This window comes from Pan troglodytes, chromosome 10, assembly GCF_028858775.2.
Source record: "Pan troglodytes isolate AG18354 chromosome 10, NHGRI_mPanTro3-v2.0_pri, whole genome shotgun sequence".
NCBI lineage: Eukaryota > Metazoa > Chordata > Mammalia > Primates > Hominidae > Pan > Pan troglodytes.
The window spans coordinates 99,827,529-99,899,617 of NC_072408.2; the positions used below are offsets into that span (position 1 = coordinate 99,827,529).

General features: G+C 41.3%; 1 protein-coding gene across 1 annotated transcript; it reads left to right on the forward strand.

Moving 5' to 3' along the window:
• Positions 1–35,790: 35,790 nt before the first annotated feature.
• On the forward strand, positions 35,791–36,273 carry LOC736227 (developmental pluripotency-associated protein 3-like). Its single transcript, XM_054664600.1, has one exon. It carries the CDS (start codon positions 35,791–35,793, stop codon positions 36,271–36,273), a length of 483 nt encoding a protein of 160 aa, XP_054520575.1.
• Positions 36,274–72,089: the final 35,816 nt, after the last annotated feature.

Sequence of the window (72,089 nt, forward strand, 5' to 3'; positions counted from 1 at the left end):
TAAACTTGGGATCTTTTCATCCATTTCGCATATATCCTCATGCAGAGACTTCTCCCCACCCATACCCCAATACTAAAATTACAAGCCTGTGGCCTGTCCATCTTTCTGTGGTGCCCATTCTTGCCTGCCGAGGACTACCATTTGCTCCTGACTCAAGTACACTGCCCACTTATGAGTGTGCCCACCATTCCCATTAGACACTTGCCAACCTACCCCATCCTCTTTGTTTGCCTGAACCATGTATCTGTTTGTTACCTGTCACAGTATCTTTATTTTTTAAATTTATTTTAATTGTAAATTGACAGATTATAGTCGTATATATTTATGAGATTGTTGTGGCTCAGAAAACAATATCCCAAAGTGAAGGCCTCAGAGGTAGCCTCAGAAGCAAGTTCTCTCTGACCTTCTCCTTCCCTACTGTCTCTGGCCCATCAGTCTCCCCTGAGGCTAGCCATAAAAACTATAATCCTTCTTCCCCAAGGTGTGTTATAGAAACTAGAACTCCTGTTCCTCAAAGCCAGCCATAAAACCTAAAAACATTACTCTAACCTCCCGCCACTCCCCGACCTTCCTGTGTAAGACCTGGCCATAAAGAAATCTCTGACTTACATTGTTTAACGATAGGTCATAAGACACTCATTCCAAAAAGGGTTCTGCCTCATACCTGGAAGGAAGACAGCTGCACAGAGAGGCCAGGAAGAACCTTAACAGACAGGCCTTGCTGGGATTCCCCACTCGGTCTATTTCCATAAGATTATACCTTTTCTGTCCAAACACAGTTCTACACTGCGGTCCATTCTTCATGGAACCTAAGTATAAAAATGGATGGTTTTACCTGTATCTTTGGGTCTTCATTCTAAAGGCTCCCATGTCATATAAAACTATGATTAAATAAATTTGTATGCTTTTCTCTTGTTAACCTGTCCTTTTTTATAGGAGTGTCAGCTTGGACCCTCAGGATGGGGAGGAAAGGGATCACCCCCTTTCTATCCCTATGAGGTACAAAGTGATGTTATGGTTCTCGTTTTCTTTTTTTTTTTTTGAGACAGGATCTGGCTTTGTCACCCAGGCTAGAGTGCAGTGGCACAATCTCGGCTCAGTGCAACCTCTGTCTCCCGTGCTGAAGCAATCCTCCCACCTCTGCCTCCCGAGTAGCTGAGACTACAGGTGCACGCCACCAAGCCCAGCTAGCTTTTGTAATTTTGGTAGAGACAGGGTTTTGCCATGTTGCCCAGGCTGGTCTTGAACTCCTGGGCTCAAAGTGATCTACCGCCTTGACCTCCCAAAGTGCTGGGATTATAGACATGAGCCACCAGGCCCAGCCCATGATGTTATGACTTATGAATACAATGCAGAGTAATTAAATCAAGCTAAATAACATATACATCACCTCAAATACTTTTTTTTTGGGGTGAAGACATTGGAAATTTACTGTCTTAGCAATTTTGAAAAGTACTATACACGATTATTAACTACCTTCACCACACAGTGCAATTTATCTCAAAACCAAACCAAAACACAACCTTGCTCCTCCTGTCTAACTGAGGCTGTATACTTTGACCATCATCTCCTCATTCCCCCAGCCCCCAGCCTCTGGTAACCACCATTCTACTCTCTGTTTCTATGAGTTTGATTGTTTTAGATTCCAAATATAAGTGAAGACATACAGTATTTGTCTTTCTGTGCCTGGCTTATTGCACTTAGCATAATGTTCCCTAAGTCCATCTCTGTTTTGCAAATGACAGAATTTCTTTCTTTTTCAAGGCTGTCACTGTACCTTTAAAATGCCATGATCTGTTAACCAGTCTTGTCTTCCTCAGCATCTTGTCTTTCTTCAGCACTACATCATCTCCTCAATATTTTTCCATCCAATATTGGCCAAAATATTATAAGCAATTTTATCAAATGCTTGCTGAAATCCAATATGTGATGGTGGTGACTTCCTCTGGCATGTAATCTACTAATCCTATCAAAAAAGGAATGTTTAGCTTGGCACGCTTGGTCTCAGTGAATCCGAAGTAGATACCACTGTTTACCTCTCCTTTCTTTAAATGCTTGCATGTCAAATATTGTTCCATTCTCTGGAATGACTTTTACCTGTGAATGGAATCTTGAATGTCATTCTACAGTAAAATTCTCAACCAAAAAACAAAAAAAAAACAAAAAAAGCCACTGATTTCTAGTCATCAATCTATAAACACTAAAGACATTTTACTATTTCACATAGCAAAAAAATTCTGAGGTAGGGTGGTTTCAGGTTGGTTGATTCAGCGTCTCAATAATATTATCAAAGACTCAGATTCTGGCCAGGCACAATGGCTCATGCCTATAATCCCAGAGCTTTGGGAGGCCTAGGTGGATAGATCATTTGAGCCCAGGAGGTTGAGACCAGCCTGGGCAACATAGTGAAACCCTGTCTGTATAAAAAATACAAAAATTAGCCAGGCATGGTGGCATGAGCCTGTAGTCCCAGCTATTCAGGAGGCCAAGGTGGGAGGATCACTTGGGCCTGGCAGGCAGAGGTTGCAATGAGTGGAGATTGTGGCACTGTACTCCAGCCTGGGTGACAGAGGGAGACCCTGTCTCAAAAAAAAAAAAAAAAAGACCCATATTTTTTCCATATCTGTGCTCTGCCACCATCATTATGATGGCCTTATCTCTGGCTGGTTCTCTTCATGGAGGCAAGGGAGCTATGGCAGCTATGACCTGCTTTTCTACAGGTCTTCTTTTAGGAGCAAGAAAAGCATCTAGGAGCTCCCCTTGCCTGACCTGCCACGGTTTTATTTCACAGAACTGGGTCACTTTCCCCCTCCAAACCAGTCACTGGCAAGCTGAGACAGATCAGAATTTAATCCCGAGACATACAGGGAAGAGATGGGTAAACCCTTGAAATTGGCTGTTTACCAACAAGAGAAAGTCGACAAATGCTCTGGGCTAGGAAACCCTACTGTCTGGTCCAGACTGAAGGAATTACTGTCTAATTTGGAGAGTGGTCATATTTGAAGACAGTTACTGATGAAGACCTATTAAAATAACACGGACTTTTTATCTATTCAAAACAGCTTAAAACAGGACTGTGTCCAGAACAAAGGGGTAGATTAAGTTATCTCTAAAATTCCCGGCCAACTGTTTAATGCTGTGATTCTGTTCTCATTGTTTTCACTGTGGAAACTGCTTGCAATTTGGAAGAGTGCGTGTCAGCAATGTTTGTGCTGCCAGCAAAAGTGCATAGTTGCTGATCTGTGTGCATTTCCCCAAATAGCATATTTGTGGAAAACTGAGTCATGGGGATTCTAGGTACTGTGAATCCATCATCTGCACAATTTTCTGAATGCCTTACATCTTAGACACTGGCGGCTTCCCTGTAAATAAACAAATTGTAATGAGACAGTTGACATATAACATGGGATTGGCCAAAGCAAAGCAGGTTTAGCTAACTGGTTTTCCTCTGGCAAATTGTTCCTTTTTTTTTTTTTTTTTTGAGACAGAATCTTGCTCTGTCACCCAGGCTAGAGTGCAGCAGCATGATCTTGGCTCCCTGTAACCTCCGCCTCCCGAGTTCAAGCGATTCTTCTGCCTCAGTCTCCCAAGTAGCTGGGACTACAGGCGCATGCCACTGTGCCTGGCTAACTTTTGTATTTGTAGTAGAGACAGGGTTTCACCATGTTAGCCAGGCTGGTCTTGAACTCCTGACCTCGTGATCCACCCTCCTCAGCCTCCCAAAGTGCTGGGATTACAGACATGAGCCACCTTGGCCGGCCATTGTTCCTTTTTATTTATTTTGCCCTGAAAGCAGATGATGGTGTTAAATAAAGCAACAAATTAAATGTGGATGTTAGTGCTGCAATGGAGGAAAACTTGCAGAAAAATTGACCTGACTTATTTAATCAAGTGCAGAAACATTACTGTGCTACCTGGGGAGCTATTCAAATACAATACAATCTATATGCCTTCCACCTGAGCAACCAAGTTCTTACAGCGCTAACTAGAGAAGGTGCAGGGGAGCGGGGGAGGACTGGATAAAGTTATTTTTGTGGCAGTTAAGCTTCGATTACTTGTAGATCCATAAATCATCAGCCAAGGTTCTCTTTTCTCCAGCAGTGAGCACAGGGAGGAGGAGGTGCATGCAAGCGATACTGCAGGGACAGAATCAGAATCATCAGCACGTAGCAACTGATTGGATTTCTGGAGCAAGAAAGAAGAGTTGAAGATAATGTTGAACTTTCTCATTGGGAGATTTTACTAACATTATTGAGCAATTACTGCATGATGGATATTACGCCAAGAGCATTCCACAATTATTATACCTCCTACGTCTCCCAGTAGTTCTGTTAAGTACTATTGTTTTTGTTTTAGAGACAGAGTCTTGCTCTGTCACTCAGGCTGTAGTCCAGTGGTGCAATCTCAGCTTACCATAGCCTCGGGCTCAAGCGATCCTCCCACCTCAGCTCCCCAAGTAGCTGTGGTCCCAGCTGGCTCCATATGAAAAGCCTCTTGCTTCCTTAATTACTAACCAATGGTAATAGTTTTTTTCTTTTTTGTTTTTTTCAAGAGACAGGGTCTTGCTTTGTCACCCAGGCTGGAGTGCAGTGGTGGTAACATAGCTCACTGCAGCCTTGAACTCCTGGGCTCAAGGGATCCTCCCACCTCCGCCGCCTGAGTAGCTGGGACTACAGGCATGTGCCACCATGCCCAGCTAATTTTCAAATATTTTGTAGAGACTGGGGTCTTGCTAATTGCCCAGGCTGGTCTTGAACTCTTACCTCAAGCAATACTCCTGCCTCAGCCTCCCAAAGTGCTAGTACTTCAGGTGTGAGCCACCACCCCCGGTGACCAACAGTAATTCTACACTTCAATCTCTTGCATGCTTACCCTTATCTTGCGTCCTTATGATCATCATAAATAGCTCATTTGGCCGGGCACAGTGGCTCATCCTGGGCAGCACATGAAACCTCATCTGTACAAACAAATATAAAAATTAGCCAGGTGTGGTGGCACATGACTGTGGGCCCAGCTACTTGGGAGGCTGAGGCAGGAGAATTGCTTGAGGCTGGGAGGTCATGGCTGCAGTGAGCCGAGATCATGCTTCTGTACTCCAGCCTGGGTGAGAGAGCGAGACCCTGTCTCCAAAATAAAATAAAATAAAATAAAAGCTAATTTGTCTCAGGCTTTGAATTAATCTGCATTAGCTCATGTAATTGTTGCAATAACTCTATGTGGTAGGTACTCTCAGCCCTGTTATACAATGGGTTTGAAATGACTACTGATATACAGAGGTTTGAAATGATGTTACTTGCCCAAGTCTCATGGTGAATGGAGGAGCAAGGAATGGAACTCAGATCATTTGACACCACAGGTCTGACCACCACACAGCACTGCCTTCTTTAGCCAAACTAATGTTTTTGTCTTTCTTACTTTTGACCCATTTTATTCCACCTTTCTGAGGTATTTTCAGCATTTTCATTAAGATAATGAATACAACAATTATTTAAGCAGCTAATCCTTAAATATGCTTCTATAAAATGTCCTTTTAGTTTCATTTTCTCCTTATCACTCCCCAAACCCACCAGACCTACACTTCATATTTTCCCAAACGTGTATACACAAGGCATTCACCTGCTTTTATATGATGTCCTTTCCTGTTCATCTCAACCTGGTAAGGTTAAGAAGGAAAATGATTTTACATATCAGAGGGGAGAGTGCTACAAAAGAATATGAGACACAGACAATTTTGTAAAAAAAAAAAAAAACAACCTTGTATGAGATACCTTATGTACATACATAGAACAGTTAAATCCTGGGCAACATGAAAAAAACCTCGTTTCTACAAAAAAATACAAAAATTAGCTGGGCATGGTGGCACAGGCCTGTAGTCCCAGCTACTTGGGAGGCTGAGGTGGGAGGATTGATTGAGTCCTGGAGGTCGAGGCTGCAGTGAGCCATGATTGACAGAGTGAGACCCTGTATCAGAATAAATAAATAAATAAATAAATAAATAAATAAATAAAAATATAATAAGAAAAAAGTGAAGTACAGTGATTGACTAAGTGTTCTAAAGAAAAATAAAAGCAACAATCCATGGAAGAGGTAGACCTTAAGGATGAGTGGGATTTGATGGGAAAAGGGTGGAAGCTAGAGTGAAGACAGAAATCAACATCTCATTACTGACAGCTATTTATCAAGCACCTCCATGTGTTTGGCCATTAAATTAAAGTTTTGAGGATAGAGATGGAAAAGCTGCTTGCTGTCTTTCTCCCAAATACTCAGTGTTTGGGAAAGGCTTAAACAGATAGCAAAATACACAGTGACACAAAGAGGCATACAATACACCGAGCAAGAGTTTCAGGCATTCTGAAAATGCAGGGGACATATCCCAGTAAGAATGGTAAGCCCTGGGACAGAGGGTGAGCGGTTTACATGGATCAAAGGGCTCACTCATGATAACAACAGCCTTCTCTAAGCCAGGCACTGAATACTATGGATACAAAGAGCCCAGAGTCATCAAGAGGAACCAGGAACTCTAACATGATGTGTGGAGCAGGCTATGCAAAGAGGGGTACCTCTCCCAGTCAGAGGCATCAGAGAAGGCTTCCTGGTGGAGGTGAGTAGGAATCACGTGCAATCGTGCAGGCGAGGCGGGGAGAGGACACTTCTGAGCAAAGAAACTGGTTAGAGAATGTACTGGTGTGTAGGGAGAAAGAGGGCCTCCAGGTCACTCAGGGTTGCTATGAGAGCACGAAGTGTAAGGCCAGGAGCAGTGAGATGACATGGAAGAGAGAGGTGGTGACTGGCTGCCTTAGGGAGCCTGGGCTTGATATTGAGCCAGGAAAATGTTTTAAGCATCCTTTAGGTTAGGGAGCTGTATGAATTAGATTCAGGTTGAGCCAAGGTTTTAGCAAGCTTCAAACGCCAAACTGAGCAAATCTTCCCTCACTGTGAGTTTGCTGTGATCACTGTTCTTATGGTTCAGAGAATAACTGTGCTCTAGACATTCGGCTCAATTCAAAGTGGAGCTGCTGAAAAATTTATTAGTGCTGGAGTGCATAGGATGCTGTTCATGCATGACTAGCATTTCAAAGGGCTGTAGATTAAAAGTGAGAGGTCTCTGAAATCCAATTTCAAAACCCAGAGCCTCTCCCCCACTTATCTCCTACTTCGCACCAATCCTGGAATGAGTCTATAGACCACGGTAACTTCTCCTTCTCAACTTCCACATCTTTTCTTCTCTTTCTATTAGCAACCTTTATATTCCCTTTGGGTGTTTTCTTTTTCTTTCTTTTACCACTTATGATGACCACATGGTCATACTATGGGAAATGCAGAGCTGAATCCCATTAGAGTCCATTGAGAGCCTGCTGTGCTCCAGGCATTGTTTGGGGCATTTTAAAACATTATCTCATTTAATTCTCCTAGCAACAGTAAAAGGCGGGTGTCATTTTACATGAAGAATTCGTGGCACAGACAGGATAAATTACTTGCCCAAATTCACACAACTAGTAATGGACAGAGGTTTTCCACATAAGCTTTTTGGATGTGAATTGGAACACACTCGTCTCTGTGAATTCCCAAAGCTCTTGGGATAACAATACAATACTTTGTCATGACCTACAAGGGTTTGGATGGCGATATCTCTGCTCTCTCACCCTACAACCAAACCCAGACAATTGGCATCCAGGGCCCAAGGTCCTGGCCACTCTGGTATACTGTCTCTGGGTTTCGAAACAGTTCATTTAGGATCCTTTATATACAACGAGTTACAAATCATATTCTGTGAGTTTCTGATCTAAGTTAACAGTTCTTTCTTACCAAGGAGACGATGAACACACATACAGACAAGAAAGAGCTGCAGGGAAGTAACAATAACCTCCAACAGGTTCTTAGTTGGAACGGACCCATCACAACAGACAAACAGGAGAAAAACAGAAGTTTATTAATATGGATATTTTATACACACATGGGAGACATCCAGAGAATGAGTTTTCAAAGAGGTGGCTTTAAGTTCCAGTTTATATATAGCATCTTCAACAAAGAACAATAGATTTTTAGACAAGTGGCAAGACAACAAGAAAGGGCTTTTTGAGTTTCTGTGAGCAGGCTGGCAACTCAAGGAAAAGCAAACAAACAGCAGATAAACGCTAGTTAGGAAAGCCCGCCAATGCAAATTCCTCTGGTTCCGACTCTAGGCTGATGAGGATCTAAAGCTGTCTTCAGTGGTTAAACTTTTCTTGAGGGAAAAGGCGGGGGTTGGTGGCCAGGATATTTTTTGCCTTTGTCAATCTATGTCCTCCTTTTGGACAAATTGAGGCAGAGACCTCTCCTGTACCTGTTTCTTCTTGAGCATCTTCAGCTCAACAATCCTTCATATTTTGGGGAAGATATTCTGGTCTCCCACAGAGCCTTTCAAAGAAGGTTCAGCTCTGGTCTGGGTTCCTTGTCTCTCACTATTATCTGAGTTTGTGTCTCCCACCCTCCTCTGAGTCCATACTGGTCTGTGGAAGAAGGCTGCTTCCCTGAATAAAGGCCCTAGTGTTCTATTTGCACAAAGCTCAGTCTTTCTCTATGCTGAACTTGGCTTTAGTACTAAGTGGCTGTGAGATTTTCATGTTGTCAACTCTCCTATCTCAGTTTCAGTTTCCTCATCTGTGCAAAATCAGTCATCCCCAAAGTGTTGCCCAGATCAAAGATTTTAGAATTCTATGAAGAATTCTCCTACTATTTACCCACTAGTAGGAGAATTAATACATTCATCAATGAGGACCCCATTTGCATTATTGTCCAGTATAATTATTTAAACTTTCTGTCTTTGTGGCATTTATGATTACTTATTGTAAATGAAACTGGTGTGAAGGACACACATTTTTAATGCCTTTAATTGTCATCCAAAGGCGCTTTCCAGCTGAAAAATTCCATGATTCTAAATGTGTATCAATTTCATGTCAGGCAGGATCAGAGGCTTGGTCAATATTATTTTTTCCACAGTGAAATTGTGTAAGGCAGGAGATCCTACTTAAGCTAACATATGTGTATCCTTCACAATGGAAGAATAAATAAAAGTATAAGTTGTGGATTTGCTAATAGTTTCTTCCTGCTAAAAATATTAACCTCTTCTATTCCTTAACAATAACTTAATACATGCAGTTTTAGCTTAAAATGTTGGGGAATTTTTGGTGTCTTGAAGTATTTTCTGCAAATTTATTTCTCATCTCCAAATTCTATCTCCCTTTTCTGAATGTTCTTGATGCTACATTTTCATGTATTCATCAACTTGAGATGTTTGGCTCCTTTTTTTTTGTTGTTTGTTTTTGAGACAAGGTCTCACTCTGTCACCCAGGCTGGAATGCAGTGGCATGATCATACCTCACCACAGCCTCGACTTCCCTACCTTAGGTGATCCTCCCACCTCAGCCTCCTGAGTAGCTGGAACTACAGGCACGGGCCATAATGCCCAGCTAATTTTTGTATTTTTTGTACAGGCGGTGTTTTAGCATGTTGCCCAGGCTGGTCTTGAACTCCTGGGCTCAAGTGATCCTCCTGCCTCGGCCTCCCAAAGAGCTGGGATTACAGGCGTGAGCGACCACACCTCACCTTTTCTACTGTTCTCTGAGCTCCCCAACATTTTCATATTTGCCAAATCACTGTTATCTACAGAGAAATCTCCATCAAATATTTCATTATTTGAAAGAAGCGACGCCAATAAAGAATTTACTCTCTGTTTACTTGGACATAAAGAGCTACTCCAAATTAAGACCTGACATTTTCTCATCTCCTTCTTTGCAATAAAAATAAAATTGAAATTAAACTGAGATAAGTGCAACACATTGTATCTAAGCAGCCATTGTCAAACTGTTTCTAAATATCAACAGTAAAAGCTCTAATCTGAGTCAATTTTGGAATGCACGTATATTCCAAAGGGAAATGAATTTTCAAAATGGTATAGGACTCAACATTGCATATTTTAGTCTTCAGGCCAAGCAGGAAAATGCTAACAAGCTACTTCTTCCAATTTTGCTATTAATGCAAATTGATGTAAAACTACCTGCTATGGGCGAAACACTCAGCCTCTGCAAATGGTCTCATTCTGAAACTGTCAGTGTCAGGGAAATGGTGTTTCCCTTCCGCAGCTCATTGAAATGGAGATGGCATGGAATGGAGTAAAGGGATGGGGATCTGCTTTCTAATCAGGCAAAATTAGATTCATTTGAATTGGTGCATGGACTGAAATGAAGGGAAAATCCAACCAGTGCCTATTTTTACCTCCTTAGACAGCCTTTGAGCAGCTAGGCATAGTAAAACCACACATGCTAAAATTTCCCACATTGATACAGAATTCATGAGGAAATTATTTTCGCACTTTAATGGAATGGGTCTATTGCTTACATTATACAATGTAAGGGAAAAAATTACTAAACTCAGAAGCACATTTCCATATTTCTCATCAACTTAGTTTCTTTGATACAAACATAAGAAGCTACCCCAACTATTATAGAGCACATTTTGCAAATTTCACTAATGCATAGTAACTCATGTGACATCAAAAGCAAAAATATCAAAGCAAACACACAGACAACAAATGAAAGCAAACCTTTATAGTGTATCATTCAGTGAAAAATACATGTTCTAAAGAGTTGTGATATATGATACTATGGAACTATAATATATTCCAGTTTCTACAATTTCAGTTCTTTTCAGATTTGGTGTTTATAAAATAACCTAGTAAAGAAGTGGTAGGAGAAAGTGAAATTTTACACAGTGGATTATGTGAAACACAAACTAATGAAACCAGCCAAAGTTTCTGAGTTCTTTTTTTTTTCCCAGCCTTCCCTCAGCCAAATGAGTTTTTAATTCATATAGGATTTTTAAAAATCATTTATTTAATTCTCCTATATTTTAGAATAATAGCGTTCTTAGGTTAGTAGTTTTCAGACTTTAAGTTTTCAGGACAGCAAAATTTCCCAAGGCAGTAGAAAGAGCTAATGTAGAGTTGCCAAACTGTTAATTTTGCCAATAACAACAATAACAAAAAGCTACCATTGCCATCATTTCAGACAGGAAAGGATATTTCCACACCAAAAATGTAGGAAGTTCATAATGTCAGAATACAAAAGAGCTCTTCCCAAGAGATACAATTTGTTAACCGTAGATAATTTTAAAGGATATACTTATAGTTTTATATACATTTAGAAACATTTATAACATTAAAATTTATTTTATGCTACAACAAATATTATGTTCCCTTGGTACAATTTTTTTTTAATTTGATAGCACTATATGTATTTCATACTCTGATATTTGATAGCACCCATGATGAAGGGCTCTAAGGTGTCATTTGTGTTGGTGTTATATTTTTATCAGTGCCATCATGAAAAATTCTGTTTTACAGATATGAGCAAAAATAAAAACAATAGTCTTAATAGTGTTTTGTTTTTTGTTTTTGAGATGGAGTTTCACTCTTGTTGCCCAGTCTGGAGTGATGGTGCGATTTGGACTCACTGCAAACTCTGCCTCCTGGGTTCAAGCGATTCTCCTGCCTCAGCCTCCAGAGTAGGTAGGATTACAGGCGCCCGCCACCATGCCCAGCTAATTTTTGTATTTTTAGTAGAGGCAGGGTTCCGCTATGTTGGTCAGGCTGGTGTCAACCTCTTTACCTTGGGTGACTCATCCACCTCGGCCTCCCAAATATGCTGGGATTACAGGCATGAGCCACCATGCCCGGCCTAATGCCATTTCAATTATTCTGACATAGTCTAGGCAAATCAATATGCTCAGGAACAGTAGCTCCCACATTCTCAAGTCCTTCCTTTTACCTTGCTTACAATGGGCAGGTAGAAAGGCCGGTTGAGCCAGGCCAGGTGGGTGGCTGGGACTCCGCAGGAAGTAAGCTCAGGACTCTCCTCAGTTATTGCCCCTCACTTTCAGAGCAGAACCATATGGTCTCCTTGCCTTACAGAGAGAAGTTGGAAATTTTTACAATAGGTGTTCTGTGGGCCAGTAAAAACTCTGGCCCTTCCCGGCATTTGGGAACCATTGAAATGGGTCATTTAGTCTTTGAATTCCTGAATTTTGTGTAATCCAGAGGAGCCTGAGACTCTGCGTGGCTATGGGTTGAATCCACAGCCATCAAAAAGCACCTTCCCACTGGTAAGTTAAACATAGTACAAAAAGCACTGGTTCTAGGGACAGAAAAATTGTGTTCAAGTCTCTATTTAACATAGACAGTTGACTCTTGAACAATGTGGAAGTTAGGGGTGTTGACCCTTCCAGGAGTTGAAAATCCAAGTATAACTTTTGACTCCCCACCAAAACTTAATTATTGATAGCCTGCTGTTAACCAGAAGCCTTACTGTTAACATAAATAGTCAATTAACACATATTTTGTATATGTATTATATATTGTATTCTTACAAATAAAGTAAGCTAGAGAAAAGACAATGTTATTAAGAAAATCATAAGGATGATAAAATATATTTACTACTCATTAAGTGGATAATCACAAAGGTCTCATCCTCATCATCTTCACATTGAATAGGATGAAGAAGAGGAGGAAGAGAAGGGGTTGGTCTTGCTGTTTCAGGGGCAGCAGAGGTGGAAGAAAATCTGAGTTTAAGTAGACTCACACAGTTCAAACCCATATTGTTTAAGAGTTAACTGTACTTGATTTCATAATGTTTTCTAATGTTTTTCTCATGTTCAGATGGGGGTTGTGGGGAGGAAGACCACACAGATAAAGTGCAGTCAAGAATTCTTGATAGAATTTGGGAGGCCGAGGTGGGTGGATCACGAGGTCAGGAGATCGAGACCATCCTGGCAAACACAGTGAAACTCTGTCTCTACTAAAAATACAAAAAATTAGCCAGGTGCAGTGGTGGGAGCCTGTAGTCCCAGCTACTCGGGAGGCTGAGACAGGGGAATGGCGTGAACCTGGGAGGCGGAGGTTGCAGTGAGCGGAGATCGCTCCACTGTACTCCAGCCTGGGTGACAGAGCGAGACTCCGTCTCAAAAAGAAATAAAAAATAAAAAAGAATTCTTGATAGAATTCTCATCATATTCTATCAAGGTTACATACTATCAATAGAACATCGCTATTGATATCAACCTTGATCAACTGGTTGAGATAGTGTTTGTCACATTTCTTCATTGTGAAGTTACTTTTCCCTCTTTCCACACTACTCTTCAGAAGGAAGTCACTTAAAGAATGGGAAGCTATGTTCCACCTCCTTCAGGGTACAGTACCCTCATAAATTGTTTGAAATTCATTTACATGGAAGATTTGTCTATTCTCCTCCATCTATTTATTTATTTGACAATTTATTTATATCAATATGTTGTCATTAGTTTTCATTTCAACTGTTCTAATATGTGTATAGTAATGGTCTTAATTTGCATTTCCCTTAATGGCTAGTGATATTGAACATATCTTCAAATGCTTGTTTGCCATCTTTGTATCCTCTCTGGTGAACTCTCTGGATGTCTTTCGCCAACTTTCAACTAGATTCTTTTTAATGTTGAGGTTCAGAGTTCTTTATATATTCCAGATACTAGTCCTTTGTCAGATGTGTGATTTGCAAATATTTCTCCCAGTCTTTAGCTTGTCTTTTTATCTTCAACAGGGTCTTTTACAGAGTAAAACTTTTAAATTTTGATAAAGTCCAATTTATTATTTTTCTAATGGTTTGTGCTTTTGGTATCACATTCAAGAACACTTTACCAAGCCCAAGGTCCCAAAGACTCTTCTATGTTATCTTCTAAAAGCTTCATAGTTTTGCATTTTACATTTACATCTATAATTCATTTTCAGTTAATTTTTGTATAAGGTATGAGATTTAGATGAAGATTTATTTTTGTCTATGAATATCTAATGAGCCAAGAATAATTTTAAGGAAGTGATATCAATGGAAATGAACTCTAAACCAGATGGGAAGAAAATGAAGATGGGGCCAGGTGTAATGGCTCATGCTTGTAATCCTAGCACTTTGGGAGGCCAAGTGGGGGGGGGGATCCCTCAAGCCCAGAAGTTCAAGACCAACCTGGGCATCAAAGTGAGACCCCATCTATACAAAACAAACAAACAAAAAATTAGCCTAGTGTGATGGTGCAGAGTACTGTGGTCCCAGCTACTCTGGAGGCTGAGGTGGGAGGATCCGAGGCAGAGGCTGCAGTGAGCTGTGATCATGCCACCACATTTCAGCCTAGGCAACAGAGGGAGACCCTACCTCCAAAAAATAAATAATAAGTAAAGATAGAAGGCTTACAGATAATTCTTAAGTGTTAGAGTCCATGCTTAAGGTAAAATAAATGTAGCTACGGGCTGGGCTTGGTGGCTCATGCCTGTAATCCCAGCACTTTGGGAGGCCAAGGTGGGTGGATCACCTGAGGTCAGGAGTTCGAGACCAGCCTGGCCAACATGGGAAAACCCCGTCTCTACTGAAAATACAAGAACTAGCCAGGCATGGTGGTGCGCACCTGTAATCCCAGCTACTCAGGAGGCTGAGGCAGGAGAATCTCTAGAACCCGGGAGGCGGAGGTTGCAGTGAGCCGAGATTGCACCACTGTACTCCAGCCTGGGTGACAGAGCGAGACTCCATCTCAAAAAAAAAAAAAAAAAAAAAAAAAGTAACTACAAAGCCAGTCAGCCAAAGACTAAGAAATAGATAGTAGTTGGAAATTTCAGAAAGAAAGCAGGTACTGGTGGTGTAAATAAAAAGCCCAGTAGTGGCCAAGGGGGTGACTGGCTGAGATGAGGTGGAGTGGGGTAAAGAAGTTAAGGAACTGAGATATCAGGGTGTAGAGAGGCAGCCTGTGAAAGCTGAGGTCAGAGAATGATGCAGGAGTGGGTGGAGAGAAAGCACACTGGTCAGGGGCTCAAGTGTTTTTGAATGAGCAGGAATGAGCGGAGGTCAAGGAGATGACTGGTCCAAGATGGGGGGAAAGGAGCAAGAGGAGACAGTGTCAGGAGGGAGGGAGAGAAATGCTTTGCAGTCAACAGTGAGGAGCCAGGGGGATGCTTTTTCTACTTCTTGGCCTTAGGGTGCAAGGGGGATGAGAAAGAAAAAACAAAACAAAACAAAAAACTATCCTGTCCTTGAAGAGGCAGTGGGGGAGGAAATGGCCTCAGAAGTCTTCCAATGTCCGTTAGAGCAAACAGGTGAAAGGAATATTTGGAGAAAATGCTGCATGAGCTGACCCCAGGACAAGAGGCAGGAGGGCAGTTTCAGGAACTCAGAAATACCAGGAATAGGAAGAAGGCTTTGAGTCACACTGGAGAGCTGAGCCCAAGTGACAGAGCTGCCCTTGGTTATCATGAAATTCTGAGGGATACGTCGTTGTTAGACTGGGCCTGAAAGTCAAGAGTGGAAGTTCTAAGAGTCCTCAGAGAAAAAGAGGGTGAGCTGATGTTCAGGCCTCTAACTGAGATAATTATGTGAAAGCACTTTGCTTATTTATTTATTTGTTTATTTATTTTGAGACAGGGTCTCGCTCTGTTGCCCAGGCTGGATTGCAGTGGCATGATCTCGGCTCACTGCAGCCTCCGGCTCCCCAGTTCCAGTGATTATCCTGCCTCAGCCTCCCAAGCAGCTGGGATTACAGGCATGCGCCACCACACAGCTAATTTTTTGTATTTTTAGTAGAGATTGGGTTTCACTATGTTGGCCAGGCTGGCCTCAAACTCCTGACCTCAGGCGATCTGCCTATCTCAACCTCCAAAAGTGCTAGGATTATAGGCCTGGGCCACTCCATCTGCCCAAGCACTTCATTTATAAAGCTGTGTCTTAAAAAGCTGGAAATCACTAGCTATTGTTAGGTGGTGAAAGGCATTACACAAAGCAAATTAATATGTTTGATACTTGTTGTCCAGAAATTATATATTTATGATTATATCTACACACACGATAATATTAAAAAATATCCATTGTTGCTGGGAGCAGTGGCTCACTGCTATAGTCCCAGCTACTCTGGAGGCTGAGGATGGAGAATTGCTTGAGTCCCGGAGTTGGAGGTTACAGTGAGCTGTGATCATGTCACTGCACTCCAGTTGGGGTGACAGAACAAGACCCTGTCTCTAAAAAATAAAAATAAAAAAATCCATTGGCCTAGACATAACAATTTCATGGTTAGTTATATAGACAAATATATAAATACACACATACACGTTAGCCAAAAATGGTAAGTTCAAGCAGCTGTAAAATAGAATGCAATCGGACATTTTACAGCTTGTATTTTAAGGTCCTGGCTCAGTTCAATCTGTCTTCTCACTGGTTCCTGCTTCTCTCTTCTTTGTTCTACTTCTATTTCTCACCATGTTTTGACAGGTGAGGTTGTTCATGCAAAGGGATCCAACAAAAATACAGGAATGCCACCTTTGCCTCCTCAACCAGGACAGAGCAACCCTCCCTTTCCTCCTTGCAACAAAGCAGGCAAAACACACATTCTCCTACCGCCCCACCATGAAGCTGAGGCACGAATGGCAGTGATGCTATTGTTTTGCTTGCAGGGAGGGAATTTTTATGCAATCAATAAGTCACCTGCCCTCTTTGCCCAGGATCAGCTCTCCACACAAACCCCTGTGAGCTTCAGTGGTAGAATACTTCAAGCTTCAGCCAGCACAAACATGTCACAGCAAGAGGGACAGCGATTGTATTTGCACACACAATTTGTTTAAGTACAGGCTTTATTTGATCCTTAAAAAAAAGAACAGCTTTGGTATTACATTACAACCAAAGGAATTTAGCCTTTAACCTGCAGTTTCCCTACTCTCAGTGATATAAAACCTTTTTCTGATAAGAGGTGAGGCCCAGTGAAATTTTCTTCTTTTCCCTCTTTCCCGGAGGTGAGGTAATGAACTAACAACCTAATTAGACCCTGTTTTATACCAACTAAAATAATAGAAGGGAGTCTTTGGTAACATGGCAAAACAAAAAACAAAAAACAAAAAACCCAGGAACACCAGGCATCATAATACAGAAATATACGATTAGAATTAATCAGGATATGGAAAGATATGTTTATCCTGTAGATACTTCACCCTGAGGCCATACCATTTTTATTTCCCCTCCATTGGGCATAATGGAAGGGACTTGAACCCTCTGCAATGGACTGAATATGCATCCCCCTGAAATTCATATGTTGGAGTTCTAATCCCCAAGGTGATGATATTAGCAATGAGGCCTCTGGGAGGTCGTTAGAGTTAGAAGAAGTCCGGAGGGTGGAACCTTCATCATGGGATTAGTGCCCCATATAACAGGCCCCAGAGAGATCCCCTGCTTCTTCTAGCATGTGAGGTTACAGTGAGAAAATGACTGGCTATGAGGAAGCAGGCCCTCACCAGACACTAAATCTGTCAATACCTTGATTTTGGACTTCCCAGCCTCCAGAACTGTGAGAAATAAATTTCTGTGTTTATAATCTACCCAGTCTACGGCATTTTGTGATAACAGCCTGAAGGGACTATGACATTCTTCCCCACTGCCCAGCTCCACTGAGAGCTTAAGAGCTAGGACTCTAGAGGACACCCGAGAGAGAGAGGCTGGCTGGAGAACAAAGGGAGATAGGCTTTTTTTTTTTTTTTTTTTTTTTTTTTTTTTTTTTAACAAAGGCCTTCCTGTTGCTCACAAAGGAGGAGGATTCTCATAGACTAATTTCCACCAATGGAAAAAAATAAGAGCAGCTTTGCCCCATCCTCTGAACTCAGTGTCTCTCCAATCATCACACAGCAAGGTTTTTTGTTTTTGTTTTTGTTTTTCAGGTAATGGTCTGTGTATTTGTTTTCTATGCTGTGTGACAAATTACCACACGCTTAACAGCTTAAAGCAACACATGCTTATTATCTCACATGCTCTTTGAGTCAGGAGCCTGAACACAGCTCAGCTGGGTTCTGTCCTTAGGGTCTCACCTGGTGGCAATCAAGGTGTTGGTCAAGGTTGGGTTCTCATCAGAGGCTTGACCAGGTAAAGATCTCTGTGCATACTCCCTCAGGTTGTTGAATTTATTTCTTTGCCACTGTAGGGTTCACGGCAACTCAATTCTTCAAAGTCAGCAACAGAGAGAGAAAGAGAGAGAGAGAGAGAGAGAGAGACTCTACATGGGTCTACTAAGAAAACAGAGTTCTACATGAACAAACATAATCTTGGGAATGACACCCCATTACCTTTGCCATATTCCATTGGTTACAGGCAAGTCACAGGTCCTGCCTACACTCAAGAGGGCAGAAACCTCAGGAGATAGAGATCCTGGGTACCACCATAAAGTCCATCTGTGTCTCTCTAGTCTAGAAATTTAAGGGTATAGCCAAGGAGTTCTAGAAGCAACATTTGTAGAAGAATCATAAAACGAGGGTAGATATTTTAAGTCTACACACATATTCACGCACCCTAACCTACAAATAAAATAAAGGTAGGAGTTTTTCTCGGTGGTCAATGGCATGAGATATTGTAGTCATGCCGTGTGGCTTCGCATCTCTGATCTATAATTTATTGGTTGCTTAACTTTACTAAGCCTCAGTTCCCATCTTTAAAATGGGAATCATGGTACTTATCTTTGAAGCTGTTATGAAAATTAAATTAGATAAAGTAGACAAAACACTTAGCACAATGTCTGGCATAAAAGTGCTCAAAAAATGATTGCTATTGTATCCGGGTAAGATCCTGAGGTGCCTCAAACAAAGTAGAATTTTATTTTTTTAGTTTTATATATTTAATTAACTAATTAATTTTTGGAGACAAGATCTCCAAAAGTCACTCAAGCTGGAGAGCAGTAGTGCGATTATGGCTCACTGCAGCCTCTAGCTCCTGGGCTCAAGCAATCTTCCCACCTCAGCCTCCTGCATAGCTGAGACTACAGGCATGTACCACCATGCTAACTTTTTTTTTTTTTAGTAGAGCTGGGGTCTCAATATGTTGCCCAGGCTGGTCTCAAACTCCTCGGCTCAACCCATACTCTCACCTTGGCCTCCCAAAGTGCTGAGATTACAGGGGTGAGTTACTGCACCCAGCCCAAGGTATGATGTTCTCTAGATCTTCAAGGTTGGGTTCCCTTCTGAGATCTAAGAGGTTTGACACCATTTTGGCTCCATGCTTCCCTCAAAACCATGGTCTTTTTAGTCATGCAGTGTGGCTTTGCATCTCTGATCTATGATTTATTGGTTACTTAACTTTACTCAGCCTCAGTTCCCATCTTTAAAATGGGAATCATAGTACTTACCTTTGAAGCTGTTATGAAAATTAAATTAGATATAGTAGACAAAACACTTAGCCTCCTGAGTGGCTCTACCAGGATCTCAAGCCTACCTTTTCCTGCATCTTCATTAATGGAACCGGTAAACTTTTGCAATGCTGAGTTCAAAGTCCCTGCAGACCTTCACACTTCATAACTGGAATGCCCTGGAGGAGGCTGGCCTCTTTCTTACCCACCTATGCCTCCACCCATCCTGTTCTTAGGCAGACACCTACAGGTCCTAGCTGACTGTCTTAGCACAAGCTTCCTATATGCTAGACCTGCTTAGACCTTGGAACCTGGCTCCTGAGATGGATTCACTCAATTATTCACTCACTAAACACCTAGGTGACACTTACCATGTGCCAGACACAGAGCTAGTTTGAGAGAGAGGGAAGAGTGATGAAGACAGAACCCTCTCTTCAAGCAGGCCATTGGCCAATGGAGAGGCAGACACACACCAACAGAGTAAAGCCAACACTTGACTTTGGACAGGAATATATCGGACATCTTACACCAATCCCTCAGCCTGTGAAAATGCAGTGATCAGCCGGGCCCCTTGCTTTCTCCCATGTCTCAGTTCCATCAAGATTCATGCTTCCTGTATGGTCTCACACCACTTGTGCATTTCCAACTTCTACTACAGTTTTATGCCTCATGTGATAAGCAGTTTTTGTGCTAGCTGTTTAGTAAATAAATGTTTAGTACTTACTAAAACATTTCATATACCATGTTTTCCTTTCTCTGCAGAACGTGTGTGATGGACTTATGGACTCATTCACTGCATCGATCTTGGGCACTGCCCAGCTTCATGTTCCACTCTCCCATTTATCCCAAATTGCTGAGGATTTCCTAAGAACCATCACTTTCCAGAGCTCATTATTTTCTGTTATTTGCCTCAGCAGCACAAGCTGTTTTCACAAAGAAATAAAGGGTCTTCTATTCCAGAAGAGTTCTTCTATGCATGTAGGTGAGCAGACAGTGCAGAGCCATGCTGAGGTGTGTGTGCCTTGCTGTCACTGTCTCTCCTCCGGGAGGAACACTAGGCTCCTGTACACCAGGCTTCCCACAGCCCAGGAGGAACACATCCACGCCTTGCCAGTCATTTGCATCTTAGTAAGACTAAAACTAATAAAACTAACAATAAAACTTAAAATAGATTGAAGGATTACAGTATGCCAAGCATTTATGTATTGTGTTATTTGGCCCTCACAGTCACCTTTTGAGCTAGGCACCAGTACCAGCTTTAAGAGCTCAGGAAGCTGAGGTGTCAAGATTTTAAGTCATTTGCTCAAGGTCACACAGCTAGGAAGTGTAGTGGGAGAGTCAGTCCCCCATTTGTCCAATGCAGTGCTGTCGCCCAAGTGTGAAGAGGGATGTGCGGGTCTGAGAACAAAGTTAGCCTGCTTAGTACTTTGTCCAAGGTCAGCCCTGGCTCCAAGCCCAAGAAACAAGGCAGGATCAGCAGCCACAAAGTCCAACAGTCAGCCAGGCTCCCATACTGCAGGGGTCTCTATCACAGCCCAGCTCTGGATATGGGCAAACGAAAGCTAGCAGCAGAGTACCCAGGCTACCTCTGCACAGGGAGTGACTGCGGAACTTCAAGAACAAAAGAGAGGCAAAAGATGTGGGGTGGCCTGGCTGGGAGGGACTAGGGAACAGGGACACCTTGCAGATAACTCTCAGGACTGAGGAGTAAATATCTTTTATTAAACAAAGCTTATAATTCTGACTCTAAGCCTGGCGTTCCTAACAATGGCAGGGACTGATGGCTGTGAAAGGCACTAATCAGACACAGTAGATTCGTGTTTACACTGGGAAGGGCTGCTGATCCTGCATAGGCCTTTGAAGCCACCCGTGCTCACACAGATTGTAATGCACTATGAAGTAATGTCTTCAAATAAAAGGGAGGAGTTGAAATAGACCTGTCTAGCCAGTTATTTCTCTAAGGCACTTCAAAGAAACATTTTCTTTGATCGTTTTGACTTTCCATCTATAAGAAATGTGAACATATTACTCATAGAAATTGCTGAGAGACCTCAGGCTGATGGGGGCTTCGGTTTGACCCATCACCAGTGAAATGGGAAGGATAAGGTAGGGAAGGGCACACTGGTTCTTAAAACTTCCACCAGGAAGTGACACACATCCCCCACTCCCTCACATTTCACTGGCCAAAGCAAGTCACCTGGCTTATCTAACTTCAAGGGGAACAGAGAAACACCATCCCACCACATGCTGAGAAGGAGGGTGGGCAGATACTCATGACCCCCAGTAAACAGCACTGATGACTAACACAAAGGCCAAGTGATAAGGAGGTTGTTTTAGGAGGTCAAATGAAGGAGTGTATTCTTCAAGAAAATAAGGCACTGATGAGCTTTGTTACATCTCCACAGTAATTTCTAAAATGGAATTTCCCCATGAAGGCCTTTAATATGAGCATTATAATTGTTTAAGAAAACAAAGTGTCCTGATTTGACTAAATTATCAAGGAAAAATGTGGAAATTACAAAACTGGGACCAAAGCAATTTTCCCATGTGTAACTGGAGGATGAAACAATCCATCTGTCATTCTGGATTGTTAGTGGGAAAATCCACTATAGGACTCTACAAAGGAAAACTACCAAAACTTGGATGGCACCTTAAACCTTTTCTCCCTGGAACTTGCCTATTATCTTGCTTTTTCTCTCAGCAGTTTCAACGCATTTTACATGTATCACCACATCTGGAGCTTCAGATAACCTGACGATGACTATTTATATTTCACTCACATGTTACTTCATTCAACAAACATTTATTTTGAGGATCTACTACACGCAGCATTCTTCTCTAGACACTAGGGATACAAAGATAAAACATGGTTCTACCTGTAAGGTACTTATTAACAAATTTAGTTGAGGGAAGAAAGAACATGAATCAGAAAATTATAGAATATTGCAAAAGTACAGGCTGGTCTCAAGGTAGTGAGATATCTTAATTGATTTTTCAGTCAGTTGCAGATCGAATTATTCGTCCTACTCTTTCCTTCTCATTACTGTACTTGACTAGACTTTAAGAAAAAAAAAAGTAGGCCAGGCTCGGTGGCTCACACCTGTAATCTCTGCACTTTGGGTGGCTGAGGTGGGCGGATCACCTGAGGTCAGGAGTTTGAGACCAGCCGGGCCAACATGGTGAAACCCCGTCTCTACTAAAAATACAAAAAAAAAAAAATTAGCTGGGCATGGTGGTGGGTGCCTGGAATCTCAGCTACTCAGGAGGCTGGGGCAGGAGAATTGCTTGAATCTGGGAGGTGGAGGTTGCAGTAAGCCCAGATTGCACCTCTGCACTCCAGCCTGGGTGACAGAGTGAGACTCTGTCTCAAAAAAAAAAAAAAAAAAAGCACCAGCTATTATGGGAGAGCTGAAATGATATTTATAAGGACATCACCTTCCTTGCAAGGGAGTAGTGTCCATGTAGGGGTCACTCAGTACACAGGGACATGGCTTGGGGCAGTGCAGGTGTGCATTGCACAATATCGAGGCACACTCATCCCCTTACAGGCTTCTTAGATTTATGCAGATGTCAGTTAGGTGTCTTGAACCACGAGTACTCCTATCTGTGCCACCATTTGAACTATGAACAGGATAGCCAGCAACTAACCAACCCTTAGTTCTCTGAAATATGTTCATCATATGCTTACTCTTATTTTTATTAGTATGATATAATGATAATCTCTAACTTGCTGAACGATTTTTTTTAATAATCATCGATTATACATCCAGTCTAAGACCGTTCTAACCACATTGGAAGTCCGAGATAAAGATATGCCACAGTCCTTGACCTCAAAACGCTTTAAAACTAGATGGGGAAGAGAGACAAAAGCACATAAATCAATTCGAGGATAATTAAATGCTAACTTGTGTAACATTAAGTTTAAATACAATCTGAGTTATGAAGACCAAGACATCAGCCTTAGATGGGACTTCATCTGGAGCTTAAAGGACATGGAATATTTGGGTAGGCCAGGGGAAAGAAAATGATGAGAATGTATGACTCTATCGATCTTTGGCCATTACTTCCTGGGCAAAACACCTCAAAGCTCACGCCTTGCTGATGGAGAGTAGCAGCTGCCCCTGTTGTCACAGCAAAGAGGGTGGCACAGCTGATAAAGGGTAGGGAACTCTGCCCATCACTCTCTGACCTGCTCTAACTCCTTTCAGCACATCAAGTTACCCTGTGCCATTGTCCCAGGTTCCTTCCGTGTAGAACAAGTCCTTCCTTCTGCTATTACCTTGCAGCAGTTAAGAGCACACGCTAGTTCACTAATTCTCCAAGTGTGGTCCCCAACCAGCAACATGAGCATTACTGGGGAACTTGTTAGAAATGCAAATCCTTGACCCCTGCCCCAGACCTAGTGACTCAGATAGTCTGGGGGTTAGGTCCAGCAATGTGTGGTTTCCCAATCCCTCTAGGAGATTCCGGTGCACACATGTTTGAGAACCACTGGGCTCAGCAGACACCCTGGCTTCAACTCCTGGCTCTGTTGGCACTCATCAGCTCCATGCCTCAGACAGATGGTTAATCCTGCTAAATCTCAAAAGGATATAATAGTAGCACCCATCCCCATGGGGCTATTGTGAAGAAAAAATGAGTTAATGCATAATGCAAGGCCCTTAGCCTAATTAATCCTTGATAATTGGTAAGCACTCAGTGACTTAGTACAATTATCGCCTGATAAGATTTCCCTTTACTTTTTTTTTTTTTTTTCACCCAGGCTGGAATGCAGTGGCACAATCATGGCTCACTGTAGCCTCGACCTCCTGGGCTCAAGTGATTCTCCCACCTCAGCCTCCTGAGTAGCTGGGACTACAGGTATACGCCACCAAGCCTGGTTAATTTTTTGTATTTTTTGTAGAGATAGGGTTTCACCATGTTGCCCAGGCTGACTTCGAACTCCTGGGCTCAAGCAATCCATCTGCCTCAGCCTCCCAAAGGGGTGGGATTACAGGTGTGAGCCACTGGGCCTGACTCGTTTTCTTATCATAACATGGTTGGGAAATCTTATCTAAAGATATGTTTCTCAACATATCTAAAGATGTATTTCATTGCTCCTTCTCATCTCCTTCACCACTGTCATCTCCAATAGCCCCATTCTCACCACTCTTTGGCTTACCAGTCTTTTTTTCAACAGCATAAGATTTACCATTTTAATCAATTTAAGTGTACAGTTCAATGACATTAAGTACATTCACATTGTTGTGTTATCGTCACCACCATCGATCCCCAGAACTTTTTTTTTATCTTTCCAGACTAAAACTCTGCACTCATTAAGCAGAAATTCCCATGGCCCCTTCCCCTTCTCATCCTTGGAAACCAGCAGTCTTCTTTCTGTCTGTCTCTGGGAATTTGACTACTCTAGATACTTCATAAAAGTAAAATCATACAGTATTTATCCTTTGTGATTGGCTTATTTCATTAGCATAATATCCTCAAGTTTCATCCATGGTGTAGCACAGGTCAGAATTTTTATCCTTTTTAAGGCTAATATTCCATTGCGTGCGTAGTACACATTTGTTTCTCCATTCATCTACACATGGACACTTGGGGTGCTTCCATCTTTTGGCTGTTATGAACAGTGCTCCTGCAAATATAGGAGTACAAATGTCTCTTGGACTCTCTGCTTGTAATTTTTTTTTTTTTTTTTTGAGACAGTCTCACTTTGTTGCCCAGGCTGGAATGCAGTGGTGTCATCTTGGCTCATTGCAACCTCTGCCTCCTGAGTTCAAGTGATTCTCCTGCCTCAGCCTCCTGAGTAGCTGGGATTACAGGTGCCTGCCACCATACCAGGCTAATTTTTGTATTTTTAATAGAGATGGGGTTTCACTGTGTTGACCAAGCTGGTCTTGAACTCCTGACCTCAAGTGATCCACCTGCCTTGGCCTCCCAAAGTGCTGGGATTACAAGTGTGAGCCACTGCATCCGGCCTCTGCTTGTAATTCTTTTGGGTTTATACCCAGAAGTCGATTGCTGGTGGTTTACTAATCTTGACAGCCCCCATCTTTAAGAGAAGCCTTAGTTTCCTGTCTCCTCTGTCAAGGTGGCTTAGCCTCCACTACCAGAGAGCAGTACATCCTCCTTCTGCATCTAGGAGAATGTTACAGGAGTATCTTGTATTCTTCAAAAACTTGAAACTGGGTGAGTAAAGGGCCAATTTTCCTCTAAAACATACTTAGGCCCCTCTAACCCTAGACTCCATTTCATCAGAGTAAATGGTTTTTATTGTCTGTCTACAAATACAAACTCCTCAAAGAGAAAACTTTATTTTCTGCCATTCCACTGGTGACAAGGACCTGTGAATAAAGGAGGATTATAGGGCAGACTGTCTGCTATGATAACTTATTTTTCTTCCAGTTGTTTCCAACCAAACATACAGTATTATTAACTTTGACTGTGGTCATCATTTTGGCTTCAGGCTTAATCTATTTTGACTAGGAATATTGTCCTCGGAAACACTACAATTTCCTGAAGAGACTGCAAATCAGCAGTCTTGACTAAACTCATACATGGCCGTTATCTTTCCTCTGCTTGAAAGATGTACAAAGACAGTATGTCATTGTGAGCCAGGAGGTTTTCTTTATTTAGCGTCTGCCTTCTGGCTCAGCTATAAGGTAAGGCAATTAGGTACCCAACATTTATAACAGACATGTTTAACTTCCCTGATATGTCCTGCAGAAGTTAAGCAAACACAAAGATAATAGATTTTAACTAGCAGTTAGGAAGTTTAGACTTCAAACCCTTGAGACTGTATAAAATATGATGGCGAGACAATGGACAATGTATCCATTTACTACTTAAAACCATCTTGAACTGAAATATTTAAGGTAGAATCATTTCTACCTGTGAGGTCCACAAGAAATGGGTACTAAACATCTTTTAATGCAAGACTTTGATGTTAAGCATGGTCAAGAATAAGCAAAACAAATGTGATCCCTCTAGGAGGCAGTGTTGTGTAGTGGAGATATCTTGATTCAGGTTGGCTATGTTGCTGTTAGCCTCCATCTCATACTGGTTATATGACCTTAAGCAAATTACTAAAGTTCTTCATATCTCAGTTTCTTCACCTGAAAAGTGTAGATACTATTAGCACAGGAAGGCCATTTCCTGTCATTTAAGGGTAACTGGTACCTGGAAATTGCCACATTCATTGATTGATTGAGACAGGGTCTTGCTCTGTTACCCAGGCTGGAGTACAGTGGTGCAATCATATCTTGCTGCAACTCAAACTCCTGAGTTTAAGGGATCCTCCCACCTCAGCCTCCTGAATAGCTGGGACTTCAGGTGAGTGCTATCATCCCTTACTAATTGTTTTTTACTTTTTTAGAGACAAGGTCTCCTCATGTTACCCAGGCTGGTCTCTAACACTTGGCCTCAAGCCATCCTCCAGTCTTGGCCTCCCAAAGTGCTGTGATTCCAGGAATGAGCCACTGCACCTGGCCTCTAGGGCCACTTAAAATAAATGCACCAAAATATCATTTGGAAAAAGTAGGTGTTATTGGGACGTTTTCTTGAAAAATGAACTAAAAATTACACCAATTATAAAACTCTCTTACATTTAACCAAATTTAGTTTAAAATTTCAACTGCACAGTTATTCTCAGAAAAAAATTCAACAAATAAATTAGTTTGGAGCAATAACCTATTGCTTTGGTATTGGATTCTCCCTTTTGAAGCACTTGTCACTGTTCCCATCATTGTTTTCTTCAATTGTTAACAGGTTGAGTCATGTCAAATCCTTGTTTGCCATTGGCTTGCAAGTAGTTCTAGTAGCTCTCCTCCATCACTTTCATCAACTTCATGAAATTCTAAATGTTTAGCAAATTGTGCTTTTTCCCTTTGCAGTCCTTCTGCTTTATATTTTCAATGTACAGTATCATGTGGTAAATATCTGACAATTAATGAGACTATGGCCAACAAGGGTGACTGGCCCACTGGTCAGAAAATATGATGGATCAAACAGGAATAGACATTTGAATGGAGACTGATTTTAATAAAGGGCCAGCTCATGACAATTTTTACTTTCCCAACACCTATTAACTACAGAGACGTGGAAAATGAGTACTCAGATAGCATAAACGCTCCATTTCTCATTAAATTGTCAAATGCCATGGCTCAGCACAGTGCCACATGAATAACCTGTGTGCCTTAGCTGTTAATATTCTCATTATTTATTTAAGAGGACCCACATGTTCACAAAGGAGTTGAAGGCATTTAAATACAAATTGTATATAAGCTAAGAAGAATATTTTCCTTAAATCACTCCACTTTTCCATCAATGAACACCATGATTAGAGAACAAAGGAATCCCTCACTCTTAAACCTGCCTCTATTCCTTATTCCCCTTTCCCCTTATTTTGTCTTATCTTCTCTCAACAACACTTACTGCCATCTGACAGACTGAAAGTTTATATATAAATACATGTGTGTGTGTTTTAATCTTTCTCCTGCCACTAGAATCTAAATTTCAGAGTCCAAGGATTTCATTTGTTCATTTATTTGTCCCTAGCACAAAGAACAAGATCTGGCAGATGGTGCGTGTTCAGTAAGATTTGTTGAATAAATGATGAATGGAAGACTCCTCATTCCAGGGCCCAAGTGCCCAGGGACCATCACAGCAATTCCATGGCTAGGGATCCCAATGCACTATGTCCTGAAAGAGTCTCTGATGTGAATAGGAAACACAATCAGTGGATATTGTGCAAATCCTAAGAAGAAAAGACAGCACAGAGATTCCAAGAAGCACACGGTAGACTGAAAGGCTGTGCAGTTACTGCAAACTCAGCCCTGATTTGTGGTTGAACTAGGCTCCATTCTAATTCAATTCAATTCAGAAGGAATAGAAGGGTCTTCTGTGGGGCAAAGGAAGCAAGTTGGAATTCTCCCTTCCACAAAGAAAAAGATATGTGTTTTTGCATCATGGTGTAGTGGAAAGAACTACCTGTACAGATCAGAAAACTGGTGTGCTGATCTCAGCTCTGACGTGACTTGGGTCTGTAACTCAGCAAAATCACTTCAAGCTTTCAGGGCTCTACAGCTTCATCTGTATGACCAGAGGGTGTGACTAGATCAGCATTTCCTAAAGCACGATCCTTGGAACAACTGGCACTCTAGACCTGCACTCACAGGTAGTCGCTAGACACATTTAGCTATTGAGCACTTGAAATGTGGCCAGGGTCACATTTTAAAATGTAAAAACTAAAACAACATACAAGGAAAATTTAAAGTGTCTCACTAATAATTTTTATGTTGATTAATGTTGGAATAATAATCATTTTGTAGATTGGGTTAAATACATTATTAAATTTGGGATAGAAGGGGAGGCTGGGCATGTTGGCGGAAAGGGGTATATGGGGACTGTCAGTACTTTCTATTCAATTTTGCAGAAAATTGAACCTAGAACCAAAAAATGAAGCCTATTTATAAATAAATAAAATTTATATAAAAAGTTAGGTTTATGTGTTTCTTTTTACTTTTTAAATGTGGCTACTAAAACATTGAAAATTACATATGTAGTTACAGATACATTGGCAGAATATTTCAACTTGACATATATTTCTATTGCTGTTCTATAATCTGAAAGAAGAAAAAATGTTTCTCTAACCAAACACTGTACATCATATCCCCCACACTTCACCACCCCTCTCCCTTGTCATCACGCTCATTATTAAGGTGTGAATATCGACATGGATATAGGGTGTGGAAAGGTAGACAATGGAGATTTGGAGGGGCGATGGGATGGGAGAGGGGTGGATGATGAGAGATTACTTAATGTGTATAATACATGTTATTTGGGTGATAGATGCCCTAGAAGCCTTGACTTCACCACTATGCAATCTATGCATGTCACAAAATTACACTCATACCCCATAAATTTATGCAAAAAAATACCCAAAGTGTGTTTAATACACAGTATGGAGAAACATGTTTGATTGGCATTTTCTAGATGCATTTGATAATGGAATCTATTTTCCACTGACCATCTATTCATACCCTTCAGTTCTGAGGAAGATATTCTGGAAATGTCAGATCTAGATTCTCTGTAAAGTCTTTTTGGAGTCCAATAATTTGTGACATTAGGATTCTAAGGATGTGGAAGGAGGCCATGAGTGAGAGTCTAACATGCCTGTTCAGATAGGGAGAGTTTTAAGGAGAAATCATGTTCTTCACCAACACCTCACAGGAGAGGTAGCAGCTAACTGAATGCTGAAAGGGAAGAAAATTGGGAGACCAGAGCCTGGAATCAAGGGATTGGGGAGGAGAGCCAAGCTCAGGCCCAGGGGGTCTCCTAAGAGAAGTAAACCTGGCTGTCTACTGTGTGGGATGCTGATGCTTGAGAAACCAGCACCACAGGAAATGTCAAAGTCCTGGATAGAAGTTGGAAATGGAAAACATGAAGTTCCAGCAGCAGCAGCAGTATGAGCAACTAGAGGGCTGCAGAAATCCCACCGTTGAAAGAACACCTTCCATGTCAGTGGGTCAAACCCAGCCAGGGAGGCTAGGCTGCTCCACACTTCCACCCTCTCACCCCCAGGGCTCCAGAGAGCAGATGAGGAGAAACCCGTAAGGATTTATCTAGCCAGATAAAGCACTGAAGCCACAGCCTGTGGCCTCTGACTGAGATTTCTACGTGAGTGATAAGAAACCTATTTCTGTGCCTGACATTTCTGCCTGTTTCCAGACAGGGTGTCCCAACTCAAGTGCTATGTGGCTTAGGATTTCTGGGGTTCCATTATGAATTGAAGTTTCTCTGGGATGAACCTCAAAAATTTTCCTACCGTATTGCTTCCTAACTTCTCCTTGGTCCTCTGAAACTGCCAAAGTCTTGCTTTGTAGAATTACTTTCTGTAAGCTCCAAGTGTGTATTTATTTTGAATTAACATTGTTTACAGCTTTATTGAAGAATAATTTATATACAATAAACTTCACCAATTTAAAGTGTGAATGGATTTTAGTAAATGAAAATAGTCATGCCACCACCACCACAATCACATTTTGGAACACTGCCATAACCCCGAAATTGTCCTCAGGCCCCTTTGCATTCAACTCCTGTCCATATCCCCAGCCCCAGGAAAAAAACAATCTATTTATTGTCCCTTTAGTTTTGTCTTTTTAGGATTTTCATTAAATATTTTGAGACAGCCAGGTGGGAAGGGATCCCCAGCGAGACTCCAACCGGCCTGCTCCCCGGGAGGAGTGCGCACTGGGGTGGAGCCTTGGGAAGTTCGTGCCATTTGCAGGGGGAGGAGCCTGGCCTTTCTTCTTCCTGGGTGGAACCCAGGATTCAATCTGTGAGGCGGAAGCCTTTACTAGCAGGACTCTCACTCTGCTGAGGGTCCCTGTTTGCCCTTTTTTTCCTTTTCACCCAATAAATTCCATTTTTCTCACCCTTCAAAGTGTCTGTGGGCCTAATATTTCATGGCCGTGTGACAATGACCCGGCTCTTAGCTGAACTAAGGAGAAAGCCCTACAACGATTTCAGGTAAATGGAATCATACAGTACTATACATGGTATTTTGTTTTTGGCTTCTTTCACTTAGCCTGGTGCCTTTAAAATTCATCCACATTGTTGCATCAGTACTCTATAGAGGAGGAAAAATAATTTTTCCTCTACCCTTCATGAGTTCTTAATTGGAACAGACCCTTGTAACAAAAAACAGATTAATAAGAGAAAAACAAACAGAAGATTAATCACATGTATACCTTATGCATATGTGGAAGATACTCAGGGAAAAGTGAATAAAATCGCCAGAGTAGATCTCAAAAGCTTGCTTACACTTGAGACTACAGTCATGTACCATGTCCCCTGAAATAAAGAAAGAAGGGTGTGGGAAATGCCTAGTTATGGGGAGCTGGCCAGGAAAAGCCCCATAAAAGAGGTTTAGATTTGTTGTACAGATTTAAGCCTATGCCTTCTCCATTGGCAAGAGTGTCTAGTGATCTACCATCCTTTCCTCCTGGTACAGAGAGGGAGACAATCTTACAAATGGAGAGTTCCTTTATAGATGTACAGTTCTCTTACAAAAGGGTAACCTCTACTCTCATTTTCAGAGCTTCTCCTGTGTCTGCTGTTTCCCAGAAGAATCACCTCAAATAATCCTTATGCCAAAAAGGCATATTTTGAGGTGGTATATTCTGGTCTCCTACAGTCATATTTTGGGGGTATTGTGCCCTGTAGCCCCATCAACTCCATTCCTTTTAGTTGTTAATATTTAACTGTATGTCACCATTTTCTTTTTATCTATATATCAGTTGATGGCCATTCAGATTGTTTCCAGTTCGGTGTTATTATGGAATGATATTATGAACATTCATGTATGTCTTTCAGTGGGCATATTTTCTCATTTCTCTTGGGTAATACCTAAGAGTGGAATTACTGGGTGGTAAGTGTATGTTTAACATTTTAAGAAGCTTCTTTTTTTGAAACATCTGTATTGTTTTCCATTGCCAACAGCAGCGTATGAGATTTCTAGTTGCTCTATAGCCTCACCAACACTTATTATTGCCAGTATTTTTAACCTTAGCTATTCTAGTGTGGGTGTAGTAGTCTCCCATTGTGGTTTTAAGCTGCAGTTCTCTAATTACTAATGATGCTAAGCATTTTTTCATGTGATTTTTTGACAGTTCATGTATTTTCTTTTGTACATTGTCTATTCAAATATTTTTCTCATTATATTATTGGATTGTTTTCTTAAGTTGTAAGAGAAATTAATGTTATCTGGATACAAATCCTTTGTTAGATATATATTTTACAAATATTTTCTCTTAATGGCTTAGCTTTTCATTTTCTGAATTGTGTCTTTTGACAAGCTAATGTTTTAACTCTTTATGAAGCCCAATTTATCAATTTCTCTTTTACAGTTCATGCTTTTTGTAATCTATTACATAAGAAACTTGCCCTAATCCAAGGTTACGAAGATTTTTTACTATATGTTATTCTACAAGGTTTATAGTATTGGCTCTGAGATTTAGGTCTACTATCTGTTTTGAGTGAAATTTGTGTATGCTGTGAGGAAAAGGTCAAGGTACCTTTCTTAATATAGAGATCCAGTTATTCCAGTATAATTTATTGATGGCTGTTCTTTTCTTACCTTGGCACTTTATCAAAACTCAATTGACTATGTTAGTGTAGGTCTATTTCTGGACTCTCAACTCTGCTGCATTAATCCACATACCTGTCCTTATGCCACTACCACACTGTCCTGATTTTCTAGCTTTTCTAGTAAGTCCTAAAATCAGATAGTATAATTCCATTAACTTTGTTCTTTTTAAAAATTATTTTGGGTATTCTAGTTCCTTTGCAGATGCTGCATTTTAAATAATGCTTTAATGATTGGGAAATATAGCATATCTAATGCTATACCCATTTTATTTATTTATTTATTTATTTATTATTCTTTTTTGAGACAAAGTCTCACTCTGTTGCCCAGGCTGGAGTACAGTGGCACCATCTTGGCTCACCGCAGCCTCCGCCTCCTGGATTTAAGCAATTCTCCTACCTCAGCCTCCCGAGTAGCTGGGATTATAGGCATGCACCACCATGCTTGGCTAATTTTTGTACTTTTAGTAGAGATGGGGTTTTACTATGTTGGCCCAGGCTGGTCTTGAACTCCTGACCTCAGATGATCAGCCTGCCTCGGCCTCCCAAAGTGCAGGGATTACAGGCGTGGGCCACCACACCCAGCCATGCCCATTTTATAGACAAGGAAGCCACAGACTTATAGACAAATATCTGACTTCACATCACAAGTCTGAGTTTCTGTCTTTTTGTGGTCACGTCTCATTTTCCTACTGGACTGCCAGTAAGGATCCTATGACAGCAGAAACTATGTAGGTTTTCTTCATTTCTGAATCCCAGGTAAAGTAGCTTTTATAGTAGGTTTTCAACAAATACTTCTTGAACAAAAGAAGGAATCAGGCCCAAGAGAAATTCAATGACTTGTGTCTGGTACTAAGGTCAGTAGCAGAACTGAATCCAGAACTTGAGTTTCCAAACCCTTCATTTAGTACTTTTTCTATCATGCAATGTGAGTGGAGGAGATAGAGAAGAAATGCAAAGAAGAAAAAACAAAGCAAATGATGTTGGTGTAGATAAGAGCATTATTGCTCTTGAGCAAAAAGAGATAAATGCTTTTGTTTTGATACATCTCAGCCTATAGCCTGCAGCTGCCAGCCACTAAACACTTAGATGTTTATGTTTTGCTTGAAATACTTTTTAACATGCAGAGGGATATCCAGATGATTCACAGATCCCAGACCACAGCCTAAACAGGAGGCAACATTTCCTTCCTGAGCATGGTTCTAGGAAAATAAAGAACAGGTGCATGAGGCCAGAATGAGTCTCTGGGGCTCACAGCAGACAGACCCCAGCTGAACTCTTCTGGACTGACAATGCTTCCAATGAGGAAAGATCTTCAGGGAGCAATGTTTGGCAATGATTTTCTCCCTACAATCTAATTATAAAGTAATTTCAATCAAATATATACAAACATATATATATATGTATATATCTTGTGCTATAGTTCTTCTTTTTTTAAACCTGGAAAACCAGGTGCCAGAAAAAATAATAACATGGTGTTAATCTGAGAAGGAAAGTAACTGGAAAAGAGGATAAGGAACGTACAACAATCAGACAGTGGAGGTGGCTCCGACTCCACAACCTCTAATTCATGTGACATGTAATCTTCTTAAACAATGATTATAGATACTAACTGTGTATTTGAAGGGGATGGAATTGTCATTAAGTGCTATGCAATATCCTGTCAACCAAATTATCCCTTCAAGTAAACACATGTCGCTTCTGTTGAAATTAGTAGGTGTCACAGGTAACCGGGAGGCAAGTTTGGTTCTGGGACCTTACAAGGCACTGTGAAGACTTTGATTTACAAGCGATTATTAAGGAAGATTTCCACCAGAAGTAGTCATCCATAGGGGAGAAATTAAGTATCTTTATTTCAATAGAGTCAAGAAACATTCGCTGATGGTAGACTTTGTTCAGAGCAAGATGCTAAGTGTTGCTGCGACAATCCAAGAAGAAACACGGACAGCCCTGCCCCAACTTGCTCCCAAATCTGCAGGTGAAAGGCAGACCATCTCTTGTGTCTGCCTCATTCCCTCAGTTCTCAGCTTAAATGTCACTTTCCCTGGATGACATTCGATTTGCCCAGTAAGATGCATCATATTTGTAATTACTTATTTAAGGCTTGTTTTCCTCTTTACCTCCAAGAAGAAAGGGACCACGCCCATCTTATGTTGGCAGGCTGTGGATGTATTGAGAAGAACACAGGTTCTAGAGCCAGCAGCCTGTGTTCATATTTCAGCTTCACCACTTATCTCAGTGTGATCTTGGGCAAATCACATAACTTCTCTAAGCTTTGGTATCCTCATCTGCCAGACAGAAATAATAATTCTCTAGTACTTATCTCATAGCACTGCTCTGAGCTATGATTAAATGAGGTAAAGCCACTAAGTGGCCTGGCATGTAGTAAGCCCCCAATAACAATGAAATAAAATGTCAGCAGGTAAATGAAGTTCATCCCTTTAGTGAATAAAAAAAGACAATGGTTGCCATTCTCTGGTTATTATAATGATGATACAACAACAATAATTCTTATTGAATGCTTACTATGGGCCAGGCACTGTGATAAATGCTTTACATATAGTCAGTGAATTTAGGACATGTGGATATCAAGCCATCGATGACAACCCGGCCTTTTAAACTCTTCTCTCTGGGCATATCAGCATTTATTAGGGAAGCAGGACCATCAGAAGAGCCAGCGTTGGTGGCATACGAATGTCTATGTTAGTCAATGTCTTGGAAGGAACTGAATGACATGCTCAAAGGGTTAATTGAGGAGGATGAAATGAAAGAACTGTGTCAAGGATTTGGGCACGGTTAAGGAAAACAATAAGCATCAAGGAATACCTAGGGACTAGCAGCATTGGGGCTGTTACTTCCCCTAAGCTTGAATGGATAAGAAAGAGAAATGGTGTTTCCAGGGTGCAGTGAGACCTATAGTCAAGGGAGGGGAGCTGCCCTGCAGATGCGGTAGTGGGAGATAGAGGATCCCAGCCATGCCAAAACCATGGTGAGGCAGGGAGCATCCAGAGAATGCTCAGAGCACTCTCCTCCTGCTTGCTTCATCTCCTGTTGCTACCTCTCCATGGCCAAACTGTGCTAGAAGCCAGACAGTGATGGAGCCAAGGTGATGCAGCCCATAATTATCTCCTCCTGAAGCAGAGAATAAAACAGAGAAGGGCTGAGAATGAATCTATTTAGAAGAGCAAACAGAATAACCTGCACAAAACCACTGACCATCACATCTAGTCAAACTTGAGTAAATTCATGTTGACTACATGAAGAACATTACAGGGAAGTGAGGAATCTCAACAGTTAAGCCAAGCAAGACTGGCAGAGCTTAAAAAGTTAAAAAGAGGTTGGGGATCTGGTTCTCAGTCACTTTCTGGGCTACCTTATAGCAATTTGAGGCTCCGTCATCAGTTTCTGCAAGGTTTCAAAGATCCAGGAGAAGCTTAGTGTTGTGTCAAGATGCTGATGGACCCATCACAGAAGTTTAATCCAACCTCCATCCCAGAGTCTTCACAAATGCTCACCAAAGAAGATTCCCAGGACGATTCAGGGGCCTCTCAAATCTGCTCCGAGACGTTGATAAAAAACCTTAATAACTTGACTGTCAATGCTAGTAACGAATCCCCTTCCCCTCTACCGGAATGTTCACTCCATGAACAGTCTACAAGAGCAACAATCCTCAGGGAAATCACAGATCACTTGCTTTACAGGAGGAGAGGAGTAAGAACATTGCTGTCTGTGCAGAGAGAGAGGATGGCAAGATTCAGATACATGTTACTCGGCGGAGTTCATACGCATGAAAGAATACTAACAAACACTGGGCTTAAGGGAGTTAAGAAGGAATCAAGACCATTCAGATGTCCCTGCAGTTTCTGCTTGTTTAACAGATGGGATCCTTCTGAGAAAGCTAGAATAGGGAATTTTGACACCAAGTCACTTCAGCCATAAACCTTATTCTTGTACCTTTTTTTCTTGCTGGTAATTTTATATAGCAGATTGAGAAAGCTACTCTATGCTACTATAGACTATACACCAATAATTTTGATAATGAGTTCTAGGATGTATTTTTCTTCTTGTATCTTTTTCTTCCCGCTATGATACTAGTAATTTATAAGGGATCTGTGTAATTTGAATGTATTTGAATAACTTTAGCTCTACTATTTGATTTGACCCAAAGAAGCCAAGACGACATAAGTATTCCCATGTGTCTTAGAAGCCCAAAGTCAATGAGATGAAACCCAACATCAAGAAATTGAAGCAAAGTTACTTGTGGATAAAGAAAGCATTAGGTAGTTTGGCTATAGCATAATAATTAGATTTTCTGGCTTTCAAAATTTTGGATTGCAATCACAGCAAACTTTGTTATTTTTACAGTTTTCAGTACAAAAAGGAGTTTATATAGAAACAATAAAGTTGGCATTTGAGTACCTTTAAAAAACAAAGTTAAAAAGAAAGACAAGCTTTTATTTCCTGCTACAACTACTGAAGATGCAAAAAAGGTAAGGGGCATTAGTTAGCAACCAGTGTCTATTATTCCTCTTTCTGCTGTCATTGTTGAAAGATGAAAGTTCATGCAAGCAGGCTCCATTCTTGGAAATGACCTAATTATCATATTTAGTTGAATGTAAAAACCCTAGTTTTGCTGATGAATCTGAAACATCACAGCCAATCACTTTGCCTTCCCATTTTCCTGTCTAACATCAACTGATTAAGATTGGGAGTATCTTCTGTTTGTTAAATGAAGCACAATTCTTCTGGATGATATCTTTATATTTTATTTTTTTGTTGTGATAAAATATATAATACCTAAAATGTACCTTTTTAACCATTTTTAAGTTTACAATTCAGTGGCATTAAGTACTTTCACATTGTTCTGCAACCATCACCACTATCTAGCTTCAGAACTTTGTCAACATCACGAAAAGAAACTCCCTATCTATTAAACAATATGTCCCATTTCCCTTCCCCCCAGACCCTGACAATCACCATTCTACTTTCTGCTTCTGTGACTTTGCCTATTGTAAGTACCTCACATGAATGGAATCATATAGTATTTGTCCTTTTGTGACTGGCTTATTTCACTTAGCACAATGTCATCAAGGTTCACGCATGTCATAGCGTGTATCTGAATTACCTTCCTTTTTTAAGACGGAATAATATTCCACATTATATGTACATACCATATTTCATTTATCCATTCATCTGTCAATGGACACTTGGCATGCTTCCACCCCTTGGCTAGTCTGAATAGTGCTGTTCTGAACATGGCTTTGCAAATATCTGTTCTAGCCCTCATTTTCAATTCCTTTGGGCATCTACCCAGATGTGGGATTGCTGGATCATATGGTAATTATATGTTTTAGTTTTTGAGAACATGCCATACCATTTTCCATAGCAGCTGCAGCATTCCCACAGCAATGCACAAAGGTTCCAATTTCTCTACATCCTCACTAATGTTGCAGAACTTTATCCTTAGTTCAGCTAAAACCAGGCTCTTTCACACGACCAGGAAAGATTATGCTTGCGGACATATACAAGAGTAAGGAAAACGGAATTTATTGGGCAAAAAGGAAAAAGGCAAAATAATTCTTAGCAAAGAGATAGAGAGTCCTGCTAGCAGATTTACTGCCTCACAGATTGAATCCCAGGTCACCACACAGGAACAGGAGAGGCCAGGCTCCTCCCCACTGCAAACGCCATGAACTTCCCGAGGCTCCACCCCGTCCTCCCAGTGTGCAGGTGGGCATTATTCAGACAGAATCAGTCAGGAAATGGCAGGCTTCATCCAGAACCAGCAGTCTGGTTTTTCAGCCTTCAGGCTGCTTTAGGCTCAAGGGCGGGGTTTTGCCAGGGGACTTTTGGCTGCCTCCTGTCTCTATCACTAAGACATATTTACTGTTTCTATTTTATTTTATTTTATTTTTTTGAAGACAGTCTTACTCTGTTGCCCAGGTTGGAGTGCAGTAGCACAATTATGGCTTACTGCAGCCTCAGCCTTCTGGGCTCAAGCAATTCTCCCACCTCAGCCTCCCAAGTAGCTGGGACTACAAGTGTGCACCACCACACTCAGCTAATTTAAAATTTTTTTTCTAGAGACAGGGTCTCACTATGTTGCTCAGACTGGTTTTGAACCCCTGGGCTCGTGAGCCCCCTGCCTCTGCCTCCCAGAGTGCTGAGATTATAGGTGTGACCCAGCATGTCTGAACTTTAAAAAAAAAAAATAATAATAGTCATCATAATGGGTATAAGGTGGTATTTCCTTATGGCTTTGATTTGCATTTCCCTAGTAATTAGTGATGTTGAGCATGTTTAAATGTACTTATTGGTCATTTGCATATCTTCTTTGGATAAATGTTTGTTTAGATCTTTTGTCCATTTTTAAATTAGGTTATTTGTTTTGTTGTTGTTGAGGTGTAAGAGTTCTTTATATATTCTGGGTATTAATCTCCTATAATATTTATAATTTGCAAATATTTTTTCTTATTCTGTGGATGGCCTTCCTACTCTGTGGATAATGCCTTTTATGCACAGAAGTTTTTAATTTTAATGGAGTCCAATCTATGTATTTTTTCTGGAAGATTTATCTTATTTTATTTTAAGACAGAGACCTCAGCTCACTGCAACCTCCGCCTCCCAGGTTCCAGCGATTTTCCTGCCTCAGCCTCCCGAGTAGCTGGGATTACAGGCATGCACCACCACGCCCAGCTAATTTTTGTATTTTTAGTAGAGACGGGGTTTCACCATGTTGGCCAGGCTGGTCTTGAACTCCTGATCTCAAGTGATCTGCCTGCCTCAGCCTTCCAAAGTGCTGGGATTACAGGCGTGAGCCACCATGCCCGGCCAAAGATATCTTTTAATGTAGGCTTTGCACGGCTAAAATTTTTGAAGAGCAAGGCTCAGATTGGATGTGGTTTTGGTTGTGGTGGATTTTTATTCTATTCAATTTACAGCAGAGCAAAAAGAATAAAGGCTTAGGTTTCATAACTCACAAAAGTACACTAACTGATTCATATACTTTGGATGATTCCATCATATGTCCAGCACTGAAATTTTTCCTCACGGCAATTGAGGGATACAGGTCTCCCTGCCTCCTCTCCAGTCTATCGGATGCTCTAGCACCTTGCCGGGAGGCACCAGAAGGGAGTCAGATGAAAGTTACTCTTTCACTTGTAGGTCACAGTGTATTAGTCTGTTCTTGCATTTCTATAAAGAAATACCTGAGGCTGGGTAATTTATAAAGAAAAGAGGTTTAATTGGCTCATGTCTCCTCAGGCTGTACAGGAAGCATGGATGCATCTGTTTCTGGGGAGGCCTCAGGGAGCTTTTATTCATGGTGGAAGGGAAAGCAGGAGTAGACATCTTACATGGAAGGGGCGAGAGACAGGGAGAGAGAGAGAAAAGAGAGATAGAGACGGGGGGTGTGTCAGACACTTTTAAACAACCAGATCTCATGAAAACTCACTATTGGGATGACAGCAGGAAGCAGGATGGTGTTAAACCATGAGTAACCACCCCCATGATGCAATCACCTTCCACCAGGCCCCGCCTCCAGCATTGGGAATTACATTTCAGCATGAGATTTGGGCAGGGACACAAATCCAAACCATATCACACAGTAACCCAACTCATTTTCTTAAGCAAAGACAAACTTAAAAATGCGGAAAACATTTAAATTCTGCTCAGAATTAATTAGCTCCTATAACTGAAAGAGAGAGCGGTATCCTGGCTTCAGGTATGGGTGGCTCCAGGTTTGCAAACAATGTCCCAGCTCTGCTCTTCTTGGGTAGGCACCATTTTTAGTTAGTACTTCTCTTTTTTTTTTTTTTTTTTTTTTTTTTTTTTTTTTTTTTGAGACAGAGTCTCTCTCTGTCACCTAGGCTGGGGTGCAGTGGCGTGATCGCAGCTCACTGCAAGCTCTGCCTCCCAGGTTCATGCCATTCTCCTGCCTCAGCCTCCCGAGTAGCTGGGACTACAGGCGTGTGCCACCATGCCTGGCTAATTTTTTGTGTTTTTTAGTAGAGACGGGGTTTCACCGTGTTAGCTAGGATGGTCTCGATCTCCTGACTTCGTGATCCACCCACCTTGGCCTCCCAAAGTGCTGGGATTACAGGCGTGAGCCACCGTGCCTGGACAGTACTTCTCTTTATGATAACAAAATGATGCCTGTTGGCTCTTAAATTATTTCTTACCTTCTCAGCAGCTCCAAGCAGAAAATAAGTTCTCTTTTCCTTATAGTTCTAAGAAAGTCCTTGTGTGATCTTTTATCTTAAAACTGACTACATTGTTGGCCCCACGGATGAGTAAACATCGGTGGGTCAGCTGAAGTGCTTTCTTTGTTGGGGAGACACGTTCTCTGATGAACAACTATGGTCAATATTGACACCTGTTACACTATGAATGTATTTCTTCCCATCATTAACTTGCTTCAGCTCTTACATGGAGGAACTACTCATACTGATGGTACACTATTCAGGGCTGCATGAAGATGCACCTGCTCCCAAGATGCGAGGGACCAGTGGGCTAAGAGTAGCAGAAAGAAAATCCATAGAAATATTCTGTTTTGGAAACCAACATTTAGGCGTACATCACTGCCTCATGTAGTATTTCAAAGTAAATAGAATCAGTTCACTAATCACCCAATTCTGCTTGTTTTTAAAAAATATAAACACCAGCTAGACTGAAGACTTGAATAGGACTGAGTGTATGTGCATATAACATAAGGAGAAAAGCTGTGAGTATAAGAAAAATGCCTATCTTATTTTCTGACACCTGTCCAAACAAGCAGAGGAAGGTGAAGACAGAAGACCATTTCGGCATATTAAATATGAGAAAGAAATAAAAATACTCTGGGGCCTGTGAGCCAATGATCTATCCTCTGACATAACTGTTATTTCTATAAAGTACAATTTTGAAGCTCCTTGACAGCTGAAAGCTGAAAAATTACTTGTTTATCTTTTTCACTCCTCCTTAAATGCCAAGTTTACATTTTACTCTTCGTACCACTATGTTACTTTCTACCTATTCTGCAGGCAGTCAATTTAAAATATGATGTATTTGGCTGGGTGCAGCGGCTCACATGTAATCCCAGCACTTTGGGAGGCTAAGGTGGGCGGATCACCCAAGGTCAGGATTAGAGACTAGCCTGGCCAACAGGGTGAAACCCCATTTCTACGAAAAATACAAAAATTAGCTGGGCATGGTGGCAGGCACCTGTAATCCCGACCACTTGGGAGGCTGAGGCTGGAGAATCACTTGAACCCAGGAGACAGAGGTTGTAGTGAGCCAAGATCGTACCACTGCACTCCAGCTTGGGTGACAGAGCAAGATCATGTCTCAAAATAATAATAATGATCATAATAATAATAATAATAATAATAATAATAATGAAAAGATTTATTTGCCTCCTTATGAAAGAAAATTTTAAAATAAAATAAAATGTAACATATTCCCACCCCAGGACCTTTGTACTTCTTGTTCCCGCCACCTGGAACACTCTTTCCCTAGAGAGCTATATAGCTCACTCCTCCACTTCATTCAGGTCTCTGTTCAATTGCCACCTCATTATAGGGGCTTTTCCAATCACCCTATCTAAAATAGTCTCCTCCAACCCCATCACTCTCTCTCTACCTTTTCTTACAACACTCATTCCTACCTGATATTTTATACATTAACTTATTTTTATCTATTGTCCCCAATAGACTGTAAGTACTACAAGGGCAAAGACATTGCTTTGTATCCAGGCACTGCTTTATCTCCAGCACACAGAACACTGCCTTGTACATAGTAAGTGTTCAATGTATAGTATACAGTGAATATATCTCAATCTTTTTTTCATTGCTACAGACAAGACAGCATTGTTCCCATGCAAGGGCACACTCCCACAGGGATAAACACATCATGGCAAAGCTTAAAATTAATTTTCTGGCAGTACAACCAATGGTGGATTTTGTTTTAGTTGGAAATGGAGGGTGGAACTCAAAAGCATTTTACAATTATGTCAATGATAAAGATCACTTATTTAAAGATCCCAAAGCTCTTATAAGGGAAAAAATAGAATTATGTCTTACAAGACAACACAGCAAATCAAATTTAAAACTTTTAAATATATATTTTTTATATATATATACACTTTTTTTTTTTTTTGAGATGGAGTCTCGCTGTGTCGCGCAGGCTAGAATGCAATGATGCGATCTTGGCTCACTACAGCCTCCGCCTCCCAGGTTCAAGTGATTCTCCTGCCTCAGCCTCCTGAGTAGCTGGGACTACAGGCGCCTGCCACCACGCCTGGCTAACTTTTGTATTTTCAGTAGAGACGGGGTTTCACCATGTTGGCCAGGCTGGTCTTGAACTCCTGACCTCAGGTGATCCACCCACCTCGGGCCTCCCAAAGTGCTGGAATTACAGGTGTGAGCCACCGCCCCAGGCTCGCATTTTTTAATTTATTCATTCAGTGCCCATCACATGGATCCTGTCAACCTTCAGTGGACCATGGGCATACACTTTGGGAAACGCTGCCATAAAACAAATACCTGATTAAGTATTCATTTTAGTTCCCAGTATGTGCCTGATACAGTTCACTGCTTATGAAAGGAATATAAAAATATGAACAGGCCCTTGAGGAGCTTATAACCGAGTAGATACTCAATAAATATTTAGAGAGATCAAATTTTAGAGATCAAAGCAATGTATATGTCTAGTATCATTAGAAAGAATGAAAACACTGGCCAGGTGTGGTGACTCATGTCTGTATTCCTAGCACTTTGGGAGGCTGAGGCGGGTGGATTGCTTGAGCTCAGTAGTTTGAGACCAGCCTAGGCAACATGGTAAAACTCTGTTAAAAAAAAAAGAAAGAACAAAAGGAAGGAAGGAAGGAAAGAAGGAGAGAGGGAGAGAGGGAGGGAAGGAAGGAGGGAGGGAGGGAGGGAAGGAGAGGGGAGGGGAGAGGAGGGAGGGAGGGGTAGGGGAGGGCAGGAAGGGATGGAGGGAGAAAAGGAAGGAAGGAAGGAAGGAAGGAAGGAAGGAAGGAAAACACCTTTGTCCAGTGTTGAGAATAAATGCAATACTTCCAACTCTGTGGTCTCAAGATTTGTTTTGCTGTATCTAATGCGGATGACCTTTATCAGCAAGACACCCATTAACACATAGAAGATAAGTTGCAGTGTGAATAGTGCCTTGAGACTGTGGCAATAAAACTGGAGCCACGCCTGAGCTTGCAGTTTATTTGGCTGCACATGGCCATGGAAAGTGGGCATGAACCATCATTGTATGATATACTCAAGGCTCAGGAATATGTATACAGGTTATTAAGTCAAAGTAGCTGTAAAACACTGCACGAGAGTTGATTCAGTCTGTTAAATATTTTACACCTCTTACAAAAATATCTACCCTAAAAGAAAATTAGATACAGTGAATAATTCACAACATAAATGCTCTTGTGTGGGCAGGAGTTGGGTGGTATTTGTTTTTATGAGGTGAAATCTGCAGTTATAACATAGACTTCTTCCTAGAATGGCAAACAGGATTCTAAACTGGCAACAGGCAGCTGCAGGCCTCATGTGAATTTACAGGTTGCCTAGTAGTGCTACTGAAAAATAGATTGTGTGGTAGGAGGTTTTCTCATAACTTTTTTCTTTGTCATTGCTTTTCTTCTTCTTTTCCCTGTGCAGGCTGTAAACAGATTGTAAAATGTGTGACACCCCAGAATCTGAGAAAAAATACAAAGCTACTTTTAGTGTCCTTCACCATAGCCTACAAGTTCTCTTTCCTTCCTCCCTTCCTCCCTTCCCCCACCCTCCCTCCCTCCTCCCTCCCTTCCTTCTTTCCTGCCTTCCTTCCTTCCCTCCTTCCTTTTTTTGAGACAGGGTCTTGCTATGTTGCCCAGGCTGTTCTCAAACTCCTGGACCCAAGTGATCCTCCAGCCCTAGCCGCCCAAAGTGCTAGGATTACAGGCGTGAGCCACCAGCACCAGGCTGCTCTTGCTTTTCTACCCAAAACTGCTGGACACATGCACTTGATACCTATGACTTCATCTACTTTCAGACAGCCATGAGGTGTAGGGAGCTAGGGAATGAAGGTGGGGCCCGATGAATGAGTATATCCATCATGTTTTTAATTTTAGATATCTTTTGGTATTTCAACATTTTGGGGAATTTACAGACCCCAGAAGAGACCACCCCTCCCAGGGCTAGCTAATTCCTAAGGATAATAACTTGCCTATAAGCATGCCTTTCACACACAAACCAACCAAACTCAAGCCCATATTCACCAACCACCTCCTTATCTGTCTCTCACACGCTAGCCAATATTTCCCCTGAGCTAAATTATCTCAGGGCCAGGTATTAGGCAACCACAGACCACCTAGGTAAACCAAAGCCTGCTGGGATTATTCAAACTAGGCAAAGCTGAACTGTTTGCCCTGCCTTACCTTTCCTGCAGAAACAAGGCTCTAGCCTAAGTGTTCCCCTCGCTCCTTTATCCCTCTTGACAGAATCTGCATGATGTGGTGTTTCTCCTCTCAGAAGAGCAAGTAATAAATTCTACTTTCAATAGCATCGGCCTCTCCTTGTCGTCACTCAGTCCATACCTCCATAAGTTAAAATCTCACAGATGCAAATGGAGAAAATGGACTTTAGTAGCCGTTTTTAGGAACAAGGCAGCTTGGCTTCAAATCTTGCTCAGAGACAAACTACTTTCCCCAAGGCATCATCAGTGACTGTAACACACACCTAGTCACCTAGTGTAGGATGGGAGCCAGGCATTCTCTCTGCATGGCTTCCTACTTCCCATGTGACATAAGGTTGCATGGCCATGCGCACTCCTGTGTTGACTTTCTATAGCAACATTAAGGTCCAGAAAATTTGTGTGGCCTCCTGAAGAAAGTAGGAATGCAGATCTGTAGAGGGAGTGTAAAGGTAGAGAGCCCTGCTCTTCTGATTCTTACACAGAGCCACTGGAACAATTATAATGAGCATGGCTGTAAACATTTATTTACTGAGTGCCTCTCTCTGTGCTTCATGTTTTACATGCATCGTCTCGGTAAACCCTTGCAACAAGGCCATTAGGTAAGTCCTATTATTATTCCATTTTAGAAATGGGAATTTAGTGTTAAAGACACTGGTCATATAGCTGGTAACTGGCATCTTGGGACTTGACAGACTAACTCTAAATTCATAGCCCACACTCTAAATCCCTGCTCTATATCATCTGTGCAAGCTGAATGAGGCTACCTCTCCCTCATGAGACAGAATTCAAGAGTCCAGTTCCCTTTGTGAATGAAACATCAGTCTGAAAACCTCACCTCCTAGTTGGGCACCTTTAATTGGCTGATGGATGGTACCATGTCTCCTTCCAAACCAAACATATTTTTGGTAGGTTTTCAGAAGCAAGATCAGCTCCAGGCAACACTGTGAAATAGGCAACCCTCTTGGTTTCTGGTGACTGAAACCAAGTGCCCTCACTACCTCTGCAGATGACCCAGATCACTCTACTCCCAATACCGTCCTCTGTGGTCTGTGCCTTAGGCCCCAAATTCATTCTCTGCCTTCCTAAACTTATCAGAATTCTCATTCCACTTTTTTGAAATCCATTAAGGGCTCTGGATTCAAATGAACCTGGTTTCTAATTCCAGTTGTACAGCTTTTAGCTGTATCACCTTGAGACCCAATTTCCTTATTTGTAACACTGTCACAATAACATAGACTTTCTCAGTTTTTTTAAATAAGAATAAAATGTGGCATATCCAGTGTGTTGTCTCAAGATCAATTCCTAACACATGGTGCTCCATAACGATAGTTCAGCCATGAGGAATATTTCCCCAATTTTCATATATGCTATTTAAACAAAAAGTAATAACACTGGCTTCCAGAACCACAAAAGTCAGACTCTTTCCATTGTAGACATACATCACAAATACGTCTTGATAGACCAACCAGGAAAGTAAGCACTGGCCTAGCACATTTGCTGGGAATTCAAGTGATATGGTTTGGCTGTGTCCTCGCCCAAATTTCATCTTGAATTGTAGCTCCCATAATTCCCATGTGTCATGGGAGGGACCCAGTGGGAGGTAATTGAATCATGGGGGCGGGTCTTTCCCATGCTGTTCTCGTGATAGTGAATAAGTCTCATGAGATTTGATGGTTTTATAAAGGCGAGTTCCCCTGCACACACTGTCTTGCCTGCCACCATGTAAGATATGCCTTTGCTCCTACTTCACCTTCTGCCATGACTGTGAGGCCTCCCCAGCCATGTGGAACTGTGAGTCCCTTAAACCTCTTTCCTTTATAAATTACCCAGTCTTGGGTATGGCTTTATTAGCAGTGTGAGAACAGACTAATACACATAGGAAGTTCTGTTAAAACTAGACAGTAGAATAAATGAAAATTAAGCAATTAATCTAATAAGAGATGTAAGAGAATGCAGTCTACTTTACAATTTTGTCAAATGTTTGGAGCTCTCATGTCATAAAATTCTAAAAGGAGAATTTTGTAAAAAATTCATCACGGAAAAAGCACTAAATCAAGCATCATAAGACAAGCATCCTCATCACTGCTCTGCCACTTATTGGCCATATGACCTTGGATATATCACTTGACCTCTATGGATGGCAATTTCCTTCTCTGTAAAATGAGAATGTTGGACCAGATAATCCCAAGATCTTTTCCACTCTTGGGATTCCACACTTGTACCATTCTTTGTGTCAATGACTCCGCCATTATCCCTCTCCTTGTTCTCTGGAGATTTTGTTGCCAAAATAATTAGTGTTGCCCCCGAGTAACATCACGTAGCAAAGTCCAGTCACGCACAGGAATTCTAGGCACTGTGACTGTGAATTCTAATCCCTCTTTGGTCATGCCATCATTGAATGACCTTGGGCAGGCACCTAACTTCAGCTAACTGCCTCACCAGCCCTCCAGGGATTTGCCCGATAAATTTCCAACTCCTTACTCTCCACAAGCTGCCCTCCAAAATGCCTTTACAATGCTTAACTTGGGACGACCCATGACAAATCATGAAATTAGGCTTTTTCTCTGAATAATTCTCAATCATAGTATGTTTCTGCCTCAAACATAAAAGCCTTCTTTTCTTCCTGTTAAAATCATAACCGTCTTTCAAGGGAGGTGAAATACAAGTGAAAACTTAAAAGGCTGAAAAATTTGTCAAATCTATGGCAAACTCAAGTCTGGGTAGAAGAACTGATACACATTGTATAATAGAACCACCATGATTTCATTAGGCTAGAACAAAGGGTGGAAACTAAGGAGAAATACAAGCCCTCAGCAGGTATTTTTGAGCAGATGTGTCTTATAATAGGATTGGCACTACAGTCTCTGACCTAAATTTAATGGAAAATAAGTCCAATATTTCTATTAATAATAATAATATAATAGCTGTCATTTGTTGTGCAAATATTGAGTTAGGCATTCTGCTAAGGGATTTACATGCTGTACCTATTAGAATGCTTTCAGCTGCAAGTAAGAGTACCTAACTATAAGGGGCTTGGTGGTTTCCTGTCTCACATTGGCTGAGGAGGAGTTGGTCCCAGGGTTGGCTAATTGAGCAGCATGACACCAGGAAGCATCCATCCTCCAACTCTGCTATTTTCCATGTGTGGGTAACATCACCCCTTGTGGTTGCATAATGGCTGCAATGATTCCAGGTGCCACACAGATATTTCAACATCTACCAAAGCACACCTCCCACATATCTCTTTATATTGTTTAGGAAAACTGTACCCAAAAACTTCCTACAAATTTCCCCTGGCATCTCATTGTCCAGGATTAAATCACATTACCCATACCTAAACCAATCAACGACAAAGGAAATGGGACTGCCAATATCATCTTAGATCAATCATGATTCACCTCTGGTTCACCTTCCTTGAACATATGGTATGGTGACCACCCTACCCAAACAAAACTGAGCCCCACTGGCAAAGAAGGGGAGGGTGAGCTGGAAATTGGCAGTTGGGTAGATAACAGTGTCCACTACACACAAATTATTATTTCAACAAATACCCTCTGAGGAATTATTATCTTCATTTTGTAGATGAGGAAATTGAAACTCAGAGAAGTCAAGTAAATTGCCCATGGTCACACAGCTAGAAGTTGAGAAATTCTGTGTTCTTAACCACCATATTGATAGTTCTGAAGTTTCAGTGTATGCAAGAAACATTAGAGAGTTTAGTACAAACATAGATTCTCAACTCAACTCCACACCCAGGGATTCTGATTCAACAGTCTAGGAGAGGAGCCCTCAGTCTTCATTTTCAACAAATAATTTCAGTTAATTTGGATACAGGTGGTCTATGAACCACATTTTGAGAGAATAGGATTGGCTATTACTTGGACAGAAGTCCGACTTAAAACAAAAACAAGGCCAGGCATGGTGGCTCATGCCTGTAATCCCAGCACTTTGGGAAGCCAAGGCAGGCAGATCATGAAGTCAGGAGATCGAGACCATCCTGGCCAACATGGTGAAACCCCGTCTCTACTAAAAATACAAAAATTAGTTGGGTATGGTGGCGCGCGCCTGTAGTCCCAGCCACTCGGGAGGCTGAGGCAGGAGAATGGCGTGAACGTGGGAGGCGGAGGTTGCGGTGAGCCACCGCACAGTCTGAACAACAGAGTGAGACTCTGTCTCAAAAAAAAAAAAAAAAAAAAAAAGAGCAAAAAAGCCCCCTGATTTTCTGGAAGTCCCAGACTCACTATCTACAAAAGCCATCCATTGGTTTTAAGTACCACCACAGAAACATCTCATCCCAGTCCCTCTATAGTCCGTACAGGTCAGCCCCTATATAGTGTCAAAATCTTGCTCCCTAATTTAAGAAGGTTATAGATAAAACTTTCAGATGAGGGGAATGAGCTCCATGAGAGATCTAACAGGTCATCTAAGTAACCACTGAAGAATGTGGGAAGATTTACGGTTGAGGACAGTCAATTCTTGTGGGTAGGGATGAGAGAAAGCCATCATCACCCTTTAAATATTGACTAGGATATTACGTGTAAAGGACACTCAGAGGTAGGATCAATGATAAGAAATTATGAGGCAGCTCATTTTGTTTTACTACATGGGAGAACAGACTAATAATTAACTTGGTCAACAATGGTAAAGGCTCTCCACCTCACAAAACACTCCGAATGCATTCCAGCAGAGGCTGGCAGACCCTGTGCCTGTCACCAATGTTGTAGAAGGGAGTCCTCCATTGAAAGGAAGCATTGTGCAGATGACTTCTACAATATGCTGTGATCCTTCAACCACATCCTCTGCAAACTGATTTGTATTCTTTTTTCACTATAGTCATTTCTGCTGAATACCTTGGGGTACCATTTAATTTCGAATGCATTAATGTCCTATTTTCCCAAATTGATAGAATATGTCTGACTCTTCTTTGTGTCTTCATGGTACCTAGCTCAAAACTATGCTCATCATAGGTACTTAATAAATTGTTGGTAAATGTAAAAGGATGGCGTAGAATGGCAGGTAAGCACATCCAGATGATGGGTAGAAGATAACTGTTAGTACTTCTGCCCTGTTTACCACCATTCTTCCCTCTCTGGACAAGGGGCATAGAGGCTATATTTGTAATATGCACCCTCCTTGCTGGTCATTATTGATTGGGTCAGAAATTAACATGTGATTCAAGCTAGGGCCATAAGACTGGCACTAAGATATTAAGACAATCTTTTAAGGTGGCTATAATTGTAACATGTGAGCTAAGAAGCATGATCTACTGAAAAAGAATGAGGCAGATGACAGACAAAGACTGAGCTCCCTGGCTTTCCGTCTCCTGGGTCCCCATCCCTTCCTGAGCCTCATGTATAAGTGTGCCTTTGGTCTCTGAGATGAACCCCTCTGTCTTTGTAAAATTTTTCCTCCCTCCTTTCCTTTCTTCTTTTAGATTTTATTGAAGTTGGTTTTAGTTCATCTCAATCAGAATATTTAATCCAAAGAAATTTGTTCCTGAGTTTGCTGTTGAGGCCACTGATGCAAATAACTCATGCTCTTAGAATTCCAAGAAAATCCAGGATTTGGGGGACCCCAGTGACTATAGAGCATTTAGACCTTTGCATGTTACCAGATATTTTAGAAGGTTCGAGACTGGTTCTACTGCAGGCTGATTTTCTTACCACTCCAAACCCTAACCTGCAGGGGCATCAAAGCTCTTATGAAGGCTCCACCATCAGACCACAGGTCTCCTTATAACGAAGATCCCATCCCCTGCAGAAGATATTTTGAGGTAGGAACTAACCTCTAGTGCAATGAGGCAAGGCCAGCCCAAATAACAGATGGGAATATTTAGAGGTATCTAGAACTCTGTTATGCTACAAAGTGTTTCTCCGTACAACATCTTGGGTCTACATAAGGCTGTATCCCTGTAAGATGCAAATCATCTTTCAAAATCACATTTATCAGTGAGTAGTCAGTCACATGAACCTTTGTACTTCAGTTTTGTGGCAAAACTGTTTCCCAATATGCCTGTGTTTTTCTTAATCTGTGCCCCATGATGTTAAGCAGAGCATGTGGCCTGTCACTTTGACATACTTAAACAGGCTGTGAACAAATCCAGCTGATGCTTTTCCAAAACCCATTTCAATCTTGGCTGCAAGGGCATCCCTGGCTGTGAGGGGTAGGTAGAAACAGATAGTCCAGGAGTAGGCAAGGAAATCATTGAGAAATCCATGTTTTTCTCTCCTGCAATTAGGATATCTCTTATGTTGGCTAAAGATGGCAAATCATTAATACATGGGAGATAAGAAAGAACCAATCCTTTCCCCTTTCATTCTTATTCCTTAGAGTTCTGATGATCATACTTTGCCTAGGACATTCGGAGGCCCCTGCCATAGTCCTTTCAACAGCCCTTACTGCTTTTTGATCCTTTTGTTTTTCCCCAGGCATAACTGCCACTTGTGCTGAGTTCCCTTAGGAAAGGAATCACGTTTCAACAAGGTCCTCACGTTGTAGAATGAAATCTCTCTGACTCATTGTATAAAGATGCAAAACCCTAAATTCTCTTAATTAAAAAAGTAGAACCAGGGAAGCCAACTCAACTTCTTGCTCTGAATCTGAACAGAAGTGCTGTTTGGTGAAAGCAGCTCCTCAGATGTGTGACCAGTTCGGCATCCACAGACAGTAATGAGGAATAACTTTAATAACCAATATTCTATAAGGATAGGGACTGTCATCAGAAGAGACATCAATAATCTTCTCTTGGCAAATGAACAAACAAAAATCACTCCCATTTTTTCACTGATGCTTGAAATTTCTTTAACAGGAATTAAATATTTCTGGAGAGGCTATATGTAATTTTGGCTAAAAGTTTAGGTATTTACTTGTTATTGCAACTAGACAATAAGTATCAAAATTTTTCAAAATATGCATACCTTTCGACCTCACAATTCCACTTCCAGAAATTTATTTCTAGTAAATAATCTGAAAGTTGTACAAAAAAGTCTGTACGTGAAGCTTCATTATAGCTTTTTAAAAACTTCTTATAATGCAAATTTCAAACATACGCAAAATTAAAGAGGATAATATGATGAACCACTGTGTATGTACCACCCAGCTTTATCAGTTATCCACATTTTACCCAGCTCCTGTTTTATTTATTCTCCACCATTCTTTTTCATTGCTATTTTTGCTGGAATGTTTTAAATGCAATTCCAGCCATCTGGCATTAGTCTTTTAAATATTTTAGTTGTAATATTTTTAAAATAAGAATTTTTTTGGATCTTAATATTACCTGGTATCTTTCTTTCACCATCCAAGTTAGCAATAATTTCTGAATATCCTCCAATACACATTCATGTGCAATTGCAGAATGTCAAAAATGTCTTTTTACAATTTGTTTAAATCTGGATCCAAAAATTTTCACAGGTTGGATTTAGTTGATAGTTCTCTTAAGTCTCTGTAACCTATGACATTGTCTCCACTTTTTATTATGCCATTTATTTGTTGAAAAATTAAGGTCATTTTGTCCTGTAGAATTTCTCATATTCTGGATTTGGTCAATTGTCTCCCTCTTGTATCATTTAATCATTTTTTTTTCCCCTGTAAACTGGCAATTAGAGCCTGAGGCTCAATTGAATCCAGGTTCTCTTTCTTTCTTTTTTGGGTAAGAATACTTTGTAGATGGCTCTGTGTACTTCGTATTACATCACATCAATAGGCGCATCAGGCTGTTCATCCCATTTTTAGTGGTGTGTACATCAATTAGCAGATTCAAGTGCTCTCAGCCTAATCCCTCCATTATATACCTTTTCATCAATTTTTCGCCTAATGGTTTTAGCAGTTATTGATGTTCGTTGCCTAGATCCATTATCTCATTAGAGATTTTAAAGTGTTGATGTTGTAATTTTTTAATACCTTATTGTTACATTAGCTCTTCCTTCTGTAATGAAGCTTTTGAACCTCAGCTTTTTATTTTTTAAGAAAATGTCAGTTATCAAATAGTAAACACCTATAACCTTTGCCTAGATTCACCAATTGCTAACATTTTGCTACATTTGCTTTATCATTCTCGTTATTTATACTTATTTTTTGCTGTTTCATTCAAATTAGTTTACAGACATTATGGCAAGCTTTAAATATTTCAGCTTGTGTCTTCTAATAACGATGACATTCTCCTCATAACCATAGTTCCACACTCAATAAATTTAGCATTGATTCAATATTATCTAATAAAGATTTTTTTAATTGCCAATTGTCACCAAAATGATCATATATATATATATATATATATATATATATATATATACTTTTAAAATCCAGAATCCTTCAAAGGTACATGTGCTACAGTGGTATCATGTCCAGTAATTTTCTACTTCCATCTTCTTTCTACATTTATTAGTTGGCATTCTTTTGTAAAGAAGAGCTTTCTCTTTTCCCCCATTGCCATCATTATTTTTTAGATGCTCATATTGACTCAAATTTGTCCAATGGGAGCAACCATAACCTGGTTACTGCATCATTTTGACCCAGTCCCATTGGTCTTTGAGCATTTCCTTACTTTCTGGCACACGTGATTCTAGGCTCACCTTACACTTTCCCAGTCTCACACCTAGAATCAGCAGTTTCTCCAAACTTCCCTGGTTCTTTTCAATGAAAAGTGCTGTTTAGAAACCAAGATTTGGCTGCTAGATATGCTCATTGCTAGTGGTATATAATTGTTTTTAGACCCTGTCAGTGCACAGAGCTAAGAAATATATCTTTCAAGAAACATGAGTTCATACTGATACCTCTTATTCAAATCCTATATCATAGAGAAATCTTCCTCCATTCTCCCTTTTTATATTTTATCTTCTCCCACAGTAAGAACCCTCATTTCCAAAAAAATTAAGTGTTTTTTTGTTTGCTATATGCTTTAAAATGCACAAAATATTCTTAGTATTACTTAGCAATAGTATTGTACCACCACAAAAAACAAATAAAATTAAATATTTCTTTAAAGTTCTTTCTCTTCATAAAATATATTTTATTAAGGTGTATTAAAAACTTATTTGAGGCTGGGGATGGTGTCTCATGCCTGTAATCTCAGCACTTTGGGAGGCCAAGGCAGGCAGATCACTTGAGCCCAGGAATCCAAAACCAGTCTGGCCAATACACCAAAACCCCATCTCTACTAAAAATACAAAAATTAGCTGGGCATGGTGATGCATGCCTGTAACCCCAGCTACTCAGGAGGCTGAGGTGGGAAGATCGCTTGAACCTGGGAGGCAGAGGTTGCAGTTATCTGAGATTGAACCACTGCACTCCGGCCTGGGCAACAAAGAGAGACTCTGTCCCAAAAAAAAAAAAAAATTTGAATTAATTCTGCTTTCTATGTAGGAATACTTGCTGTAGAGTTGGATATATAGTTAGGTTCATTTGTTTCTCTTTATATTCAATTTCAGTGTTGCCCTTTTCATTCTTTTGATTTAATTTTATTTTTTGAACATGTATAATTTTTACATGGTTCAAAAGTCAAAACTACAAGAAGGAAAACTCTAAAAAATAATAACCCTATTCCTATCCTTTATATTCTATTATTGTCCCCAAGCCTCTTTGGTGTCTAGTTTTATGAATTCATAGATTATTTTTGATATGTTTATGCTTGCAAATATAATCAAATATTTCTTCTTTTTTATTACTGTTATATATATTTTGCTATTTAAAAAGATTTATATTTTTAGCATAGTGGTTACCTTTTTACTAATATTTAATTTTTTAAGGGTCATAATCCCTTTTTCTTACATAGACTTCTACAATTGGTTTGTACCTTTAAATGATATCTTCTGTCTGCCACTTACTACCTACATATCAATCAATAGTCTTATTTTACTTCCTCCTTTCCCTTTCTCTTCTTCAATGTTTTCAGTTGTATTATCTCTAATGTATCAGAATGTATAATATATACATATTTTTCTTTCACCTCTGTTCCCATCTTTGTTTAAGTCTTAGAGCTACAGTTAAATATAATCAGCACTCACCATCAGTGCTTTGCTGGTATCTCGTCATTTCCTGGTGGGATACATTTATTGTCTAGTAGATTTCTCAGGATGGAATCATGATTATGTGTATTCTCACTCTTGTATGTTTACAACTATTTGCCTATAGCCTTGATATTTGAAGGTCAACTGGGCTAGATAACACAGACTTGTTTTTAAAAGTGGGAATTGAAACAATTCAAGGAATCAACAAAGATTGGTAATATAAATAAATAATGGTCAGTTAAATAATGGAATCCTGTCCATTCAACCATTATACATACTATAAACAGTGTGGAAAAATAGAAAATGATACATAAACTTGCAATGGTCAAATTTGTGCATATGAAGTATAAGGATGCTACAAATGTGTGTGCACATGTATTTAGTAAAAAGAGGGTTGGATATACATGAAAAAGTTAACAGCAATTTTCTCTGGTTAGTAGAATTATTGGTGATCTTTAGCTTCTTTGTGTGCTTTTCTGTATTTTTTAAGTTGTAGCATTTGTGGGATTGGAGAGAATACAATTTTTTTGAAGAGCAAGACAAAGATCTAAAGTTTTCAAGGTTTATTTTTAATGCGCTGGCTTTAATCAATACCACAAGACAGGGTGTACCAAGGAAAGAGCAGTGTGATCTAATTAGCAAGCTCAGGACAGCATAAGCTGGCCTCAGTGCCCTGCCTGCGCTAGGCACTCAATCAGTTGGTGCTCGTGATGATGAAAACTAAAATGAGTCCGTTCCAAGCAAGAACCTTTTGGGGAGTAGAGTTAACTTTCCTGAGTCAAGCTCCTGCCTCCAGGTTTGCACCGAGGATGAAATGAAGTAGTATTATATATCTGTAAAACCCCTGTCACTTCATCCAGGCAGAGAAGATAGATTGTTAGTACCTTATTCGCAAAACTAACAGAAATGTGTTCAGTTTTACTTGTTCTGAAGAATATAAAAGCAATATGGATGAATGGCCAGTAAAAGGAGCCAGAAGCAGCCTATGAGAGTGTTCTAGAAAAACATGAAGGGGACAAGAAAAAGATACGAGGGATAGATGGATAAGGAGGGAGAAAGAGATAGAGAGAGGACAAGATGAAGTTTAGAGCCTATCATTAGAATCTGTAATACTTGGGACTTTGCCTTCCGTTTAAGTAAAATGGAGGAAATAGGTGCCCATACATCCTGACTGTGCTGTCATTATGATAAAAAGAAGTAAATGGAGTGCAGGGTACACTATACACCTGCTTCTTTAAGTAATCCTTGTCAGGTAACTAATCACTGGGATTCCAACGGTTGTTCTTCCAGTGGGGGTGACCGTGAACTGTACCCCAGAGCAACTGAATCAGAATTTGAATGGGAAATGTCAGCCATAGAATTCGTTTAAAAAACATCTCTTCCAATGATTACGATGACTAGCCTGGTTTAAGAACTGCTGGCCCATACATAGGGCTACCATCTATCCCCTCTGCTGGGACAGTCCCAGAGCAAGTATTACTAGCAGCCCTTTCTCTTACAAAAATCTCTCTGCAGGGTATATATTATGCGGTTTCCTATCTGTACCTTGCCTCTGCTATCGGCATTCTCAGTGAAAGTGCGTAGGGATAGCCTTGTACCATTACTTCCAGTCCAGAACTGAACACAAGACATAGAGAAAAATTACCCCACGAACTTAAATTCGCATCAAAGTGTAGACCAAAGTCAGATCCTCCCTGAGAGTGGAATCTGATGTATAGAGAAAACAAAGGCATAACTTTAAGTGGGGGAGAGAGAATGGGAAACCCGAGACATCTCCAAGACAATTGCTTCTGCTACTTCACCATTTGGCTCAAGCCAATTGAGACAGCCAGAAATGAACATGGGTTTGGTTTTATCTGCTGGTTATTTAAGAACTTTTGCTTGTTTCTTCTTTACCTCTTCCCCAGTTTCTGGAAGAGTCAAAATAAGATAATCATTTGGCAGGGATATAACATTGCTCTTCAACTGCTGAGAAACCAATCAATATTCCCCATCTAGCTAATGTGTCATTCAATATTGAGTGTTACCTTGTTCTAGTTTAATCCTGATCTGTTACCTCTAAAATAAGGACATGCAAAGATAAAGATAAAAACTTGGGCACTCTCAAAAATATTCATGTTATAAATATGTAAGGGAAAATATTTCAGGTCACAGTCCTCAGTACATGCCAATACATTCTTGGGGTACCCACTTTCCTGCAGCACCAGACACTTTGGCTTCCTCCTATGCTCTGGACATTTTCATTCTTCCTCTTTTTGCTCATCCTCTTCCTGTATCCCATATTATGGGCCTTTTCCATGGAAAGCCTTTTCAATTAATTCACTTTTAAATTCATATTCACGTTACCAAGGTTACAAATTTTAAAACATGGTTTTCATTACTTTCAATTCAAACTATGACTCTATCTACAAAGCCAGTAAAACAAGAAGATCACCTTCAAAATTTCTCTGACAAGTTTCTAGAAACTCCAGTCGACAGACTAAACTGCTTAAAGAATCAATCTCAGGTACAAATTTAATCAATTAAATAGTCTTAATTTTAAACTGCATTTGTAAGTGTAACATGTTCAGATTCATTTTTACGTGCTTCAAATGCTTGACAGGATGAAGTTATAACCATAACAAGCAAAAACCTCCCTAGCATTTAAAGATCTCTTGTTGCAACTCTGATCAAATAAACTTAAAAATATAAATTGAATTATCTTAACTATTCCAGTTCTATTTACAAACTTATCTTTATAAACATTCACCTTACAAATCCCAAGATTAAAATGTTACAGATTTTATATTGCTATCATAAAGATAACTTTTTAGGGTCAGAACGTGTTGGATTCTTTTGCAATAGCAAACATACTGGCCCTTTTAGAGCAGCTTAATTTGGGCAGATGGAATTCAGCAACCCCTAGCCTAGGCTGGATTCAACTAATCTCTTTACCGCCTGATTGAATTCTTCATTCCTTTCATATTCTTTTTGTCCAGCTCCATCCACAAAAGCCCTCATCTGTCTAAAAACGATCAGCCTTTCTTTGACCCAAAATTTCACCAAATCATAGTCATTTCTTCAAGTTGTGTCTGAAAATCCCTTTGAAATGCACATATACTATCTTGGATGGAGACCGCATCATGGCTTTAATTCTCATAACACCATCAACACCGCACACACATTGGTTTCACTTACTCAACAAGAGGCGCAATGAGGTAACAGACTATTATGAAATGAATTTCAATGTCTTCTAAAAACTTCTTTTTGTTGTTGATATTTGTTTAAAACACCCTGTGGAAAGAACACAGGCCTTTTTGTAAGCAATTTTTGAAAGGCTTGTCTCCTAGGCAGCTACAAACTCAAGACATTGCTAGGAGAAATTCTGTTATATGAAGACAGGGAGAGCTGGAAGGGATCTGATGACCATTTGGTCCCACCCCGTGCTGTAGAAAGAAGAAAACTGAGCTCCAAAGAGCAGGGGCAAAGGAGGGTAAAATGCCTTCACTTCTTCTATGTTCCAATTAGTGTGCAAGTTGAACTTCAGTTGAGATGCACAAAGTGGCACTCAATCCTTTCCCACTCATGCACGTTGCAGACATTGCCATGCTCCTCAAGCTCACTCATCCCCTGGCCCTGAATTCCTAGAAGACTACTCAGCCTTCACCTCCACTGAGTCAGTGGCAGGTATCATACATTCACTCACCACCCCCAAACTTCTAACCCAGCCTCACAAGAACCTAAATACTTTGTGAACAGAAGCTAAATTTCAGTGGACCAAAGGGTGAAAAGGAGATGAATAAGTAGAGACTCTCTTTCCAGAAATCTGGAGAAGGAGCAAGGTTGCACAGCAGCTGAGGGAGGGATGCAGGGTCAAGGGCAGGAGGGAGGCTGGAGAGAGTTGAGCCTATTCAGCTTTTAGAGGGAGACAGAGGGAAGGAATTGAGCCTGTCCACAGAGACATGGAGGAAGGTGAATACATAGGGCAGAGAGGGAATGATTGGCAGGGAAGGAAGAACCTTGAGAAGCGAGAGCAGGCATGGAGTGCACAGGTTGAAGTATTGATTTTGAAGGAAGGAGAGATGCTTCATTCTCCAAAATAGGAGGAAGAAAAGGTGGATATGGGCATAAATACTGCTAAGGATGTGAATGAGAAAACAGTCCAGATGACCATGAGGATGGGGGATAAGCCAGGAGGGAATGTAGACTGTGTGGATAAGGAAGAGTCTAGGATATGGACACCTTCATGAGCTAACTGATGCGGTAGTGGGGGTAAGGGAATGAGTGAGCTGGGAGGACCTAGGAGTTTGAGACTTGGGGATGAGGGAATCCTGAGTGATGACGCAGCAAGGTAGGGCTGTTGAAATCCCGCATGGCAAAGTATAGGCTACGTGAAAACATTGAGGCCAAAACTAAAGATCGGAAGAGTTAGTGCATCAGGAGGACTGTCTTCCTGGACACTGGAGTCACCCAGCTGGCAGTTGGCAGAACATGGGGGAGAGAAAGGTCATGAGCCTGCTGCCAAAATCTTTTTTTTTTTTTTTTTTGAGACAGAGTTTCACTCTTGTCACCCAGGCTGGAGTGCAATGGTGCAATCTCGGCTCACTGCAACCTCTGCTTCCCAGGTTCAAGAGATTCTCATACCTCAGCCTCCCGAGTAGCTGGGACTACAGGTGCACACCACGACGCCCGGCTAATTTTTGTATTTTTAGTAGAGTCTGGGTTTCATCATGTTGGCCAGGCTGGTCTCAAACTCCTGACCTCCAGTGATCCACCCACCTCGGCCTCCGAAAGTGCTGGGATTACAGGCATGAGGCACCATGACCAGCCCCAAATCTCATGTGAATATTGGAGACTGAGAGGCAGATTGACACATGATAGGGATGACATAGGACAAAGTGTGAACCACAAAGCCAATGGAAATTTACATAAGAGAGAAGGAATAGTGACCTGGCAATAGCTTTGGAGAGCAAGAGAGATATTAATTCCTAACTCCCAACCCAGAGGGGCAGAGGGCAGGTGAGCATGAGCCCTCGCCACTTGAGAAGGATAAAAGGGAAGCAGGAACCTTAGGGGAAACTAAGGTTCAGCTGATAGCAGAAGACAGAGGAAACATTTAGGAAAAAATGTTAAGGATATATGAATAGAGTTCCAAAGGGCACAGTTGAATGATGTGGAAGGAAAGGAGAAAGGGCAAGGAGACAAAAAGCATCCCTTTGTAACGGGATAAAGATTAAAGAGGTTTTTATCCAAGGCAATGGCTGAGATTGAGAGAGACAGGAGGCAGGGAGACCTCTGGCCTTAACTGACTAGCTGTGTGACCTTAGGCAAGTTACTTGCCCTCTATGTGCCTCAGTTTCATGACTGTGAAATAAGGATAATACTAATACTTACCTCAGAAGATTGTTGTTGCTATGAAGATTAAATATGTTAATATATGTAATGCACTTAGAAAAATGATCAACACATAGTCAGTTGTGAAGAAGCATTAGTTTTGGAAGGAAAAAGATTCCACTCCGCACTTTCCTTCAAGTGACAGACATTCAATTATATCAAGTCCTGAAGAACACATCCTCATTTCCCATCACTTACACACAGCAAAAGCCCAGCATGCAAAAGAAAAAAAAAACCCAAAAAACAAACCCTATCAGAGTCAGTGATAGATTCAGTTTCTCAGTAATTAACTATTATCTGTTCCTGTACAGAAAGAAAAGAGTGCTTAAAAAGTTGGTTGAAGACAGAAAGAATCTAGAGCTATAAATGTTAAAGATGAAGAGTTAATATCATCAGAGAAACAGAAATCAAATCAAAACCACAAGGATATATCACCTCATGCCCATTAGGATGGCTACTATCAAAAAAGCAGAAAATAACAAGCGTTGGTAAGAACGTGGAGAAATTGTAACCCTTGTTTGCTCTTAGTGAGAAGGTAAAGTGGTGCAGCCACTGTGAAAACAGTATGGCAGTTCCTCAAAAAATTAAAAATAGAACTAGAATGTGATCCAGCAATCCCACTTCTGGGTACATATGCAAAAGAATCGAGAGCAGGGTCTTGAGCAGATATTTGAATACTCAAGGTTATAGCACTACTCACAATAGCCAAGAGGTGGAAACAACCCAAATGTCCATCAGTGGATGAATGGATCAACAAAATGTGGTATATCCGTACAATGGAATAGCATTCAGCCTTAAAAAGGAAGGAGATCCTGACACCTGCTACAATATGAATAAACATTGAGGATTTTATGCGAAGTGAAATAAGTCAGTTGTAAGCAGAAAGATACCGTATGGTGTCCCTTATATGAGGTCATAGGAGGGGCATAGAAACAGAAAGTATAATGGTGGTTACCAGAGGCCTCAAAAAAGAGAAGAAGGAAAGTTGTTTCATGGCTATAGAGTTTCAGATTTGCAAAATGAAAACGTTCTGGAAATCTGTTTCATAATGATGTGAATATACTTAGTACTACTGAAATGTACACTTAAAAATGGTTAAGATGGTAAATTTTATGTGTTTTTATAATAAAGAAAAATGAAAACAAAAAGATCATCTAGTATCTCCCCCCTTCCCCTTTACAGGTGACTGAAGTAAAGCCCAGAGAAGGTAAGCGACTTATCCAAGGTCACACAGTTCACGGAGGCAGAATCAGGACCAGAACCTGGGATTCTGACCCCTGCAGTAAGGATCCTTCCATTACATCCTGCTCTCTATGTGAGGTGCTGAGGTAATGGAAAAGATGACACTGTTGATTTATCAGTAGTGACAGTGACATTCCAATGAACCTGAAAGGGATAAAGATTCTACTCTGCTTATAAATGTTCATGTGCCTGTGCTCTTTCTCCAAATCTCATCAGGATTATTCAAACCAGCAGTCTCTGACAGGCCACAGTGGAAACCTCAAGATATTCACAGCTGCTCTAGTCTGGAGACAGGCCAGAAAGCAGATGAGAGCAGTTTTTCCGTTCCTGGGCTGTTGCCCCTGTAATTTAGAAGTCCCGACACTGGAAAACAAGAAGAACTCAGGGGCTCACTTAAAAGCAAGCTCAGTGTGGGGTCTCCAATGTCGTGCAGGGAAGCTGCTAGTCAAAACTTGCTAATTTGAAATGGGTTCACTGACTCCTTCGGACTGAGGGAATGAAGTCTTTTTTCCCCATTTAGAAGTTTTTCTTCAGCTCCTTATTTCAAATTCCATAAAAGAGACAACAGGAAAAGCTGGCCCTAGCCCAAGAAGCAGAGATGAAAACCAGATCTCTATTTTTGTAAGTGTGATGTCTATAGGTTGCCTTCTATTTTATATCAGAAAGTTCTATTGTTTCCATGGAAACAATGAGTGTGGCTGAGGATCCCTACAGGACCTCAGCACTTTTGGGGCTTGGGTGATTGGTGCTATTGGCTTGGTGATTCCAAAAACCTCCCTAAGTTTCAAAATTTTAAAGCTGAAGCCAACCTTCTCACGCCCCTGCTGTGCTCCTCCCATCTCTTTGACACACAGATACCTCATGCATATGGCACCGCTCTGAGCTCTGAAGGTGTTAGGAAAATCCTCCCTGCAGAAATATGACCTGTGATAAAGAACTAAATAAAACATTTTTTGGCAAGAACGTTTCTGAAGATCTTTCCAATCCAGAAATATTTTTTTTGTTTTCAGTAACCCTACCAAGGCTGAACCAGGATGCCTATAAAAAGCCTTCTGTGTTCCCCTAAGCACTCTTAATGAATCCTCAGGAAGGATGGAATAAGAGGGGGGTCAGAGACCTGAAGCCCGTGCCAGAGGCTGAGCATGCCAGCTTGGCTTGGTGCACTGGTGGCAGTGCTCAGGGCCCCTGCCTCCTGTCCTCCCATTGGCATGGTCTCAGCCCACGCTCCTTAAGGGAATTGGCTGTGCTCCTGCCTTGTCTCGCCTGTGTGTCTGCTAGTTATCGAACAAAGGGTGGGATTACTTCCATGCCCAGTTTCCCAGATGCTCGCAAGCACAGAGCCAAGAATCAGCTGAAACAGAAGGGACAACTGGGCAGAGAAGCCCTCTTGATGAGACTCGGCCACACTTGAGCTGTTGTTCCTGCCACGAGACACACCTGTCATATAAAAGCCAACAAGCCATACAGGAAACATGGTGCGCCTCCTGTTTACAGCCGATCCTAGAAAACAAAAACTTTGCTGAGATAGCACCAAATGTGAAAATGGGGAGACCAGCCAAGGGGCCTGAACCGTGCACAGCCCCTCTCCCTGTTGCATAGACAGGAGGAGGAGTCAAAAGCTAAGAAGGTTTTGCTGCTTCCAGAAGCTGTTCCCTCACCTCCTCCTCTCCTTCACTAGGTATATTTTCCCCAGTCTTCAAGGACTAGCTTCAGAGCCTGAAACTCCAGGAGCTGACCCCCTGATAAAACTTTTTACCCCAAAGTAAATGCAGGCAAGATGCTTGCTCCGGGTGGAATGATGGGCACCTCTTGGTTCATGGCTACCTTCTGCAAGCTAAAAGGACCTACAGGGTAGGGGTGCATACTATCCCTGGAAACCGAAACACAAGAAAGTCTCTTACAACCCCTTTGATCACCCAAATGCCCAGAAGTCATTGGACCATCTGAGGCTCCTCCAGCCCCAATTCCTTCAGGAGCTAATTGCAGAAGAATTTCAAAAACAATCTCTCATCAACTTGTCCAAGGAAACCAGGACTCAATATACCAGAAAGTTGTGAAAATGGGGTGTCCAGTGGGATGACTAGATCCAAGATTTAGGGAGAATTAGAAGGGAGATAGGAGAATTGGAGAAAGGTAAGGACAAAGAGGAAGATTATTCTGGGGCAGGAGAGAAAAAACCAAAAATATTAATTGGAGTAAATAAGAAAAGTATTAATTGGAGCTGTTTTGAGGGATCCAGAGAGGAAACCATTCCCCCGGCACAAGGTACATGTTTTAAGGGCAAGAGAAAAAAACATATGAAGAGCACTGAGTAAAAGCATTGAATTTTTTTCCTGGCTACTCCTTTGGAAAGAAGAAAGGGGAATTGTGTCCATAATTATGCCTTTTTTTTTTTTTTTGAGACAGAGTTCACTCTGTTGCCTAGGCTGGAGTGCAGTGGCATCATCTCAGCTCACTGCAACCTCCAGCTCCCAGCTTCAAGCAATTCTTCTGCCTCAGCCTCCCAAAGTAGCTGGGATTACAGGTGTGCACCACCATGCCCAGCTAATTTGTTTTTTAAATTTCTTTAGTAGAGACTGGCTTTCACTGTGTTGGCCATGCTGGTTTCGAACTCCTGACCTCAGGTGATCCACCCGCGTTGGCCTCCCAAAGTGCTGGGATCACCAGTGTGAGCCATTACACCCAGCCTATGTCATATTCTTTACAAAGCTGAGGTTAAGGAAACCAACTTGGTCCTTGGATCAAGTCATTTATTTCTATAAAGCAGCTCCAGGCTGCTATAGGTAAGGAGAAGAAACATAATATAGATCAATACTGACTTGGGAGTCTTCTCTTCTATGAGTTTCCATGAACAAAATTTGGGAGTCAGGGATATGGAAACAGAAGGGAGCTGCAACTCATTGAGCATTGCTCTGCTTTGAGCCCTGGGCTGAGTGCTTTATATTCAGGACCTTTGTACTCCAGATCCATACAAGCAGCTGCCCACTCAATATCCCCACTTGGGTGTATAAAGGCATCTCAAACTCATCCCAAATTGAGCTTCTGCTCTTTCCCCCATATCCTGTTCCAGCCACAGTCCTTCATTCAGTGGATCTCAGCTCCATCCTTCCAGTGGCTCAAGCCGAAAGTGTTGGAGTCATGCTTCACCCTGTATTGCTCGCATACCCCATGCCTGCTTCAGTAAGAAAATCTGTTGGTTCTACCTTCAAAATGTAATCTGGAATGGCTGTACTTTTCCCTACCCCTACTGGCTCCACCCTGGTCCAGACCATCCTTGTGTCTCACTTGGATGATTGCAATGTTCTCCTTGCTTCTACTCTTGCTCCTTTGCAATCTATTCCCACCACAGTGGCCAGGGGGATGTTTTTTAACATGTCATATCATGTCATTCCACTGGTCAAAATCCGCCAACAGCTTCTCATTCTACTCAGAGTAAAAGCCCAAGTCCACCCATCTGGACCACATTCCCTCCCTGATTCCATCTAGTGATACCCCTTGCCCACTCGGCTTCAGCCTCACCAGCCTCTAGGCATCAAGGCTTTTGTGCTTACTGTTTCTTCTGCCTAGAGTCCCTGTCCCTAGATCTCACCCCCTCAAGTTTTTTCTCAAACATTACTGTGGGGAGGCTTTCCCAACTAATCTGAATAAAATGGCCTTCTTTCCTGCTTAATTTGTTTTCCAGAGCCCATATACAGTATCTCTTATTTATTTTCTTTATTTATCATATGTCTCTCTTCCCTAGAATGTAAGTTCGTGAAGTTAGGATTTTATTCACTGCTGTATCCCCATTGCCTAGAATGGTCATTGACACACGGTGAATGCATGATGAGTGATCTATGTAGTTGTGCCCTCTGTAAAAAGTCTGCTGGGCACGGTGGCTCATGCCTGTAATCCCAGGGATGTGGGAGGCTGAGGTGTGAGAATTACTTGAGCCTAGGAGTTTGAGCCTGCAGTGACCTGTGATCACATCACTGCACTCCAGCCTGGGCAACAGAACGAGACTGTCTCAAAACAAACAAACAAACAAACAAATAAATAAATGAAATAAAAAAGCTATGAGTTGATGAATCTATCTCAAATCTATTCTTCATCCAGAGTCCTCATTCCAAGTGAACTACGCACCCAACATCATGAGCTGCCTAAACTGTTGACCAGAGCATCAGCTCATGCAGCCCCAGGGAGATCCCTGATGTTCAGGCACTGTTGGGGGAGGAAGACAAGGTACAAAGAAACCAACAGGAGTCAATGTCAAGGATTTCACAGGGGATAGGAAATTTTGATTTGGTTCATGCAGCTTGGATTCCTTCAGAAAGCCTTGAACTGTCACCATTAGAAAAAGATACACACACATACACACACGTGCACACACCCACACGCCCTGCCTGGGAGAACTGACATTACCAAATTCCAGACAACCGAAAACAATCTTATCCTAACAGGGAGAGAGACATCATGGAGAAAATGGCATTTAGTAAGGAGAAAAGGAAATATAGCTCCTGAGTTTGAATGGAAGAAGAACCTAAAAATAACTAGGCTGGGCGTGGTGCCTCACTCCTGTAATCTTAGCACTTTGGGAGGCTGAGGTGGGCAGATCACTTGAGGTCAGTAGTTCGAGACCAGCCTGGCCAACATGGTGAAACCCCGTCTCTACTGAAAATACAAAAATTAGCTGCACATGGTTGCAAGCGCCTGTAGTCCCAGCTACTCGGGAGGCTGAGGCTGGAAAATCACTTGAACCCAGGAGGCAGAGGTTGCAGTGAGCCGAGATCGCACCACTGCACTCCAGCCTAGGTGACAAAGCAAGACTCCATCTCAAAAGAAAAAATATGAAAATAAATAAATAAAAATAAAAATAACTTGCCCTATTCAAAGATATCTTGCTTGCCATATATTTTATAATAAAAATAAATACATGAGTTGAGGGAATGAGGTGAAGGTATCTTTAATACTGCCTTCTATTAATATCTTGGCTTTCTTTCTGAGAACACATGGTACATTCCAGGAAGACAGCCCTGTCTTATTTCTAATTTTCTAAAATGATTGTTCCTGACTTTAGCAGTATGACATGGGTTTTTCCAAGCCCAATCACTCATGATTTTTTGGCCCAGTAATCTTTAAAACCAAAGATGCGTTTTGTCTGGGAGCTGGGGAAGAGGAAGGCAATCATCATTTACAGAGCCCTATTATGTGTCAGACACTTTATACTTCACTCCTCAAATTTGAAGTTCATATCATTATCCCTATTTCACAGATGAGGAGACTGAGGCTTAAGAGCATTAAGTGATTTGCACATGATTGCCCAGATAGCCAAGGCTTGACCTCAGGACTAATGAACTCCAAAAATGCTATTCCTTCAACTATGCAGTGTTGCGTTTTTCCTACAGTGACTAACAGAAGAGTGAGAGCTGTGCCTGGACATTAATAATGAATTAGCTTTGTTTGTAAACCCCTGACCAAGAAAATATGTAATACACAATATCTATACCTGTAGACATTTTCCTTCATTCAAGGAAATTGCACTTCAAAAGAATGGAAATAACACAAAACAGTTTGATGGTAAACCAAAATAATCTGTTCAGGTCAAAAGAAGTCAAACTTGATCCAGCCTTCAAAGGGCATTTTCTAGCATCATCTGAACAAATCTTACTCCATCTGTAAGGTGGAGATAATTATTTAATTTTTAAATTTTTCATGTATGACTTTTTACACCTTTAAACATCTCTAACAATTGAAAGTCATGATGTGTGTGATTCCTGAGCGATCCATTGGGATGCTACAAATAGCTGTTAATAGAAAATCCAGGCTGGGCATGGTGGTGCACACCTGTAATCCCAGCACTTTGGGAGGCCAAGGTCAGAAGATCGCTTGAGCCCAGGAGTTCAAGATCAGTCTGGGCAATAGAGCAAAACCCCATCTCTACAAAAAATACAACAATTAGCCAGGTATGATGGTGCATTCCTGTAATCCCAGCTACTCTGGCTGCTGAGATGGGAGGATGGCTTGAGCCCCAGGAAGTCAAGACAGCAGTGAGGCATGACTGCACCATTGTACTTCAGCCTGGGCAACAGAGGAAGACCCTGTCTCAAAAAAAAAAAAAAAAGGAAAAGAAAATCCGAATGGGATGACTTTAAAAATGAGAACTTTTATTATTTCATATAGCAAGAAATGTAGAGACAGAGTGGTTTTAGGTTGGCAATGTCAGTAGCTCTGTGGCATGACCAGGACACGGGTTTCTCTCATCTTGCCACTCTGCCACCCTCTGTGCAACGGCTAGTCTTTTCAAGGCAGGCTCTTGTAATGGTCTCAAATGGCTGCCTCAGTTCCAGCCAACATTCAGATGACAATCTTGAGAGGTGGAAAAGGAATATTCCTGTCTTGGGTCTCTTGGGTCTCCTTTTACAAGTGAGATGAAACTTCCATCACTCTGGGCCAGGCATGAAATTGCAGGGATGACCTAGGAACCTATATGTCCCCTAGTGATACAGAGGCTGATGCCTGTAATCCCTGCACTTTGGGAGGCTGAGGTGGGCAGATCACCTGAGGTCAGGGGTTCGAGACTAGCCTGGCCAACATGGTGAAACCCCATCTCTACTCATAACAAAAAATTAGCCATGCATGGTGGCATGTGCCTGTAATCCCAGCTACTCAGGTGGATGAGGCAGGAGAATCACTGGAACCTGGAACCTCAGCTGCAGTGAGCCGAGATCACACCACTGCACTCCAGCATGAGTGACAGAGTGAGACCCCGTCTCGGGAAAAAAAAAAAAAGAATTTAAACTACCACCTGTGGTTATAGGCAGAACCTTATGAAACTGCCATATTTCAAATACAAAATAGTCGAATGCTGACCATCCTGTATGATTCGGTGTAATGCCATCACTGGAACTTCAGCATGACCTTTTGTCCCCTGGCTATCAGAACTCTCTGGAAAGCAGAGGACACAGTTGGTGGTTCAGAAAAAGCAGATTTACTAAGCACATAGGAAGTGAAAAACAGGTAATTATCTGTCTCTGAAATAGCAGTATCATTCCCTTTAAGCAGAGTCATGCTACATTTGAATCAAGCACTTATTAGAATTTAAAGATTATGTGAAAATAAACCTTCAAGGTTGAGTCCCAAAGATATTTTTCCCTGGGAAGTCAGATGTATCATGGTCCCATAGGAAGACTATTACTTTTAAGTAGAGATTTAATTACATTTTAGGATTGTTTTAATTATCCCCGCTCAATAAACTTCCTTTCCAATAGAATCCACGAGCAGCACATCCTAACAAGAGTTCCCTAGTTTGTTGTCCCTCATCCCTTTTCCCCTCCACCACGCATATATACCCATGAACTTGATTTCCCTGCCTCCACCTTAGTTCATTCTCATCTCTTTGAAATACCTGTTAGTCACTTGCTGACCTCCAGTCATCCTTTCCACACTCCTGTCCCCAGGCAAACTACTTCCTCTGCCTTCCCATAATACTCTATATATCTGTAATATAGAATTTAACACATTGTAACAAAAATATGTAAGTATACATCCATTTCACCCCTCTAGATTATGACCTCCTTGAGTTCAGGGACTGTGTTTTATTTATCTTTGTTTTTTTGTTTTGTTTTGTTTTGTTTTTGAGACAGTCTTGCTCTGTTGCCCAGGCAGGAGTGCAATGGCACAGTCTCGGCTGAGATTACAGGCATGTGCCACCACGCCCGGCTAATTTTGTATTTTTAGTAGAGATGGGGTTTCTCCATGTTGGTCAGTCTGATCTCGATCTCCCAACCTCAGGTGATCTGCCTGCCTTGGCCTCCCAAAAAATTTTGTATTTTTAGTAGAGATGGGGTTTCGCCATGTTGGCCAGGCTGGCTCGAACTCCTGACCTCAAGTGATCCACCCTCCTCAGCCTCCTAAAGTGCTAGGATTACAGGTGTGAGCTACCGCGCCCGGCACTCTCAGTTTATTTTTGGCTTGTGCAAAGTCTAAAGCAGATGTGCCTGCTTGGGCAGCTCTCCACCAAGTGGTAACGCAGGGATCCAGCCTTCTTCCATCTTGACACTACCATCTTCAACATGTGGCTTCTAAAAACAGTGCAAACATGAGACATGTCATGGGAAAGGCACAGCAGATGCTCACCACCTTAGCTCAGAGATGACACAAATGACTCCTTGGCTAGTCACGTGGCCTCAGTTAGAAATGGGGGTGTGGCAAGGAAGGCGGGTGGGAGGGCCTGGATGAGCAACAACTCTACACGATGGAAAGGGAGCATGAATCTTTGGTAGTTAGCTAACTATCTCTGCTACAGGGAGGAGAGAGGAAGAAAGGTAGGGAAAAAGGGAGGGAGGGACTTACTCAATGCCTAAATACATACATACTACTTTTTAAGTCCTGTGCAAAGACTTCTCAAATTTTCTGCCACTTAGATCCTTAAAACCAGATGTAGAAAGCAGTTGAACAATATGCTAAGACAAAAAACACCAAATATAAAAACTAAAAATAAGGAGGAGCCCATTGCAGTTTCATGTCTTAAGCACAGTCAGGAGGAAGGAAAGCTTCAGGATCTGGGGACAGAATATACATATGTCTGCTTGAGTTCCATGTCTTAACTTGAGAGAGGAAGACAGAAGAGGAGAATAGCAGGAATCTGCTCAACTGGAAAGCTTCTAAGGAGAGGAGGCTTATGGGAGAAGCGTTATCAAGGGATACATCCTGCTATGAAGAAGGCAGAGTGTTCAGAGTGAAAAGCAAACCAGGGAATTGGGGGGACATGACTGGGTCATGAGAGAATCATAGTCATCACTATTTGGGAGTGGATGAGGAGTGAATCACCAATATGAGACTACATGTCCAGCTATTGCAGTTCAATGCGAAACATCTCTAACAAGTCATTTTAGCACCAGTAAGCTCCTGCTCATGAGAAAAGCAACCACTATCCAGGAGGTTGCATACAGTGAGGAGGTCTGGGATTGGAAGCCGGAGGGTGAGAGAGGAGGAGTAAAAGCATCTGTGGTGGAGACTGATAGCTGTTCACTCAAATCCATTTCCTCTTCTTCCTGGGCACAGGGCCTCCCTTGCAGTTCAGCATTGCCATCTCAATGAAATATGAATAGAAATAGTATGGGCCCCTTTCAGAATCAGCCTATAAAATCCTCCTATGTGTGATCCTCCAAGTGTCTTCATCCTCTGCCAGCAAGATGCACATGGCAGTGAGGTCTTATGTTTTGGTGAAGCCACATTTGAACCTGGGTCCTTGAATGACTTCATGGAAGAGAGCCTACTTGCCTAGCTGGACACCTGCCAGGACTGTTAGATGAGCAAGAAATTAATTTCTACTCAATGATAGACACTGTGACTGCCACCCAGATTCCATTTCAATCAAGGACTTATTGCCACAGCTGAGGTAGTGCTGTCAGCAAAGAGTCCCTTCAGGGGCTGCCTCCCTGAAGAACAAGAGAATGGTTTTATTTAAGGTTATGCCCTTTTGAGAAAAGCCCACATCTGGGGATCAACCAATGTGAGACTCCATGTCCAACATTATGGTTCAGTGTAAAGCATCTCTAACACGGCATTTTAGCACCAGGGCTTCTGTAGTCTTGACCAAGGTTTAAAGCATCTGGCCTGATTTACAGATCAACTTCTCTTTTGCCCAGTGCTGCTTCCGTTTACTCTTTTCTACAGGTTTTTAATGAAAGAACACTCTTTAATCAACATCTGGCACACTAAACCCTCAGAGTCGCCTTCCTGGACCCCCTGTCTCCCCCCGCCATGCCCCGTAAATACACTATGTTGTTGGATGTGTTTCATCTATATGCTGTGTTAGTTCAGATAAGCCATGGCATATTTGATCTACATATAGATGAAACATTTCTTCTGCTGACATGGCTATGCTAGGTTGGCCAGCACACATGTTCCTTGCTATGTAGAAAAGTCTAGGCCGTCTGCAATAGGAGAGAATTTTGTCAAGACACAAGCAGTAGAGACAGAGGCAGATGGGAGAGAGAAAATCCAGCTGGAATGAGTCTCTTCCCAGTTTTTGTAGCAATGATTCCTAAAACTTTTCCTTCAGCAACTCTAGTATCTTCCCCAGTGACAGAAGCCATTGACTCCCTTTTCCTTCCTACTTTTTTTTTCTTAAGATGGCTTAAACTGGGTTTCTGTCATTTGCAACCAAAAAAGTCCCAATACAAGCGGTTTTGTGCTATGTAAGTGAATGAGTACCCTACCCTTTCACTGGTACTCTCTCAAAAGAAAATTAGAGACAGATTTACATAAACTTTTAATGAAACCATCATTTATTGAGAACTTTCTACATGCCAGTTCCATTCTACATACTTTTTTGTTTTGTTTTGTTTTTAGGCAAAGTCTCACTCTTGTAGCCCAGGCTGGAGTACAATGGTGTGATCTCGGCTCACTGCAACCTTCAGCTCCCGGGTTCAAGCAATTCTCCTGCCTCAGCCTCCCAAGTAGCTGGGATTACAGGCACCTGCCATCACGCCCGGATAATTTTTATATTTTTAGTAGAGATGAGGTTTCACCATGTTGGCCAGACTAGTCTCAAACTCCTGACCTCAGGCTATCTGCCCGCCTTGGCCTCCCAAAGTGCTGGGATTACAGGCGTGAGCCACTGCACCCTGCCTATTCTACATACTTTTAATATATTAACTCAGTCCTCACAAGAGCCCCACGAGATGGGTACCATTACTA

What these genes read in the sequence shown, in the direction of transcription:
- LOC736227 (XM_054664600.1), top strand. Translation starts at nt 35,791, where the DNA reads ATGGACCCATCACAGAAGTTTAATCCAACCTCCATCCCAGAGTCTTCA.